The sequence below is a fragment of the Juglans regia genome, chromosome 8 (genome assembly GCF_001411555.2).
Source record: "Juglans regia cultivar Chandler chromosome 8, Walnut 2.0, whole genome shotgun sequence".
Lineage (NCBI taxonomy): Eukaryota > Viridiplantae > Streptophyta > Magnoliopsida > Fagales > Juglandaceae > Juglans > Juglans regia.
Window position 1 is genome coordinate 25578333 of NC_049908.1, and position 72089 is coordinate 25650421.

Genomic DNA, 72089 nt, shown 5'->3' on the forward strand with positions numbered 1-72089 from the left:
CAACTTAAACTTAGATAACACAAGCTACACTTCACTTGGAGCACTCTCCTTCAATCTTGTGTTCTTCCACGTCCTTTACTATGCTAAAACCTCCGGGGACCACTTACGGTCACTACATCTTCCAACTCAAGGTCTTGCCTCCAGTGCTCATCTACTAAAGTAAATCTATGATTCACCTTAGGATTAAGACACTAAGACCTCTGTCTCATTCTTCTCATTAACCATGTTCCGACGCATGACTCAGACCAACTAAGTCACGCATCCCTTCCTTAGACAGTCCACTCGTCACTATCTCCATGCACCTTGTCCCATACTAATCCTCATTCCCATCCATACAAGCCATACAGCTCTAAACCAACTCTGAGGCTTAAGCACTGTGTAACTATATTCAGGACAGATTACCCATTACATATAATGAATCCGTCCAGCACATGTGTCTCACCATGTTACACATGTACTCTACCCCTTATCACCTAAGATCAACCTATATAACACGTTGATCACTAGCTTAGAGGGACAAGGGCCATACTCCGATACCAACCTCCTCTTAACCCGGCTAGCATGACTCTTCATGCTATCCGTCCCTTTTGACAGTTCATCCCAATACTTAACACGATAAGAGTCCATTCATAACCACGTCTTATGTCACGTCATACAGTTCGAGACTATTCCCAAGCTACATCGTGACCTTGTCACGTCACCCAACATTCTACTACGTTGACTCCTAACTCATCAAGAGTACGATTCCTCACGTATTCTTGACACACCGTGACATCTCGTCAAGTTCCCGATACGTCATTCTTACACTATCACTTCACCCATCGCAAGCAAGACTGTCAGTAACCACGTCACGAAGTGACGTTTCCCAGTCATGCTTCCGCTGCGTACTCTTACACTTATTCCACTACTTCATCCATATTCTCAGCCGTAAGTCCAACACGGTGACACTTGTCACCATAGACTATAGGCTACACCACAATTACTTCGGGACACGTTCCACAGTTCTCGACAGTATTCACCATGTTCTACAACCATCAATCACACAACCATCCTTATCTCTACGACATGCCACAGGGTGTATCGCTGCACCTCATGGAGTACACTCCACGCATACTCCCTTCATACACACTACACCATATCACCATTATGGCATACCCGCCACATGGTGCATCGCACCACTACAAGGAGTACACTTCTCGTGTACTCACTTCATACACACTACGTCACATCACCATCACGGCATATCTGCCATATGGTGCATCACTCTGCCTCACGGAGTACATTCCACATGTACTCCCTTCATACACCACTCTACATCACAATTATGGCATATCCGCCACATGGAGCATCACTTCGCCATATGGAGTACATTCCACATGTACTCCCTTCATACACACCACGCCACATCACCATCATGGCATATCCACTATATGGTTCATCGCTCCACTACATGGAGTACACTTCTCCTGTACTCCCTTCATACACCACACCATATCACCACTAAGGCATACCCGCCATATGGTGTATTGCTCCACCATACAAAGTGCATTCCACATATACACCCCTCACAAATGCTACGACCCATCACCACTATGGCGTAGACGCCAAATGGTGCATCAATCGACCAAATGGATTACATTCCACATGTACTCCCCTCATACACACCACGCCACATCGCCATTTTGGAATATCCGCCATATGGTGCATCACTCCGCCATACGGAGTACATTCCACATGTACTCCCTTCATACACCACACCACATCAGCATTATGGCATACCCGGGACATGGTGCATCTCTCCACTACATGGAGTACACTTCTCATGTACTCCCTTCATACACACTATGCCACATCACCACTATGGCGTACTCGCCATATGGTGTATCACTCCACCATACAGAGTACAATCCACATGTACTCCCTCCACACATGCTACGACCCATCACCACTATGGCGTACATGCCATATGGTGCATCAAGCCACCAAATGGAGTACATTCTGCATGTACTCTCCTCATACACACCACGCCACATCACCATCATGGCATATCTGCCATATGGTGCATCACTCTGCCATACGGAGTACATTCCACATGTACTCCCTTCATACACCACATCACATCACCATTATGGCATATCTGCCACATGGAGCATCACTCCGCTATATGGAGTACATTCCACCTTCATACACACCACGCCACATCACCATCATGGCATATCTGCCATATGGTGCATCGCTCCACTACATGGAGTACACTTCTCGTATACTCCCTTCATACACCACACCACATCACCACTATGGCGTACACGCCATATGGTGCATCAATCCACTATATGGAGTACATTTTGCATGTATTCCCTTCATACACACCACGCTACATCACCATCATGGCATATTCGCCATATGGTGCATCGCTCCACTGCATGGAGTACACGCCATATGGTGGTGGCCTAAGGAGGCTAAAGGTGGCGGTTACACGCCGTGGGTGGCGGCGCACAGTGGTGGAGGGTGTACAATTCGTGCATGTGAGAAGGGGAAGCTCGTGAGTGGAGGAGGGGCTTTTGGCCATGGGCCATGTGGAGGAGGAAGGGGGAGGAGAGGGGAGGTCCATGGCAGTGCTTGGTGGTGTTGGTGCCGCGTACGGCGGTGGTAGAGGCCTCGCACGGTGAAGCCGTGCGTGGGTCTCTTGTGCGTGCGACGGGGAAGGTGACTACAAGGGTGGGGCGCTCACTGGAGGGTGATGGCCGGTGGAAGAGGAAGCTGCTGTGGAGGTGGTGGCACCATTGGGTGGCGCATGGCGGCCCAATGGACACAGAGCCTGTTCGGACTTTGCACTTCTGAAAGGGAGAAAGGGAGAGCGTGAGAGAGAGGGGCTGGGCCAAGGAGGCTTGCCGGAGTGAGGTGGAGCTGGTGGTGCTGGCAGTGAGGTCTGGCAACGCCCGGCGTACCAGGCTAAGCTAGGGAAGAATCAGCGTGGAGATGGATTGCGTACAGCGTACGCTGGGGAGAGGGAGGAGAGAGAGAGAGCTGGGGGAAAAGTGAAGGGGTCTGGGTGTTTAACCGAGTCCATTCGTATGGGGATCCACGTAACGATCTAACGATAGATCTCAAACACTGATTTAAAATGCATTAACTATTAACTTAATTAAAAGCGCTTTGAGGAATTAAGGTAGAATATTATTTTAAACTAACTTTAGTTTATAAAATAATATTCCTTCATCATTAATAAAATGATGAAGTCTCACTTAACATATTAAAGAGAATAAAACCATTTAATTAATAAAACCTTTCAACATAATTTAAATCCCATAATGTCTAAAATAGTTGAAATCATTTTAATAATGATATTAAAATAATTTTTGGCAAATTATAATATTTTTGGAGCTCTTCAAGAATATTATAATTGTAGTACTTAAAATCAAGCTAAGTTCAATAACACTGAAAGTACTCTTTATAAATGTCTCCAGACAAGTGAAGCTTTCTGACTTCTAGAGTCTTGCTTGGGAGGGTCATTCATTGCCATCAGTCTTCAGCGATCGTGGTTGGAGACCTATCTTAGATAAGCGGGAGGAATCATGGGAGATCGTCTCCTATATTGACATTGTTTCTGAGTTCTATGGAGATCTTGGTGGTGCCAGCCCAGATGACGGAGGGCCATATAGGATCTCTGTCTGGGGAGGATCTCTGCCTGGGGAGTTCTTGTTGTATTTTCACGGGACAGACTAGCTGAGCATCCCGGTATTCCAAGGCTGCCAGATGTATATCCGAACATGGTTCCAAGAGAGTCTGATCCTTTAGCTAAGGCGGAGACAACTGATGAGAAGGCACCAGTTTATACAAATGAGTCTGCAACTTACGAAGCTTGATGCCATGTCTGTTCTGCTGTGTATGGAGGTTCGTTCTGCTGTGTCTGAGTTTCGTACAAAGATTACCGGCACCATTTCTGAGTTACGTACGAAGCTTGATGTCATGTCTGCGACTTAGGTCACCGTCAGTACTCGACTGACATAGATAAAGGAACGCTTAGCTGCAGTCGAGGAAATGTGCAAAGAGTTGGGGTCTTAGTACTTTCTATCTTTTATTTATTTATTTATTTTTGTTTTTAGAACGGACAATATTTAGTGTTTTATAAATTCAGTATTTAATTATGAATTAGTATTATTTTATATTTTCTAAACTAATTATTGATTGATATTATTCCTATTATTTAATTGATAAATTTCTTATAATTACTGGTTAATATAAATTTCTTATACGTTCGAACGATAGAGCAATTTCCCGTTATAATAATGTTACTTAACACGCCAAATTGCATGTTCGAACAGTGTTGATTCATCATTTGAACGGTAAAATTGTACATTCAAACATAGAGCAGTTTCCCGCTATAATAATTTTACTTAATGCCCCAAAATGTACGTTCGAACATGGCTGATGCATAATTCGAACGGTGAAAATTGGACGTTCGAACGGTAGAACAATTTCTCGCTCTAATAATTTTACTTAACGTGGCAAAATGTAGGTTCGAACGGTTCAATTTAACCTTCCAAACATTAAAACATTACATTCAAACGGTTTCATTATTAGGCACAACATATTTCATCCTTAATTATACCGTTCGAATGCATTCGAACGGTTTTGTTCTTTTGTCATTTTTTTAAGACTAATCTGTAATTTATCCCTAAATCTCACTTTTTGGAACGATTTTCATTTCGTTCCAAAACAAAATCGTCCCAAAAAATCTTTTATATTGTAGTGCATGGCTTTGATTCCACAGGCCGTCCACTGCATGCAGTACTGCAACATGATTTTGTGTATTTAAAATGGCACGGCCCAGGAGGCAGTGGATGACTTGCATATGTTGAGAAGTCACACTAGATTTAGGAATAAATTCATCTTGATATTTATAAGGAATTATTTCACTCTTTCTATTATGTCTTTCATTAAGAAAAGTTAGTATTTCTATAAGGTATCAGAACAAGTTAATGTATGACCGATGATAAATTTTTGTGACCTATCCACGATAATGGTATTGGAAATACCAGCCCATACATGAAGAAGCGTGTTGAGAAGTCTCACACGGCTTAGGATCAAATTTATCTTGATCTTTATAATTAAGGAGTTATTTCACTCCTTCTATTAAATCTTTTATGAAGGAAAATGAGTATTTCTATAATATATAAATATATATAATCTGTGTCGGTAAGAATCTGATCAGGTGGGGGCACATACGTTAATTAGCTGTGATCCATGTTTTGACTGCGAAATAAGTCGTTTTCTTATCTTCAAAATATTGATAGACAATCTGTGTCGGTTAATTAGAATTCTAAAGGGGTGATTAACGGTCCGGTCGGACCGAACGGACCGGACCGAGACTTAGACCGGTCCGGTCCGGTCCGGTCCATATTTTAGAGGACCGAAATCATTCGGTCCGGTCCACAGTCCACAGCTTTTCGGACCGGACAGGACCGGACCGAATGAAAAATTAAAAAAAAAAAATTTATATATATTTTATATATAATAATTGTACAATTAACAATATAAATTTTTAAATATATTATTAATATTTGTTAATATTCTATAAATTAACAATATTTTATATATATCTTCATTTAACCTATCACTATTAACAATATAAAATTTTAAATATACTATTAACACTTGTTAATATTCTATGAATTAATAAATATATAATATCAATTAGTTAATTATATAGTAATTATATAAATTAATAATATAATTTTCATCTAATTTATTATCATTGACTATATAAAATATTTTTTTATTGAGTTTGTTACATAATCCACATTAATAAGTCACTTAATTTAATTTAGTATTTTAAATAAATTTTTTTATTAATTATTTAAAAAAAAAAGAGGGCGGACCGACTGGACCGGACAGGACCGGACCGGATCGATATATCGGTCCGGTCCGGTCCCTTTGGGTGTTCGGTCCGGTCCGGTCCGGAAAAATAATGGACCGAAAATTTTCGATCCATCGCCGGACCGGACCGGACCAGACCGGACCGGCCCGTTTGCAGCCCTGCCGCACGTCCATTAATAATTGCTTGATGGCAGTCCACATCTTGACTCCTAAATTAATCGTTTCCTCCCTCACAATCTCAAATATGCGTTGCATTTTGCATTTTTAGTAAATATATGATATACCTTTGGAGATTATTTAAATTTGGTTTTTGCGGCTCGTCATTTTCACACGTCACATTTATTTTAATTTTAGATGATTTTATTCTTTTTAAACTAATTAAATTCTTCTACTGATCATCATCCATACGTCACACATTTAGTTAGAGAAAAAAATTAAAAATTAAAAAATAATGTGAGATGTGTGCTGTATCGTGTATGAGAATGATGAGTAAATTTTTTCATTTTCACCATATTTATTGTAGAACCATTTTCTAGTTACATATTTAGTTTTTGAGATAATTAAGATTTTGCATTTTCGGATAAAATTCTCATAATTTCAAAACTTTCACAGTTACAAGAGCTTGGCTTGTGGGTTCAATTAGATTACTCTAGCTAATCATGGCCTTCCCTATATATTGGCTTCTTATTAATTACTAGCCAAGATATAATATATACATCTCCAACTTAGAAAAATCAGCCCAAATTAAGGTAGAATAGAGAGTGAGAGAAACAGAGAGCTTCTTCTTCCTCTTTACATCATCTCGATCTACTTCTTCCTCTCTTTTTTCTTTTTCTCTTTAACCTTCGACTGAAGTGACTTAATCACATTGCTTGAATTTTCATAATTTTGGTGCTCATACTTTTCATAATCATATTTAAGCTTCGAATTAAATTAATGTCTTTCATGCAGGCCGATCATGATTTGTACTTGTTCAAATTCATTAATGCGTTAGCTTTCAAAATACTTTTACCGCATTTTTTAAAGGTTTTATTATAATGAGTACATACGTAATCATCTTTTGAAAGTTGTCATGGCAAAGAAACAAGGAAAAAATATAGTATTATTGGCGTTAAACTAATACTATATATCTTTTTGTGATTGGAGATGTACGTGCATGATCAACTACTGATCTCCCGGCCCACCACACACTAGATAGTAAATAATATCTTCCAAAGTCTGATCATATCCTCATATATCAACATCGATCGACGTAAGCAAGGGTTAAAAGTTTATAACTAATTAATCATTTCTATTTAATCATGTGAAGCATGCAAATCATGCATGGCCCGTATATTTAATTTTCGACATTAATAATAAATATATTTATTTTTAGAACCCACTTACTAGTTATCCCTAGGGGTGGCAAATCGTGTTTTCGTGTCGTGTCAAGTCATGAACATTCGATTATATAGGTCAACCCGAACCCAATCCGTTAAGCTAAACATATCAAACTTCCAAACCCTAATCTAACACATTTAGATAACGGGTCATGTCGTGTCACCAATTTTGACCCTGGAGGGATATCTGGATCCCCCTAGCTACTCAGGCCCACGACAAAGAAGCAGGCCCAAAGTTAAATCTGTTATCGTGGTTACATGGCGGATAACTCACATAGAGTTGGAGGTTTGACCTACGTTTATACATGATCATCCTAGGGAAGATAACTCCTACAAAGTAGGAGATATCTTCCCTCTGTTCACAAGGGATCATGAAGGATACGCCACGTCCATGTCCCTCTACAAATAACTCATGAGAGGTAACAAACATCTTCATCTTTATTTTACATATACTTATTCTCACATTGTTACTGACTTAAGCATCAGAGTCTACTGAGGGCGACCAGCGCTGCCTCTTCATTTCTGCAGGTCAATCGTACTGTTGGTGGTATGAAACACGTCCATTACAATGGCGTCGTTTGTGTGATCTTTACAGACCTTCGATGTGGTTTTTACATGTCAACCGTCTGTGGAGGCCTTACATGTACGAACCTCTCATATAGCGAGGAGGTCATGGCAGTTCCACTACTCTCCAAATTTAAGGTACCAAGATTGACCTATATGATGGATCTAAGGATCTTGTTGATCACCTCAAAAATTTTAAAGCCCACATGACCCTCCACGGCTTCTCCAAGGAGGTTGCTTGTTGCGCTTTCTCATTAACATTGAAAAGAATAGCAAGATGATGGTTTGTGACCTTGCGCCTCGAATCCATTGGCAGTTTTGAGAAGCTAGCAAAACAGTTCCTTACGAAGTTCATGGCAAGTAGAAGGTGTCGCAAACCAGCTGCCTATCTGGCCAGAAGAACTCCAACCACCTTAAGGGAGTTCATGGATCGAGCCGACAACTTCGTTAACATGAAGGACACATTACAGGCTCTCTTGGAGCTGCGGAAGCAGGAAACCAAATCAGAGAACAAGAACCAAAACAATTCCAATGATAAAGACAAAAGGGCCAACGAACGAGGGCGCTAGGATGATAAACGTGACCAATACACTTGTCACCAAGACCAAGTGATCCGCCTAATTCACAACAATCACAATGTGCAAGAGAACAATAGTGTCGCAAGAAAGGATGAGCATTCACCAGACAGGGGTGAGCGCCACTGCACGTATCACCAAAGCAACTCCCACTGGACTGATTGCATTACTCTAAAGAAGCGAGTCGAACAGATGTCCGGGAGTGGGGAATTGGAAAGGTTGCTGGCTGCTTACATCAGGCCATGGTGGGAGGAGAATCGCTAGTGAGAACATAGACGAAGTGGAAGTCCTAAATGCCTAAAACAAGAAAGGTAAGGGAGGAATAACTCTCCTCGGCTGAGGAGAGACCAGGAGCATGCCCCCCTTGGAGAGATTTGCACAATAGCAAGCGACTTCGCTAGGGGTGGCACCACGACATCTAGCAGAAAAGCCCACGCCTACAGGGCAAGGTATCACGAAATATACATGGTAGGCAGGGCATGCAAATACCCCAGGACGGGGGCAACCCCAACCACGTCGTTATGTACCCCCATGACAATGCCTTGGTAGCTACACTATTGATAGCCAACTACACGACCAGACGAGTCTTGGTCTACATTGGGACCTCAGCCGACATCTTGTTTTGGGACACGTTCACTAGAATGGGTATCAGTCCCGACAGGTTGCGACCATCACCTTCTCCACTCAAGGGGTTCTTAGGAGAAGTCGTTCAACCCATTGGCACCATCACGCTTCCAGTTGCGATAGGCCAGGGCGCCCACACGATCACCAACATAACTGACTTACTAGTGGCCAAGGCTATGTCATCCTATAACGCCATATTGGGATGCCCAACCCTCAATAACTTAAAGGTGTTAACCTCCACTTACCACCTTAAAATGAAATCCTCAACAAAAGCGAGAGTTGGCGAAGTCGGCGAGCAGATATTGACCCGAGAGTGTTACGCCCAGGAGTTAAAGACGAGAGCATCGGCCGTATGTTGGGTGGGTAACTCAAAGAGGCTCCCACCACTATCACCTCTTGTAGAAGAAGAATAAGACATAGAAGCCAAGGATGAAAGCAATCTGCTCTAGGATGAGGCTAACGAGCCCTCAGAGATAGTACAGTTGCACCCCGTGCACCCAACTGTCACCATTTGGGTGGCTACCAAGCTGCCACCAGAATATCGAGAGGCCCTAAAATAGTTGTTGTTCGAACACAAAGACGTATTTGGTTAGAGCCATGAAGACATGCTAGGAATCTGTAATACGGTCATAAAGCACAACCTCTACGTCAACCTAGAAGCCAAGAAAGTGCGGCAGAAAATGAGGTCATTTAGCACAGAGAAATGCGTGGCTATAGCTGAGGAGATTGATAGGCTCTTAGCGGCGGGTTTCATATGAGAGGCGCACTACCTTGAATGACTCTCCAACGTAGTGCTTGCCAATGGAAAATGGAGGATGTGCGTGGACTTCACCGACCTCAACAAAACTTGTCCCAAGGATAGTTTCCCACTCCCCCGGATCGACATCATCGTGGATGCCACAACCAAGCATAAATTTTTGACCTTTATGGATGCCTACTTTGGGTACAATCAAATCAAGATGAAGAAGGCGGAAGAGGAGAAGACCGTGTTCGTAACAGACAGAAGGCTCTACTACTATTGAGCTACTACTATTGAAATGCCTTCCGGGTTGAAGAACGTTAGGTTAACATACTGAAGGCTGTTCAATCAAATGTTCAAGCACCAAATTGGGAAGACCATGGAGGTATATGTAGACGACATATTGGTGAAAAGTAAGGAAGCCGGCCAACACTTGGTAGACCTCAGGTAATCCTTTGCAGTATTACGAAAATACAAGATGAAGCTGAATCCAACCAAATGTGCATTCGGAGTGAACTCAGGCAAAATCGTAGGCTTTATAGTCTCGGAGAGAGGAATAGAAGCCAACACTAAGAAGATAAAAGCAATCTTGAACATGGCGCCACCACGAACTATCAGTGATGCCCAACGATTAGTAGGAAATGTGGCAGCCATGAACAAGTTTGTGTCGAGGTCCATGAACAAATGCCTCCCCTTTTTCCAAGTTCTAAGGAAAGTACATCCTTCGAATGAAGAGTGTGATCAAGCCATGAACATTCGACTATATAGGTTAACTCGAATCCAACCCGTTAAACTAACTGTGTTAAACTTCCAGACCATAATCCAACACATTTAGATAATGGGTTGTGTCGTGTCACCGTTTTGACCCTGGAGGAATATCTGGATCCCCCTAGCTACCCAAGCCCATGACAAAGAAGCAGGGCCAAAGTTGACCCTGTTATTTTGGTTACACGGCGGATAACTCCCATAGAGTTGGAGATCTGACCTACGTTTATACATGATCATCCTAGGGAAGATAAATCCTACAAAGTACGAGATATCTTCCCTCGGTTCACAAGGGATCACGAAGGATATGCCACGTCCATGTCCCTCTATAAATAACCCATGAGAGGTAACAAACATCTCCATCTTTATTTTACATACACTTATTCTCATATTGTTACTGACTTAAGCATTAGAGTCTACCTAGGGTGACCAACGTCTCCTCTTCATTTCTGCAGGTCAACTATACGGTTGGTGGTGTGAAACATGTTCATTACAATGGCACCGTCTGTGTGATCTTTACAAACGTTCAACATGATTTTTACATGTCAACAGTCACGCGATCGCACGTACACTGAGATCTAGAAACAAGCATGATGAAAGTAGAGATGAGGTTAGCAGAAGTGGAAGAAAGGCTGTAACAAGGAGTTAAAGTGGCAAAAGGATAATCCCCCAGTCCATAACGAGCAAGCTGAAAGAGATGCACGTAGTGTGGAGGGGGTCAATAGCGAAGGGATGGAAAAGAAAAAGTTGCACGACGAGCTGCGCAGTTTGGTGGACAAGTACGAGGAGATGGCAAAGAGGATGGCTGGTTCCTCTTCCATGGAGCAGCTCCTTACATGTACGGACCTCCCTTACAGCGAGGAGGTCATGGTAGTTCCACTACCTATATATGCTTGTTTAGCTACAAAGAAAATGAGTGTGCTAATTACTTTCCTTTTTTTTTTTCAAATGAGGACGACACCTCCAGATCTCTTTTTTCAAATGGCAGAGGAATTCCTTTAACGAAAAAATAAGAACCAACCGAACCAATGACAACACAAACCATCAATTAAACAAGAAACCAATGACAAAATTAAGGTCTAAGGCTAGGGAGGCCAACTCTTTACATAAAACCACTCCCTTAAGGAGGGCACAAAGTTCAGCCTCATTATTCATTCCTTGTCCAAAGCTAGCAGAGAAATCACCGTTTACATTACCAAAAGCATCTCGGATTACACCGCCTCCCCCACAAGAACCTGGATTACCCCTACAACTCCCATCAATATTCAGCTTCACATCTCCAAGATTTGGCTTGCTCCACGCAACTAGGCGCTATGAAGCAGCACTTGTGCGACGATGGAAGAGACCGACCCAAACTTAGCTTGTTTTGCCACCATTTTCCTTAGCCAAAATTTTAGAGCTCGCCACACCCCTTCCACTGATTCAATAAGACCTTCCATGTGCACCTTTCAATGGCGTTGCCATAGATGCCAAGTTATAAGAGTCGGCAAGAAACCAATAAGAACGCCCCTTTGAGAAAATTTCTTTGCAAAAGAAAACCAGTTGAGCACTCTTCCCCTTTGAGAGTGTACTAATTACTTGTAATTTATTATTTTCGTTCAATTTGGTTTGGATGAATACTTATTTTTGCTCTTTCCATTTAGCTCCTGGGGGTGGCAATTCGTATTTGCGGGTCGTGTTCGTGTTGTATCAAGTCTTGGGTATTCGACTATATAGGTAAATCTGAACCTGACCCGTTAAGCTAAACATCTCCAACTTTCAAATTCTAACTCAATCCATTTAAATAATGGGTCGTGTCACCCTTTTTGACCCGTTTAACAATTCATTATAAATAGGTCAACACAACTCATTTCAACCTGTTTCATTTAAATAGATTGAACTAACATGCATAACTCATTTGATCTGATTAACATAATTTCGCATAAAAGTTAAAATATATATATTTATTAATAGCCACAATATCTAAAAAATAATAATAAGACTATATACTAACAAAAAATATCAATATTTTTTAAATTTTAACCTATAATAAAACCAATATTACAAACTCTACAATAACAAATATGAGCATATATTAAGAATTACAATCTCAACAATAAAAATACAAGAATATTGAAAAATATCAATATTACAACTCAATAATAATAAAATTATAATTTTTAAATAAAATTTAAACGAGTTGTTGCAGTTGATTTCAGGACAAGCGGGTTGATCCGTTTATTAATCATGTCTTAACGAATCAACCCATTTTGACTCTTTATATAAAACACAAACACTCACTAATTTCGTATCTATTCGTATTGAATTCACAGATGTTACCACATGTTGTCACCCTTTATCCAAACTGATCGATCGACCGACTCTACCTGCTTTTGGACCTTATTCTTCCCCGTTTGAAATTAAACAACATATACAAGACACGCGAAAAGACAGAAATTGAAATACAGTACTAATTAAAGAAATTAGTGGCCGGATAATTAGGGACATGAGTAGCTAGCTGGCTTCTTAATTAAAAGCTAGCATAAGTACAGATCTGAGGCGCAGTATCAAGAAATCAGCACAAGCTCGCTCACACAGCAACGTACGTACGCACGGGTAGCTGCGGCAAAACATCCAGATCGAGAGAGATGGAAGTTGGTCAAGTACTCCACATGAATGCAGGAACGGGAGAAACCAGTTACTCAAACAACTCCCACTTACAGGTCATGATTACCTTCTTTTTTTTTTTTTTCTTTTCTTTTTTTTCCCCTAAGCAAGTAAATTTCATTAGAAATTGAAAAGATGTTAGACAAGGAGGGAGTTGGAGTGCAATAGATTTGAAGAAAACCGATTGAACCGGTGGAGGGGAGGAGAGAAAATAAAAAAAAATATTACCATTGAAGCATATTCACGTAGTGGTAGTGGAATGAAAATGAAGATGAAGAGCAAGGTGGAAAGCATTATCATAGCCCTCACCCTCCTCTCTGGCGGATCCGCACTCGGAGTGATTTGAGTTTTCTAGAGAGAAGGAAGACCTTTCTAGAAAAGAGGCAAATTTTTTTTACAAGTCAAGATTACTTAATATATTTGCCCTGAAAACTGATCAGAGTTAATGTCCATAGTATATATCTCTCGGAGTTTGAGGTTGAGATCGTGAATTAGAGGCTTATATCTTCATACTTTGCATATTCCTTTTAATTTTGTAGGTGGATGCATGTCTAGCTTTTCGAGGACTGATCTAGATCATGCGCCACTCATCACTATTATTAATTGATACTTATTATTCAATTAGATCAGGATCTTCTTTCTATATATGGAAAATGAAAAATGATAATTTACCAATCTCTTGAAATTCAAGTGCTTTTAGATGACCTTCCAGGGAATGACTTCAATACTATTTTCAAGTCCCTACCAAGCTTCCAAAAAAATTTGAGCAGTCAACTCGAAGCTAAAGACGAAGCTGGTCCATATTTTTTCTCAGGAGTTCCCGGTTCTTTCTATGGCAGGCATTTTATGAGGGAGAGTCTTCACTTCCTTCATTCTTCTTATAGTCTTCATTGGTTATCTCAGGTGACCCTTTTTATATGTACAATTATCACTTGCCCTAAAAGTTTTAACTAATGGAATATTTAATTAAATGGAGTAGAGTGTACATTGAAGGTTCAAACTCAAAACCTCTACTGATCTGATACTATATGAAATTATCACTTGTCCCAAAAGTTTAAACTGATAGAAAAAGATATATTTAATTATTTATATTATATTCTTAATACTATAAATTAACAAAAAGTACAACAATTATCATGAATAATCAACGTTCAATAATAATATGATACGAGGTCATGATCATATGATATTGTGACATGTAGTAATTCCCCGATAATGTGGGAAGTACTCACGGAAATTGCAAACGTTTATTGGACCTGTTCCTTAAATTTGTAGACCCAACTATATATGGAGTATTCCTTAGCTTGTTTTTCATTACTACAGCTTATTTCATGGGTTTTTACTACTATCTGCTTGGTCTGCATTCTGGATACTCTCTGCAACATTTATAGTTGTACGTTACAACCATTGCAAATTGCAGCCATGGGTTGCTTCGATTCTGCATGCACTACGTTGCTTTGAATCCTAATATTGTAATGTATATCAACTACCATTGAGCTAGCAGTACTTTTGCTTGGTCTGCTAGCTACCCATTGTAAAGCCACCTTGAGCAGAAGCTCCTTCTAGTTCTTTTGTTCATGATTGATTCAAGAGCAGCATGTGGTCTTAGTATATTGGCTGCGTGTATTATGAAATAAATAAATATTTATGTGTGTAAGTAATGTTACTGTTCTTTAGGTTCCTGAACAGACAGAGAATAACAAAGGAAACATTTACATCGCAAGCACAAGCCCACCAAATGTGCCGAAGGCTTACCATTCGCAATTTCAAAGAGATTTTTTTACATTTTTGAAGTGTCGTACAGAAGAAATGGTAACAGGAGGACGAATGGTTTTAACGTTTATGGGCAGAAAAAGTGAAGATCCAACTAACAAAGACGGTTCTAATTCCAAGTGGGAGCTTTTGGCCATGGCACTAAATGACATGGTCTCCAAGGTAACCAGCACCATTAATTGTAAATTATGCCAGCCCATTTTTAATATTTTTTGGCATATGAATCATTTATACATATATAGGGACTCATAAAAGAAGAGAAAATGGATTCTTTCAACATCCCTCACTACACTCCATCTCTATCCGAAGTGAAAGCTGAGATTTTGGAAGAAGGATCTTTCTCTATTGATAGACTGGAGTTTTCTGAAATTAGTAGGACCACTTACTACAATGAATACAACCACTCTGAGGTATCTGAAATTGTTGCAAATCGCATAAGAGCTGTTGCAGAACTTTTGCTAGTTAGTCACTTTGGAGATGGCATCATTGAGGAGGTTTTTTGCAAGTACAAGGAAATTCTTTTGGAACACATTTCTCAAGATCAAATGATACTAGAGATTACCAATTTAATCATTTCTGTGACAAAAAAATGATAATAAAAATATTTATGTAGTGCTTTAATAAGAGTAGTCATACTGACATAATCACAAATACATCTATTAACTGCATGCTATTATATCTTTTGTTTCTAGTTTTCCCTCCTTCACTGTGGCAATAAATTTATACTTAATTGGCTAATGTATTTATCTTTCCGTGTACTAAAATTATGTATCTGAAAATTAGAGTTGGACTGTGTGTCTTATCAAAATTAGGGACAACATAACATGTTGCCCTAAAGTTGTTTTTTTTTTTTTTTTGCCAAAAAGGCAAAAGCAGGCACATTGAAATTACCTAAATAAAACAATGAATAATTCTATATACACCAACATGCACCATGTTCCTTAGGACCTTTGCTATAAACAAATATTTATTTGCTTCTAGTTATTTCCTATTAAAATAAATCTTTCCTATTAAATTGAGTACATTCTCATCGTAAATAGTTATTTCATAACATAAGTCATCATAAATGCTCATTTTTCTTGTTGTTTAGGCCATGCATATTTTCTTATTTAGGGATTCAAGTCCCCTAAAGTTCTTGGCTTCATTGTAATCATGCCTAAACTGGGATCAATAACATTTTTGTGAACCTTTGGTTTGCTTGATCTCCAACATGCATTAATATCATTTTGTGATGCTTCTTTTTTGGCTATCTTCATTGCACATTCAGACAATTTCTCAATAACATGCGAATACAAAAGATAAAATGTTAGATATTTATCGTTTGATGGCTCACTAGTCAGGTGAACATATGAACGTAATTATCGACATTCGAACGTACTTTCTGTGATGAAATTTGACAGTCAAAAAATCTATGCACGTTCGAACATTGCAACTCATAGCAAACTTTCAACCGCCACAGAAAAAAAAAAGAACCTTTAGTGATAGTTGTATACTAAACCGTCACAAAATAATTTCTCCAATGCCTTTTTGGTGGCAGTGGTGGGGATGGTTTCAATCCGCCACCAAAAAGTTTATGTAACGGTTTGCTTATTTATTGTGACAATTTCGTCTGTCACAATAAGATAGGCTCCACAAGGCCACAGGATTTTGGCCAGCCCATTCGGCTAAGGCCTAAAACCCTAGGGGAACAAGGAGCACATGCCCAACACACTAAAGGTTTGGCCACATGTCACACACAAGGTACAATGAGTCTAGACTTGATTATGGGAAATAGGGGTGAGAGACTTTAGGGTTTCAATAAGCCAAAAGCCCTAACACGCCTTTGGTGATGAAGGCCACCTATTTTTTACACTTGTCACACATGAAGAAGAGTTCTAGAAGGAAAGCAATGATGATATGCCTTGGGAAGACAAATGGTCATTTGACCAACGCACCCACTCAACAACCACCCACGTTTTTGCATGACACTTGTCAGAGCCATGTGAGTTCCAAGGAGATTTGCAAGGGATTAAGGTACATTCCACCAAGAGATTAGGGTTTTGGCGAAGAGCGGTTCATGCCTACCTGAGAGGTTCTAACCACCTTGTTGCCAAGTGTCGCACATGCATTCAGAAAGGGGACTTTTTAAAAGAAGGCTATGATTAGAAGTAGAAGAGGTGTTTGGGATAAAACAAAAACCTTAGTCCCTAGATTTCGGCCACTACACCACTCTCCCCACACACACCACATGTCACTCACTTAGGAATTCCAGAAGAAGGTTCATGGGGAAGAGGAAAGGATCCACATGCCACCTCAAGTATCTGGAGAAAAGGAAGGTCTTGTGGGAAGTTGAGATGGAAGGCAAAGAGGAACAAACACACACATCCCTACACGCCATTTGCCACTTGGCAAGCATGCATGTGCCTAAGAAGCAAGAGTCTAGGATTAGGGTTGTGCCAAATGATCGACCAACACGCCCCAAAACGTTCAATGAACCTAGATCACTTTGTGTCACATGCCTAAGGGCCCTTAGGGAAATCGAATTTCTTAAACTAAAAGGCATGTCACTTGTCACTCAAGCTACATAAGTCACTGGACTTCCCGAAGAAGAACAAGCCCAAAAAGAAGGGGAAGGGTTTTAGTAGAGGCTAAGGGGCTAGTTACACATGGCATACATGCATCCAACTTTTAAGATTCCCTTTGTCATGGGAAGGTTGGAACTCGGTAGTTTATATAAGAGGTAGCTCAAGGGTCAGCGTCCAAAAGGAAACACACATCAAGGGAACACTTTGCCCATTTCATTTTTGGATTCTCTCTCTCTCTCTCTCTCTCTCTCTCTCTCACTCGAGCACCAGCTTGGATAGAAGCTCACCTCTCCACTTTCTCACCATTTCTCTCCATCCAAATTCCATCTACACTCTACCATCACCACCCATCCAACCATACAAAGAAAATAGGAGTAAGGAACCCTTGTTGGGAGAAAACCCGCACGGTAACACCCACTACAATCAAGAAATGCATGCACTGCGTACAAAATTGAAAACTATGCAGATTAAAATAATTTTTTAATATGAATTCAGATTTACTTATAATTTTTAAAGGGAATATGCGATACTTACCAACATATCATTTAAAAAAAAAAAAAAAAAAAACACAGATCAACCAGCTTGAACGATTCTAATGGGCCGGGAAAATTATGTGGTACTTGGAGAACGATTCTAATGGCCTCGATCCGAAAAATTCGAATTAAACCCCCTGGCTTTTTTTAAAATATTTTTTTGAGTTAATCATTTTAGGATTAGTAGCTAGCTGGCAGCTTCTTAATTAAAAGCTAGCATAAGTACAGATCGCGGCGCAGATCTGAGGAGGGGGTGGAGATCTGAGGCGCAGCATTAAGTACAGATCTGAGGTGCAGCATCAATAAATCAGCACAAGCTCGCTCGCACAGCAACGTCGTACGTACGCACGGGTAGCTGCGGCAAAAGATCGAGATCGAGAGAGATGGAAGTTGGTCAAGTGCTCCACATGAATGCAGGAACGGGAGAAACCAGTTACTCAAACAACTCCCACTTACAGGTCATGATTACTTTTTTTATTATTATTATTTTTTTTTTTCTAGAGAAAAGACAAACTAATTTTACAGGTCATGATTACTTATTTTGCAAATGATCAGAAAATGTTACGTAGTTAATTATAATCACTGCATGCATGCATGCCATTTTACAACTAAGATCGAAGACATTATCTTTGCCCTGAAAAATCAGAGTTAATGTCCATAGTATATATCTCTCGGAGTTTGAGGTTGAGATCGTGAATTAGAAGCTTATTATATCTACATATTTTGCATATTCCTTTTAATTTTGTAGGTGGATGCATGTCTACCTTTTCGAGGACTGATCTAGATCATGCGTCACACATCACAATTATTAATTGATATTACTCATTATTCCATTAGATCAGGATCTTCTTGTAATATATGGAAATTGAAAGTTGTGACTAAAACAAAAGATGAAATATTGGGTTGTGCTCTCTGCACTCAATGGCTGACGAGAGATTGTATATATATAATAAACTATTTACAAGATAGAATCACTTACAAGATTTGATATTCTCCATATGATATATGTTATCTCCTATAAATTTGGGCTTGAGACGACAGTATCCGAATACTTTGGGATGGAGTTGGACTTGGAGCTGATGTCTTTTGAATCTGCATTGGCCTTATTCTTATCAGCATGTATTAAAATTGAAGCTATTTTTATCTTAACTAATTATAAATTGAGTTGTAAATAAGTTGTGACCATATCATCACCGTGCAAAAGAATAGTTGGTATATCACTACCATTTGGGAGGGAAAATATTAAATATACAAGGATTCTATATCGCTATTTTAAACAATCCATACACGCAATTTAGGGTCATCCTTACGTACCTACTATATATATATATATATATATATATATATATATCAATATATAAATTGCAATATATGCTATATTTTCTGCATTTTAACATCCAAATAATTGATGAAAATTATGTGCACAACGTCCTAGATTCCTATATATGTTCATCATGTAAACTAAACAGATGAGGAACTCATTTAGATTCTTTGTTTGGACACTTAACAGAAAAAGGTGATATCTATGACCATGCCCATTATAGAGGAGGCTATGACCAATCTCTACAGCAGCACCTTGCCAAGTAGCCTAGTCATCGCCGATTTGGGTTGTTCTTCTGGACACAATTCTCTGTTCGTGGTTTCTGAACTTATTAAGATAGTGGAGAAGCTTCGCCAAAAATCAGGCCATCAATCTCTTGAAATTCAAGTGCTTTTAAATGACCTTCCAGGGAATGACTTCAATACTATTTTCAAGTCCCTACCAAGCATCCAGAAAAATTTGAGCAATCAACTCGAAGCTAAAGACGCTGGTCCATATTTTTTCTCAGGAGTTCCCGGTTCTTTTTATGGCAGGCTTTTTATGAAGAAGAGTCTTCATTTCCTTCATTCTTCTTATAGTCTTCATTGGTTATCTCAGGTAACTCTTTCTATATGTAAAATTTTCATTTGTCCTAAAATTTTAAACTAATGGAATATTTAATAAGACGGGGTAGAGTGTAAATTGAAGATTCAAACTTAAAACCTCTACTGATTTGATACTATATGAAATCATCATTTGTCTCAAAAGTTAAAACTGATAGAAAAATATATATTTAATTATTTATATTATATTCTTATTACTATAAATTAACGAAAAGTACAGCAATTATCATGAATAATCAACGTTCAATAATAATATGATACGAGGTCATGATCATATGATATTGTGACATGTAGTACTTCCCCTATAATTTGGGAAGCACGCACGAAAATAGCAAACTTTTATTGGACCTATTCCTTAAATTTGTAGACCCAACTATAATGGAGTAATCCTTAGTGTTTTTTTTTATTTGCTATTGCTTATTTCAAGGGTTTTTACTACTATATGCTTGGTCTGGATTCTGGGTACTCTCTGCAACATTTATAGATGTGTGTTACAACCATTGCTAATTGCGGCCGAGGGTTGCTTCAATTATGCATGCACTGGATTGCTTTGAATCCTAATATTGTAATGTATATAAACTTCCATTGAGCTAGCAGTAAATATGCTTGGCCTGCAAGCTACCCATTGCAAAGCCACCTTGAGCAGAAGCTCCTTCTGGTTCTTTTGTTCATGCTTGATTCAAGAGCAGCATATTGTCTTAGTATTTTGGCTGCGTATATTATGAAATAAATAAATATTTATGTGTGCATAAGTAATGTTATTGTTCTTTAGGTTCCTGAACAGATAGAGAATAACAAAAGGAACATTTACATCGCAAGCACAAGCCCACCAAATGTGCCGAAGGCTTACTCTTCGCAATTTCAAAGAGATTTCTCTACATTTTTGAAGTGTCGTGCAGAAGAAATGGTAACAGGAGGACGAATGGTTTTAACGTTTATGGGCAGAAAAAGTGAAGATCCAACTAACAAAGACGGTTCTAATTCCATGTGGGAGTTTTTGGCCATGGCACTAAATGACATGGTCTCCAAGGTAATCAACACCATTAATTGTAAATTATGCCAGCCCATTCTTAATATTTGTTGGTATATGAATCATTTATATATATATATATAGGGAGTCATAAAAGAAGAGAAAATGGATTCTTTCAACATCCCTCACTACACTCCATCTCTATCCGAAGTTAAATGTGAGATTTTGGAAGAAGGATCTTTCCTCATTGATAGACTGGAGTTATCTGAAATCAACAGGAGCACTTACTACAAAGAATACAACCACTCTAATATATCCGAAATTGCTGCAAATTCCATAAGAGCTGTTGCAGAATCTTTGCTAGTTAGTCACTTTGGAGATGGCATCATTGAGAAGGTTTTTAGCAAGTACAAGGAAATTCTTTCAGAAAACATTTCTCAAGATCAGATCCTACTTGGGATTACCAATTTAATCATTTCTGTGACGAAAAAATGATGATAAAAATATTTATGTAGTTCTTTAATAAGAGTAGTCATACGTAATCACAGATACATCTATTAACTAAAACTGTTATATCTTTTGTTTCTACGTTTCCCTCCAATGCTACTATAGCAATAAAATTTATACTTAATTGGCTAATGTTTTTATCTTTTCATGTACGAAAATTATGTATCTGAAAATTAGACTTGGATTATGTTTCTGATCAAAATTAGTGATAACATAACATGTTTCCCTCAAGTTCTTTTTCCTTCTTTTTTGTTTTTTATTTATTTTTCGTTTTGTTTTTTTGTTTTTTTTTCCTTTTCTTGGCTTGGCCAAAAAGTCAAAAACAGATACTAAAACTACCTAAATTAAACAATGCATAATTCTATATACACCAACATGCAGCATGTTCTTCGGGACCTTTGCTACAAAACAAATTTTTTTTTTTATGTCAATTATTTCCGATCAAAATAATTATTTCCTATTAGATAGAGTACATTGTCATTGTAAATAGTTATTTCGTCACATAAGCCGTCATAAATAATCTTCTTTTTTTTTTTCTAGTTAAAGTCATCCATATTTTCTTATTTAGGGTTTCAAGTCCCCTAAAGTTCTTGTCTCGATTGTAATCATGCCTAAACTGGGATCAGTAACAATTAGGGGTGAAAACTGACCCTTTTGTCATGATTTTTGAGCAAAACTGATACCGACTGATGATTCATTTTTGGAAGAGAAAATAGGCCCAAACCGATCGATGGGGAGGAGAAATAGTGGAAGTTCTCTGGCGGTTCACGATCAATTCATTGGCGAGCTTTGTCTAAGAGAGTAGAGGGAGAGTGTATTGCAAAGGGGAGTGAGAGAGAGAGAGAGGATGAAAACTGAGAACAAGGAAGAAGAAGTGAGGAAGAAGACGACTTAATTTCAAAACGACATTTCAATTGTGTTTAAAACACAACTACAGGCTTAAAACGACGTCGTTCCACTTAAACTTAAGTAGAATGGTATTGTTTTGAGTACAGAATATATAAAAATATATATAATTTCTTTAATCGTCCGGTTCTGCCGTTAGAACCAGGTTCGAACCGACGCCGAATCGGCTGATATCGATTTTCTCTATTTTCTACCGCACGCCAACCGGTTCTCCACTGGTTTCGACCAATTTCAAGCTCCGGCAGCCGGTCTAGGTCAATTTCTCAGTTTCTTGTACTACCCTAGTAGCAATTGTGTGAACCTTTGGTTTGCCTAATCTCCAACATGCTTTAATATCATTTTGTGATGCTTCTTTTTGGCTATCTGCATTGCACATTCGAACAATTGCCCAATAAAAGTGCGAATGCAAAATTCAAATGTCACATCACAAACGTTCAAATGTGTGAATGAAAAAGATCGAATGTTAGATATTTATCATTTGAATGCTCATCGGTCAGGTGAGCGTTTGAATGTTATTATCGACGTTCGAACGTACTTTCTGAGATGAAATTTGATTGTTACAAAATCTCTGCACATTCGAACGTTGAAACTCATGGCAAACTTTCAACCGTAAAACTTTTAGTTACGATTGTACTGTAAACCAACACAAAATCTCTGTACGTTCGAACGTTGTAACTCATGGCAAACTTTCAACCATCACAAAAAAAAAAAAAAAAAACTTTTAGTTACGATTGTACAGTAAACCTTCACAAAATACTTTCTGTGATGCCTTTTTGGTCACGGTGGTGACAGTTTCAAACCATCACCAAAATGTTTCTGTGATGGTTTGCTTATTTTTTGTGACGGCTTCGTCTGTCATAATAATTGAAATATGTGTGTGACAACTCGGACTTAGCCAAGTCTTCGCCTGTTTTTTTGGTCAATTTATGTTTAATTTTTGGGTCATGCAAGAGGTATAGAATACTTAGAAACCTTGGACCCTATTTAATTTTAATGCATTAGGCATCTAAGCCCATAAGATAGGCCCATCAAGACCTTAGGAACTTGGCCATCCCATTGGGCTAAGGCCTCAAACCCTAGGGGAACAACGGGTACACGCCCAACACACAAAAGGTTTGGCCACATGTCACACATAAGGTACAATGAACCTAGACTTGATTAAGGAAAATAAGGGTGAGAGACGTTAGGGTTTCGTTAAGCCGAAAGCCCTAGCACACCTTCCATGAGGAAAGCCACCTATTTTTGACACTTGTCACACATGAAGAAGGGTTCTAGAAGGAAAGCAATCATGATATGCCTAGGGAAGACAAAGGGTCACTCGGCCAGTGCACCCACTCACCAACCACCCACGTTTTCGCATGACACTTGTCAAAACCATGTGAGTTCCAAGAAGATATGCATGGGAAAGTGGCGCATGGGGGAGCTCAAGGGACTAAGGGTACGTTTGGGTGTTGAAAAGTGTTGAGAATGTTTGTGAATAATTATGAGTAGAGATTGGAGTGAGTTTGTGGGTCCCATTGAGAGTATTTTGAGTTGTTTGGATGTGTGAAGTATGTTGAGTTGTTAACTTTTGAGTAAGTAGTTAATAAATGTGTGGGTCCCATAAATATTATAGTAATTTTATTTTTAGTAATAAATATTATAATGATTTTATTATAGTGATTTTTTAATATTAATAAATATTGTAGTGATTTTATTTTACTTTTATATATAATAATGATAAATAGTATAATGATTTTATTTTTAATTTATATATAATTGTGATAAATATTATAATGATTTTATTTATATATATATAATAGTTATAAATATTATAGTAATGTTATTTTTTATTTATATATTATAGTGATTTTATTTTTAATTTATATATAATAGTATAAATATTATAGTAGTTTATTTTTTATTTATATATAATAGTGATTTTATTTTTTATTTATATATTATAGTGATTTTATTTTTTATTTATATATTATAATGATTTTATTTTTTATTTATATATTAGTGATAGTGATTTTATTTATTTATATATTATAATGATTTTATTTTTTATTTATATTTAATAGTGATAAATATTATAGTGATTTTATTTTTTATTTATATATTATAGTGATTTTATTTTTTATTTATATATTATAGCGATTTTATTTTTTATTTATATATAATAGTGATAAATATTTTTTATTTATATATTATAGTGATTTTTATTTATTTATATATTATAATGATTTTTTTTATATTTAATAGTGATAAATATTATAGTGATTTTATTTATTATTTATATATTATAGTGATTTTATTTATTATTTATATATTATAATGATTTTATTTTTTTATTTATATTTAATAGTGATAAATATTATAGTGATTTTATTTTTTATTTATATATATAGTGATTTTATTTTTTATTTATATATAATAGTGATAAATATTTTTTATTTATATATTATAGTGATTTTTTATTATTTATATATTATAATGATTTTTTTATTTATATTTAAAAGTGATAAATATTATAGTGATTTTATTTTTTGTTTATATATAATAGTGATAAATATTTTTTATTTATATATTATAGTGATAAATATTTTTTATTTATATATTATAGTGATTTTATTTTTATTTATATATTATAGTGATTTTATTTTTTATTTATATATTATAGAGATTTTATTTTTATTTATATATAATAGTGATAAATATTTTTTATTTATATATTATAGTGATTTTTTTATTATTTATATATTATAATGATTTTTTTATTTATATTTAATAGTGATAAATATTATAGTGATTTTATTTTTTATTTATATATAATAGTGATAAATATTTTTTATTTATATATTATAGTGATTTTATTTTTTATTTATATATTATAGTGATTTTATTTTTTATTTATATATTATAGAGATTTTATTTTTTATTTATATATAATAGTGATAAGTATTTTTTATTTATATATTATAGTGATTTTATTTATTTTTATATTATAATGATTTTTTTATTTATATTTAATAGTTATAAATATTATAGTGATTTTATTTTTTATTTATATATAATAGTGATAAGTATTATAGAATGTTTGTGAATAGTTATGAGTAGAGATTGAAGTGAGTTTGTGGGTCCCATTGAGAGTATTTTAAGTTGTTTGGTATGTGAAGTATTTTCAAAAGTACGAGAATACTTGGAAAGTGTTGAGGACACTTGGTCACCCAAACACAGCCTAAGGCACATTCCACCAAGAGATTAGGGTTTCGGCCAAAAGGGGTTTTTGCCTACCTAAGAGGTTCCAACCACCTTGTTGCCAAGTGTCACACATGCATTCACTAAGGGTCTTTCTAGAAGAAGGCTATGTATGATTAGAAGTTGAAGAGTTGCATAAGATAAAACAAAAGCCCTAGTCCCTAGGTTTTGGCCACTACACCACTCTCCCTCACACATGCGACATGTCACAGCCGCAAAAGATCCCAACTCCATCTCTAGGAGTTGCCCTTCGTCTGCCACTAATTAGCTGCTTCACCTTGCAGTAGGTAACTTCCATACAACACCTTCTGAGCCTCCGTGCAACCACAAACTTCAAATGTCCTTTCAAGATCTTCAATCCACCTTCTAGCCTATAATGGATCCTCTTCACCAGTAAAGGCAGGGGTCCTATGTGCTAGGAAGCGCTTATAGGTGCACTTGGCCTGCACCACCCTATACTGATGTCCATGCTGTGGCCGAAAATTCTGTTGGAGGAACTCCGTCATCCAGTTTAACGCCCTTGCCATGTCATAATTCCCATCGCCCCTTGGTAATTCATCCTCGGGCTCATTAGCTGGCCTTCTTGGTCTCACCATCTTCCTGTCAAGAGCAATCTTTAACCCCGCTTAAATCCCTGAACAAAATCAAACACAACCCAAAAGCAACACCAAAAAAATAAAATAAAATAAAATAACATCAATTAACATAAAATAAAATAACAATAAACCCATAATATATCATACTTTTAAAATAAATAATTTAACTTACAACTTTTTTAAAAAAATAAGAAAATAATTTCTGGAACTATACCTAAGGGACATGTGGTTTTACCTAGAGCCGACCTGTTGTAATGTCACCTATGGCGCCCCCAACCCCCATGTTCGGGAATACGGGAATCGAGACACCCGGATGATGACAACGCGGTCACACATCCCAATGATAGTACCAAGTATATGTACATGTAACAATGTACAATAAACAACGCATCAGATAATTTAAGCAAGTCAACTAAGTACCAGAATTGTTTAATACAAATTCACTTAAAACAAAATGTTTTTAAAGAGTAATACAATAGTCCCAAAATATAGTACAAAGGGTAAAATACATAATAAGTGGGAAAATAAATCTCAATACTCGAGAGCAACCACATGTCACTTCTCCAGCGGAGCCAAAGCCTAAGGCTCTTCCTCCTCATCTGCATCAAAATCTACGATACCATAAAACGGTACCGCAGGGTATCGAATACCATGAGATTATGAATCTCAGCAAGTAATCAACCAAGCAACCCAAGAGATAAAAATGCATTAATGCAACCAACAAACATGAATAGATAACAGAGCACTGTAGGCGAGAATCGCAGGCGGGACTACACCACCATCCCTGCTTACCACCATCCCTATCGCGTGTACCATAGGCAGGAATCACAGGCGGGACTACACCACCATCCCTGCTTACCACCATCCCTACCGCGTGCACCTAGGCAGGAATCACAGGCGGGACTCTACTATCGTCCTTGCTTACCACCATCCATATAGTCTCTTTCCTTTCTCTTACACGAAAATTCAGTTTTCCAAGTATGCACATGAACAAGTATGCAATTATGCGAAAACCCAATTTTCAGTTACAAACATGAACATGCATGCAAATATGCCATGTACATGAAACATCTCAATAACCAACAACCAACAAATCACAACACAATCCAAACACAAACAACTCCAAGCTCTAATCCATCTGACCCCTTATTCCTCGGACTCATTCCGGCACAACCAACCAGATCACAATAAAATGAGTTAGTGCAAAAATACATTTAAATCACGAAAGTTCATTGGAAAAATACTTACAACACTTCATTATAATTTTCGAAGGATCATGGAAGTGCTAGAAGTGACAGCACAACAACGGTACAGTGCAAAATGCACTGTGGCCATGGGTCTCAAAAACTCACTTTTGAACGGGGACAAACCAAGACTTGAGATTGATAGGGTAGGGCTTAGGGATGTCGGTGAAGCTAATGGTGGTGGTGGTTGGCTGTGGGTGGCGGCGTAGAGGGCAGTTGGAGTGCAAAAATGCCCAAATCGAAAATGTTGATGAATGTGCTTCACTGGTGGCGGATCGGAGCTGAGGATGAGTGCATTAGATTGCTATGAGGTTGAGGATGAAGTGGTGAGAAAATGGTGGCCGGAAAAAAATAGGTAGGTGGTTGCACAAATATACCCTAAATCTGTATCTAACATTATTAAAAAAAGTGTAATGTTAAATAGAGTTTGAGTATGCAAGTTTCGCGTATTCTTTTTAAAAAGAAATATAATCTACTACAAAAAAAAAAAAATTTATCATATGAGATTTAATTTTATTTTTATTTTTTGAAGTGAATGTGTAAGACTTACACACTTTAAGACTGAAAATATGCACAGATCAACCAGCTGGAAGCCTGGAACGATTCTAACGGGCCAGGAAAATTATGTGGTGCTTGGAGAACGATCTAATGGCCTCGATCCCGAATAATTCTGGTTAACCTCCCTGGCCAATCTTTTAAATAGTTTTTTGAGTTAATCATTTTGGGACATGAGTAGCTAGCTGGGTTCTTAATTAAAAGCTAGCATAAGTACAGATCTGAGGCGCAGCATCAAGAAATCAGCACAAGCTCGCTCACACAGCAACGTCGTACGTACGCACGGGTAGCTGCGGCAAAAGATCGAGATCGAGAGAGATGGAAGTTGGTCAAGTGCTCCACATGAATGCAGGAACGGGAGAAACCAGTTACTCAAACAACTCCCACTTACAGGTCATGATTACTAGCTTATTACGCAAACAAATGATCAGAAAATGTTTTGTAGTTAATTATGTTTACGTCAATTTATAATGGGCTACGTACGTCCTTCTCATAATTAATTATAATCACTGCATGCATGCATGCCATTTTTGAAGACATTCGATCCCGTACGTTGACCTCTTTCACTAATTCCCATATGACGATCCCATACCAATCACACATTTTACAATTAGTGTGCGTGCAATTAATGGAATTCATGCATGAAGTTGGCCAGAAAACTCAGAGAGAATGTCCATAGCATATATAATATCTCTCGGAGTTTGAGGTTGAGATCGTGAATTAGAGGCTTATATGATCTACATACTTTGCATATTCCTTTTAATTTTGTAGGTGGATCCATGTCTACCTTTTCGAGGACTGATCTAGATCATGTGCCACGCATCACTATTATTCATCGATACTACTATTCCATTTGATCAGGATCTTCTTGCTATATATGGAAAATGATAAATGATAAATTTACCAATCTTTTACAATTTTATTTTAAATTGAAAGTTGTAACCATGAATGTATTAAAATTGAAGATATTTTTATATTAGCTAATTAATAAATTGAGTTGTGAACGAGTTGTGAGTATATCATTACCTACCCTGCATAAGAATCGATGGTATACCACTACCAATTATAATCAGGGAAAATATTAAATATACAAGGATTATATATCGCTATTTTAAACAATCCAAACACAATATTTTAGGGTCATCTTTACGTACCTATTATATAAATATATATATATATATATATATCAATAAATTGCAATATTTGCTATATTTTCTGCATTTTAACATCCAAATAATTGATGAAAATTATGTGCACAACGTCCTATATATGTTCACCATGTAAACTAAACAGATGAAGAACTCATAAAAATTCTTTGTTTGGACACTGAACAGAAAAAAGTGATATCTATGACCATGCCCATTATAGAGGAGGCTATGACCAATCTCTACAGCAGCACCTCGCCAAGTAGCCTAGTCATCGCCGATTTGGGTTGTTCTTCTGGACACAATTCTTTGTTCGTGGTTTCTGAACTTATTAAGATAGTGGAGAAGCTTCGCCAAAAATCAGGTCATCAATCTCCTGAAATTCAAGTGCTTTTAAATGACCTTCCAGGGAATGACTTCAATACTATTTTCAAGTCCCTACCAAGCTTCCAGAAAAATTTGAGCAGTCAACTCGAATCTAAAGATGCTGGTCCATATTTTTTCTCAGGAGTTCCCGGTTCTTTTTATGGCAGGCTTTTTATGAGGAAGAGTCTTCATTTCCTTCATTCTTCTTATAGTCTTCATTGGTTATCTCAGGTAACTCTTTCTATATATATGTACAATTATCACTTGTCCTAAAAGTTTTAACTAATGGAATATTTAATTAAATGGAGTAGAGTGTACATTCAAGTTTCAAACTCAAGAACTCTACTATGATACTATATGAAATCACCACTTGTCCTAAAAACTTAAACTGATTGAAAGAGTTAGATTTAATTATTTATATTATATATTCTTAACACTATAAACGAAAAGTACAACAATTATCAATAATCAATGTTCAATAATAACATGATATGAGGTCATGATCATATGATATTGTAACATGTAGTACTTCCCCTATAATGTGGGAAGCATGCATGGAAATAGCAAACGTTTGTTGGACCTGTTGCTTAAATTTGGAGACCCAACTATGTAGTAATCCATGCTTTTTTTTCTTTGCTACTGCTTATTTAGTGGGTTTTCATTGCTATCTGTTTGGTCTGTATTCTGGGTACTCTTTCTGAAACATTTATAGCTGTATATATGTTAAAACCATTCTGAATTGTGGCTGGTTGAATCCTAATATTCTAATGTATAACAACTTCCATTGAGCTAGTAGTACTCATGCTTGTTCTGTTGGCTACCCATTTGCCTGATCGTGTGCTTCTAGTTCTTTTGCACATGCTTCAATTAGAGACAGCCTGTAAATAAGTATTTATATGAGTGTAAGTAATGTTACTATTCTTTAGGTTCCTGAACAGATAGAGAATAACAAAAGGAACATTTACATGGCAAGCACAAGCCCACCAAATGTGCCAAAGGCTTACCATTCACAATTTCAAAGAGATTTCTCTACATTTTTGAAGTGTCGTGCAGAAGAAATGGTAACAGGAGGACGAATGGTTTTAACGTTTATGGGCAGAAAAAGTGAAGATCCAACAAAGAAAGATGGTTCTAATTCCATGTGGGAGCTTTTGGCCATGGCACTAAATGACATGCTCTCCAAGGTAATCAACACCATTAATTGTAAATTATGCCAGCCCATTCTTAATATTTGTTGATATATGAATCATTTATATATATATATATATAGGGACTCATAAACGAAGAGAAAATGGATTCTTTCAACATCCCTCACTACACTCCATCTCTATCCGAAGTTAAATCCGAGATTGTGGAAGAAGGATCTTTCTCGATTGATAGACTGGAGTTCTCTGAAATCAACAGGAGCACTTACTACAAAGAATACAACCATTCTAATATATCCGAAATTGCTGCAAATTCCATAAGAGCTGTTGCAGAATCTTTGCTAGTTAGTCACTTTGGAGATGGCATCATTGAGAAGGTTTTCAGCAGGTACAAGGAAATTCTTTCAGAACACATTTCTCAAGATCAGATCTTACTAGGGATTACCAATTTAATCATTTCTATGACAAAAAAATGATGATCAAAATATTTATGTAGAGCTTTAATAAGAGTAGTCATACGATCAAAATAATTATTTCCTATTAAATTGAGTACATTATTGTTGTAAATAGTTATTTTGTCACATAACCCGTCATAAAGGATAATTTTTCTTGTAGTGTAGGTCATGCATATTTTCTTATTTAGGGGTTCAAGTCCCCTAAATTCTTGTCATGATTGTAATCATGCCTAAACTGGGATTAGTAACAATTAGAGGTGAAAATCGACCCATTTGGCGTGGATTTTGGGCAAAGTCAATGCCATCCAATGCTTCATTTTTGGGGGAGAAAACTGGCCGAAACCGATCAATGGGGAGGAGAAACATCGGCCGTCTCGACACTGGCAGTTCTCTGGCGGTTCACGGTCGATTCATCGGTGAGCTTCGTCTGAGAGAGTAGAGAGAGAGAGTTGTAGAGGAGAGAGAGAGAGAGGACAAAAATTGAGATCAGGAATGAAGAAGTGAGGAAGAAGACGACCTAATTTCAAAACGACGTTTCAGTTGTATTTAAAACACAACTACTGGCTTAAAATGACGTTGTTCCACTTAAACTTAAGTAGAACGGCGTTGTTTTGACTACAGAATATATAAAAAATATATATAATTTCTTTAATCGGTCGGTTCAACGGTTTGAACCAGGCTCGAATCGACGCCGAATCGGCCGATATCGATTTTCTCTATTTTCTACCTCATACCGACCGATTCTCCACTAGTTTCGGCCGGTTTCGAGCTCCGGCGGCCAATCTAGGTCGATTTCTCGATTTCTTGTACAGCCCTAGTAGCAATTGTGTGAACCTTTGGTTTGCCTAATCTCCAACATGCATTAATATCATTTTGTGATGCTTCTTTTTTGGCTATCTTCATTGCACATTTGAACAATTGTCCAATAATATGTGAATGCAAAATTCAAACATCTCATCACAAATATTCGAACGTACGAATGAAAAAGATCGAATGTTAGATATTTATCATTCGAATGCTCATCGGTCAGGTGAACGTTTGAATGTTATTATCAACGCTCGAACGTACTTTCTGAGACGGAATTTGACTATTACAAAATCTCTGCACGTTTGAACGTTGCAACTCATGGCAAACTTTCAACCGTCACAAAAAAAATAATAATAATAATTTTAGTTACGATTGTATTGTAAACTGTCATAAAATCTCTGCAAGTTCGAACGTTGCAACTCATGGCAAACTTTCAACTATCACAAAATAAAAATAAAAATTATTTACGATTGTACAGTAAACCGTCACAAAATACTTTATGTGATATGCCTTTTCGGTCACGGTGGTGGGGACGGTTTCAAACCATCACCAAAAATTTTTTGTGACGGTTTGATTATTTTTGTGACGGTTTCATCCGTCATAATAAATGAAATCTATGCGTGACAACTCAGACTTGGCCAAGTCTTCGCCTGTTTTTTTTCACTAATTTATGTTTAATTTTTGGGTCATGCAAGAGGTATAGAATACTTAGAAAGCATGGACCCTATTTAGTTTTAACGCATTAGGTATCTAAGCCCATAAGATAGGCCTTGCAAGACCTTAGGAACTTGGCCAGCCCATTGGGCTAAGGCCTAAAACTCTAGGGGAATAAGGGGCACACGCCCAACACACTAAAGGTTTGGCCACATGTCACACATAAGGTACAATGCACCTAGACTTGATTAAGGGAAATAAGGGTGAGAGACTTTAGGATTTCGGTAAGCCGAAAGCCCTAGAACACCTTCCATGATGAAGGCCACCTATTTTTGACACTTGTCACACATGAAAAAGGGTTCTAGAAGGAAAGCAATCATGATATGCCTAAGGAAGACAAAGGGTCACTATGCCAATGCACCCATTCACCAACCACCCACGTTTTTGCATGATACTTGTCAAATCCATGTGAGTTCCAAGAAGATTTGCACGGAAAAAAGGCGCATGGGAGAGCTCAAGGGACTAAGGTACATTCCACCAAGAGATGAGTGTTTCAGCCAAGAGGGGTTTGTGCCTACCTAAGAGGTTCCAACCACCTTGCTGCCAAGTGTCGCACATGCTTTCATAAAGGGGACTTTCTAGAAGAAGGCTATGATTAAAAGTGGAAGAGGTGCATGGGATAAAACAAAAACCCTAGTCCCTGGGTTTCGGCCACTACACCACTCTCCCTCACACATGCCACATGTCACTCACTTAGAAATTCTAGAAGAAGGTTCATGGGGAAGAGGAAAGGATCCACACGCCACCTCAAGTATCTAGAGAAGAGGAAACGTCTTGTGGGAAGTTGAGATGGATGGCAAAGAGGAACAAACACACGCATCCCTACACGCCACTTGCCACTTGGTAAGCATGCACGCGCCTAAGAAGCAAGAGTCCAGGATTAGGGTTGTGCCAAATGACCAACACGCCTCAAAACATTCAATGAACCTACATCACTTGATGTCACACGCCTAAGGGCACTTAGGGAAATTGGATTTCTTAAACTAAAAGGCATGCCACTTGTCACTCAAGCTACTAGAGTAACTTGGACTTCCCGAAGAAGAACAAGCCCAAAAAGAATGGGAAGGGTTTCGATGGAGGCTAAGAGGCTAGTGACACATGGCATACATGCATCCAACTTTTGAGATTCCCTATGTCATGGGAAGGTGGAAACTCTATGGTCTATATAAGAGATAACTCAAGGGCCGGCGTCCCAAAGGAAACACACACCAAGGGGACACTTTGCCCATTTCATTTTTGGATTCTCTCTCTCTATCTCTCTCACACTCAATCAACTTGGATAGAAACTCACCTCTCCACTTCTCACTATTTCTCTCCATCAAAATTCCATCTACACTCTACCATCTCCACCAATCCAACCATACGAAGAAAAGAGGAGTCAAGAACCCTCGTTGGGAGAAGACCTACACTGTAACACCCACTACATCTCTATACGTTCCTTTTTATTGAAACACACACATTCACAGGGATTCTCTTAGAAAATAAAGGGTTCGGTTTGGGTCAAGGAACACACAGTCCATCCTGAGGCTTGAAGGGGATTCGAGGGCTTCGTTTGCTTGTTTCTAAAATCGTGAAGAACTAGGGTTTTCATCAAGAGGAAGACCGAACCACAATTAGCATATACACGTGAGCTACCTTTGAAAGGGACAAAGATCACAACCACCACTTTGAGTTCAAACAAGGGTTCCATTCTCTATAAAGTTTCGGCCTTGAGTGTGAAGACCGAATACATGGAGAGCCCTTCAAGCCGTGGATTAGGTTTCACATACCATGGGGGAGTAAACACTAAACACAACACACACCTATACCTATTCAGACTAGGGTTTGTGTTGATGACTACGTCTAATAATTCCAATTATATTTTTAGATTGCTTGATCGTGAAATTTGTATTGCTTCAGATATTTGTAAGTGGACTCTCAACCTACTTTAGACAATATTTGTATACATTATGTGAACTTTGCATTTGTATGTGTTATCATATGAACTAGTTGATTGATTATAATCTCTTGCTATGTGATGCCTTGTAATTGGATTTGCATGATATTCTTGTTATGTTTACTTGTTCATGATGTTTTCAGGAGTGCTTAGAAATATGGGTTCAAGATGTTTACTATAACATGTTTGTGTAAGTCTCAAATGATTCGGCCATGCATATGTTTTTGGGTTTAAGATATTGCTCTTCTACTTTGATATGTCTCGAATGATATTGCCTATATTTGTGAACTAAGCATTCTAATGTTCTAATCTTTTCAAGCCGTAACATGACATGCTCAATATTGTGTCACATGGTTATATGAATCTTGGCATTTACATGTTCACAAGATGCATGAAACGAAAACTGTCACAAGTTCATGTCTCATGCATTTGGGTTGTGTATTGATTTCAAAGAATAGAGTCTCTACATGTTTTATAAAGACCCCAAATACTAGGATGGGGGAATTTTCCAGTGGAACTCCTCTGTCCACTCTGAAGTATGTAAATTGGAGTGATAACCCCTAGGTCGACAAAGTACCATCGGCAGACCTAGAATGAATCCTTGTGGAAAGGATACCGGAGCGAGATAGCACCTAAAGCTAGTGGGTGCCACATGTGTTATATGCAGCGAAGGTGAAATGGCAAATTGCCGTATAGTAAGGACTATGATGTAATCGCCACGGTCAAGTAGGTCGTTGGATGATGCTGTAACTAGCGAGGAACAAACGATGCATAGGCGGTATCCAAACTACATGTTACAAGATGTGAACAAGACAATGAGTTAAAGGTGTGTTATATGTATATTGTTCAATGTGAAAAATGAAAAAGATGTTTTATTGAAGAGTCAACGCATGTTTGGAAAAGTCAAATAACATGAGCTAAGTTTTGTGTCAAGTACATATCCATGCATTCATTTCATGGTTTGCCTTTATATGCCTATGTTATTTGTTGCGTTTTATTTCTTTACTTACTAATATTTCTCGAAATTAATGACTTAATTGAGAACTTAACCGAGAACTCTTGAGGCCTGCTATGATATTGTTATTTTTTGCTTAACGACTACTTCACAATACCTCAAGGATATCCAAGATACTCTAAATAAGGATCGTGACTCACCAAGGTTGTCCAAGCATGAGGACGCCCTCTCCTTAGGAGATCGTATGGATTTTGTAACCGGCTATCTAAGACAAGCATGGGAGTATACCGTAGAATCCCAAAGGGTTGCTCAGAGTTTGGGAACTCCACAGCCTAAACCACCTCAAAGGAAATGAGTCTTTTTATGCTTCTCAAGCGAAGGGATGCTCGGAATTTTATGGGTTACAATGTAAAACCCTCTTGTATTTTGGGATATTCAAACAATGACATCTTTTGGTATATTTAGTTTTTATGGTACCATGATATTTTGCAAAAATACTCTAAATCTTATTTAGATTTACATGAATTCCACCTCCAATTTATTGCATACTACTAGAATTATAATAGATGCATTGCATCTTAACTGTCATGTATGAGTGTATATAGCCTTGAGTTACATGTCCCGATAATTCAGTCACCGTCTAATCCCAAAAGGGGGTTGAGAGTGTTACATGGTGCATGTTATCTATCTAGAATCTATTGTGATTCCCTGCTAGTATATATTGAAGTTTGCAAGTATCACTACGATGAAGAAATGCATGCACTACCTACAAAACTTATTGAAAATAGAGCGCAAATAAAAGTAGAAGAAAAATATGGAGAAGCGATTGAGAACCATGAAGATTAATTTGTATAAATTAACATCACTTTTAAGAAAAAAAAAAACAAATTTAGAATAAGATGCCAGTTTGTGGGTGTGGGTGTGTGTGCGTGTGTATGTATAGGAGCAGCAAAATCAAAAGCACTAGGAGACGTGGAAGATGCATGTCTCTCTTCTTGATCCATGTCTCATATATATAAGAGAAATATTTTAGTTATAAATAGATTTGTAAAAGTAAACCTACAAATTGATATGGCTTAATGTAATATATCATGGAGGGTGGAATGGATCCTCATAAAGCATGGGCCGAACCCACGACCCAGAAAGGCCCACGAAAAAGGAACCATCGGCCACAATGCGCAAATACGAACTTCAATTTCGACCACTATTAATGATATAACAGGCAGGATAATGATCGGGGCAATACACGCCCATGATATCTGCCCGGGCCATGTCGATTCTCCCGATGTAATGGCTGATTTGGGGCCCTAATAATTAATCTACAACCAAGCTAGAACCAGAGAAAGTCAAACTATGAGGCAAACCTCTCTCACCCCTCACAAGCTCATATAAATAGATTCAAATACCATGGTTAAGATAGTTTCAAAACTCCATATACTTTAGATCCTCTCCTAAATATATATTACTTCACTACAAGAAAAATAAATTTTTATAATCATTTAATTACGACGAAAAGAATATTTATGATCAAAATAGATTTATTTTAACAATAAATAATTATTTTACTAGAATTAATTAATTATAAATAAATAATTTTTTTATAATAATTTAGGCATCGAAAGTATCCCTCTTAATTTTTTATTAAAGGTTACCAAAAGACATTGTCAGCGTTAAGAAACGAGTCCCCAACATGTCATAATGGTACTAATAGTTATAAATTAACTGATTATAATACTTCGGGGTGTTTTATTTTTGTTTTTTTTTCTTTTGTTTTTTTTTTTCAAACTACGGCTAACGATAGGATTTTAAAGTGTACGCGCAACTTTTTTTCCTTATGGCTGGAACTATTATTTATTTTTATTCTTATTTTTAACTTCTATATAGCTAGGCACGTTGTGATTAATAGTGTAAAAAAAATTATTTCTAATTCTAATATGTGCAAGTTCATGTACACTCCATTTGAAAAAATTAGATAAATTTAAGATTTATGTGAAAAAATTATTTTTTAATATAGACCCTACTTTTTTATAAGGTGCATGCACAAATGTACCTAAGTTTGTACCTAGTATTATTAAAAAAAAAAAGAATAATGTTAAATATAGTTTGAGTATGCAAGTTTCGCATATTCCTTTTAAAAAGAAGTATAATCTAATATTAAAAAAATAATTTTTTCATGTAAATTTTAGATATATATATATATATTTTTTTTTTTTAAAATAAATGTGTAAGACTTACACACTTTAAGATTGACAATATGCACACTTTAAGATTGAAAATATGCACAGACCAACCAGCTGGAAGCCTGGAACGATTCTAACGGGCGGGAAAATTATGTGGTGCTTGGAGAACGATTCTAATGGCCTCGATCCATTATAATTCTAGTTAACCTCCCTGGCCATTCTTTTAAATAGTTTCTTGAGTTAATCATTTTAGTACATGAGTAGCTAGCCGGCTTCTTAATTAAAAAGCTAGCATAAGTACAGATCTGAGGCGCAGCATCAAGAAATCAGCACAAGCTCGCTCACACAGCAACGTCGTACGTACGCACGGGTAGCTGCGGCAAAAGCTGATCGAGATCGAGAGAGATGGAAGTTGGCCAAGTGCTCCACATGAATGCAGGAACGGGAGAAACCAGTTACTCAAACAACTCCCACTTACAGGTCATGATTACTTATTATCCCAACAAATGATCAGAAGATGTTTCGTAGTTAATATGTTTACGTGAATTTATAATGGGCTACGCACGGCCTTCTCATAATTAATTATAATCACTGCATGCATGCATGCCATTCTACAACTGAGATCGAAGACATTCGATCCCGTACGTTGACCTCTTTCACTAATTCCCATATGATCCCATACCAATCACACATTTTACAATTAGTGTGCGTGCAATTAATGGAATTCATGCATGAAGTTGGCCTGAAAACTCAGAGAGAATGTCCATAGCATATATCTCTCGGAGTTTGAGGTTGAGATCGTGAATTAGCTAGAGCCTTATATCTACATATTTTGCATATTCCTTTTAATTTTGTAGGTGGATGCATGCCTACCTTTTCGAGGACTGATCAAGATCATGTGCCACGCATCACTATTATTCATTGACACTACATATATTATTCCATTAGATCAGGATCTTCTTGCTATATACAGAAAAAGATATATGATAAATTTACCAATCTTTTACAATTTTATTTTAAATTGAAAGTTGTAACCATGCATGTATTAAAATTGAAGCAATTTTTATATTAGTTAATTATAAATTGAGCTGTAAACGAGTTGTGAGTATATCATTACGTACCCTGCATAATTTAGGGTCATCTTTACGCACCTATTATATCAATAAATTGCAATATTTGCTATATTTTCTGCATTTTAACATCCAATTAATAATTGATGAAAATTAGTTCACAACCAATGTTCATTATGTAAACTAAGCATATGAGAAACTCATTTAGATTCTTAATTTGTTTGGACACTGAACAGAAAAAAGTGATATCTATGACCTTGCCCATTATAGAGGAGGCTATGACCAATCTCTACAGCAGCACCTCGCCAAGTAGCCTAGTCATCGCCGATTTGGGTTGTTCTTCTGGACACAATTCTCTGTTCGTGGTTTCTGAACTTATTAAAATAGTGGAGAAGCTTCGCCAAAAATCAGGCCATCAATCTCCTGAAATTCAAGTGCTTTTAAATGACCTTCCAGGGAATGACTTCAATACTATGTTCAAGTCCCTACCAAGCTTCCAGAAAAATTTGAGCAGTCAACTCGAAGCTAAAGACGCTGGTCCATATTTTTTCTCAGGAGTTCCTGGTTCTTTTTATGGCAGGCTTTTTATGAAGAAGAGTCTTCATTTCCTTCATTCTTCTTATTGTCTTCATTGGTTATCTCAGGTAACTCTTTCTATATGTCAAATTTTCATTTGTCCTAAAATTTTAAACTAATGGAATATTTAATAAAATGGGTAAAGTATAGATTCAAGGTTCAAGCTCAAAACCTCTACTGATCTAATACTATATAAAATCATCACTTGTCTCAAAAGTTTAAACTGATGGAAAAAGATAGATTTAATTATTTATATTATATTCTTAACACTATAAACGAAAAGTACAACAATTATCAATAATCAAGGTTCAATAATAATATGATATGAGGTCATGATCATATGATATTGTAACATGTTGTACTTCCCCTATAATGTGGGAAGCATTCATGGAAATAACAAACGTTTATTGGACCTGTTGCTTAAATATTTTGTAGACCCAACTATGTAGTAATCCTTGCTTTTTTCTCTTTGCTACTCCTTATTTAATGGGTTTTCACTACTATATGCTTGGTCTGTGTTCTAGGTACTCTCTACAACATTTATAGCTATATGTTACAACTAGGAGTGGCAATATGTGACACGACCCATTAACCCAACACGAACACGATACAATAAAAATGGATTTGGGTTTCGCCTTAACGGGTTCAAGGCAAAACAAAATGACTCATTAAGATACGATTGCTTAACGGGTTACTAATGGGTCAACCAATTATAATCAGTTATGACCCACTAAGAAAGTTGAATTTACATCATATTTGGGATTATAACATTAATATTATTACATTGTATGTTTTTTGTTTTTGTGTAATTGTGTGTTTATCATAGTTGGTACTATTGGGTTTTTAATGTCCGTATTTTTATTGTTTGGATTGTAATATTGGATTTTTAGTTATTTTTTTTATTTTTCATAGATATTATTTATATTTTAATATTTATAGAAAATCAATCATTAACGTAAACGGGTTGAAACAGGTCGGGTTGGGTTGTGTCGTGTCGTATCGTATCGTATCGTCAATCTATTTCGTATTCAGTAACAAGTAGTATCGTGTCGACCCGTTATCTTAATGGGTCGTGTTAGGCTTTGAAATCTTGACATGAAATCCTTAACAGGACGTGTTTGGACTAACCCATTAAGTATAATGTACATGTTTTGACACGATACGAATGCGACCATTTAATACGATTTGATACCCCTAGTTACAACCATTGCAAATTGCGGCCGATTCTGCATGCATTGGATTGCCTTGAATCCTAATATTGTAGTGTATATCAACTTCTATTGAGCTAGAAGTACTTATGCTTGGTCTGCTAGCTACCCATTTGCCTGATCTTGTCTTTTTGGTTTTTTTGTTCTTGCTTCAATCAGAGGCAGCCTATTGTCACGGTAGTTTGGTTGTGTATATTATGAAATAAATAATATTTATGTGTGTGTAAGTAATGTTACTGTTCTATAGGTTCCTGAACAGATAGAGAATAACAAAACGAACATTTACATCGCGAGCACAAGCCCACCAAATGTGCTGAAGGCTTACTATTCTCAATTTCAAAGAGATTTCTCTACATTTTTAAAGTGTCGTGCAGAAGAAATGATAACAGGAGGACGAATGGTTTTAACGTTTATTGGGAGAAAAAGTGAAGATCCAACTAACAAAGAAGCTCCTAATTCCATGTGGGAGCTTTTGGCCATGGCACTAAATGACATGGTCTCCAAGGTAAGCAGCACCATTAATTGTAAATTATGCCAGCGCATTCTTAATATTTGTTGGCATATGAATCATTTATATATATACATATATATATAGGGAGTCATAAGAGAAGAGCAAATGGATTCTTTCAACATTCCTGTCTACACTCCATCTCTATCCGAAGTGAAATCCGAGCTTTTGGAAGAAGGATCTTTCTCCATTGATAGACTGGAGTTTTCTGAAATCAGCAGTAGCACTTATTATAATGAATACAACCACTCTGATGTATCTGAAATTGCTGCAAATTCCATAAGAGCAGTTGCAGAACCTTTGCTAGTTAATCACTTTGGAGATGGCATCATTGAGGAGGTTATCTGCAGGTACAAGGAAATTCTTTTGGGACACATTTCTCAAGAGATCATACCAGGGATTACCAATTTAATCATTTCTGTGACAAAAAAATGATGATCAAAATATTATGTAGTGCTTTAATAAGAGTAGTCATACATACTCACCTAATCACAGATACAGCTATTGACTACAAGCTGTTATATCTTTTGTTTCTACTTTTCCCTCCAGTACTACTGTGGCAATAAATATATACTTAATTGGCTAATGTTTTTATCTTTTCGTGTACTAAAATTATGTATCTGAAAATTAGACTTGCACTATGTGTCAGATCATAATTAGTGACAACATAACACGTTGCCCTTAAGTTCTTTTTAGGGGTTCAAGTCCCCTGAAGTTCTTCTCCTGATTGCAATCGTGCCTAAACTGGGATCAGTAACAATTGTGTGAACCTTTGATTTGCCTCATCTCTAACATTCATAAATATCATTTTGTGATGCTTCTTTTTGGGCTATCTTCATTGCACATTCGAACAATTGCCCAGTAATATGTGAATGCAAAATTCAAACGTCACATCACAAACGTAAGAACGTGTTTACATTCAAACGTTTAACTTCGACCATGCGAATGAAAATATCGAATGTTAGCAATTTTTCATTCAAATGCTCATCTGCCGGATGAACGTCTGAACGTTATTATCGACGTTCAAATGTATTTTATGTGACACGATCAGCAAAAAGAAATTAACTTGGCTATTAGATATAGAAATTAGGGGTGGCAATATGTGACGTGATACGTTAACCCAACACAAGTACGACATGATAATAACAAGTTTGGGTTTAGTCTTAACGGGTTCGGATCAAAACGGGTTGACCCGTTAAAACACGATTGCTTAACGGGTTGGTAGTCAATCTGTTTTGACCCATTATGACCCGTTAAGAAAGTTAAAGTTATAATTATACCCTTTTACCTAAAAGTAAAAGGGTATAATTATGAATATTGTGATTTTGGATTGTAATTTTGGACTTGTAGTTAGTTTTATATTTTTTATAAATATTGTGATTTTAACAATTATATAAAATTATATTAAATTTAATCAGGTCAAACGGGTTAATTTCAAGTTTTTTTAACCTATTTACATAAACGGGTTGAAATGGGTTGGATCGGGTCATGTTAATCTATTTCGTGGTATTCACTAACAGTTCAAAATGTGTCATATCGTGTCAACTCGTTATGTTAATGGTCATGTTAGGATTTGAGATTTTGACACGATAAGCTTAACATATCGTATTCAGGTTGACCCATATAATATACTATACATGCATTGGCACGACATAAATATAACCCGTTAACATGATTTGACACCCCAAATAGAAATAGATATATAGATATACCTTTAGTTGTCATGAATTTTATATGAAACAGTGTGTTTGCATAATGATTGGCAAGTAGTAGAACCTGAACATGAAGAAAACAGGCTAATATTGTGTTAATGCCAAAGCTAGCTAGATGCCTTAGTAAGTGCTAAGATATATGTTTTCTAGTATTTCTCTTGAAGTTAGTTTGTTATGAATATAATATAAATAATTAAATTTATATCTTTTTAAAAGTTTTACTTTTTGAGATAAGTGATAATTTTACACGATATTAGAATGAGTTTCTTGAGTTCGAATCTTTACTCAACATTGTACTCCATTTAATTATATATTTCACATATTGGACCAACTCATTGAGGCAGAGTGTGGCTAGCTCACAGTTTAGTGTAAATGTTAAGACTATAATACAAATAATTAAATCTACATGATATTCTCATCAACTTAGCCTTTGAGAGTGCTAATTTCACATACTCTAACGATGTCAAAATTTAGAAGCTTGAGCTCCTTGAAGTCGAAGTCTGTTATGGACTCTGATTAAACACAGATCAAATAAAACCAAACAAAATTACAGTTTTAAATGATTAAATAAAGAGAACAATCAGAGTACAAGATACCAAAGATATTCTGAATATTGTAACAACTAACAAAAGTAACAGGAACTATATGTCAATGTCGTGTTTCGCATGCCTTTGGGTCAGATTTCCCCAACTCAAATCTTCAGAACTTGGGCCTGCAAAAGATGTGAAAAGAGGCAACTAGGAGAGGGGGGGGGCCTTTGGGCCGGGGAGTCTCTGATGCCAAATAAGTCAATTCCCTTGAAAGTTTATAAATAAGTATGAGAGTCTACGGATCAAAGAGAGTTTTCTCATACCTGAGACTTCCTATTTATACCATAAGTCTTGGGGGACAGATTGTGTCTGCCCCATGGGGTCCGTGTCCTTTGTACTGTTCCTTTTATCAGGGTCCTTTAATGCGGCGTGACTCTACAATGACGTCATTAATGTGGCATGTAACTCGTGTAGTGGTGCCATTAATATGGTGTGATTATGCTATTTTCCTCACCCCGCTAGCATCCTTTTTGGTCATTGATGCCCCTCCTGTTAGAGGATCGAGGGTCCCCCATGCATTAAGTCCACTACATGGATAAGCACTCAAGAGCTGGACAAGATTTGAAGGTCTCCAAGTCGACAAGTCTCATCCCCTGCAGCACGTTCCCTCATGCACGGAACCTACCCATGGGCCAAGTAGGAGACTCTACTTGTTCTAGGCTGGGCCTTTGGCCCTTATTCCCTTGGTTTCCATTCTCTAGCCTGCAGGGATTGAGGTGGGAAGATTCCCTTACAGTTACCCCACTAATTGTCACAGAACAAGTATGGTGGGAATTATTATTACTTGAACCCGCCTTGTTGTCGAGGATGGGATCCCTCTAATGACGTGTACGTGGTTCTGAAGGTTCCCATCGTTTGGTTACCCTGGTAACATTTCCCCTCCATTCTTGTTGGCTCATTTTTCAATAATTCTGGTGGTGTCTTTTCATGTACATTAATGTTGAGGGTGTCAGGCAGCTCTTTGCCTACGCATCTCTTCGTGGATTATATTCTCGGGATTCAAAACGTCTCATACACCTCCCTTCTACCACGGGGCATGGGAGATCAACCGTTGTCTCCCCCCTATATAAATACAGTCGAGGTTAGGGTTCTCTTTCCTTTCATTGCACCGTAGCTCTCTTGTTCTTCCAACTTCTCCTCCTTTCACTTATTCTCCTTCCTTTACTACATTCTACTTTTGTGTCTATGGCTTTTGAGAAATCCGTTCAACCCATGGCTTCTGACGGGGGAGATGCAAACGTCGGACCAACTTTTGGGGGCACTAGTTGTCATTCCAATGCCCATGCAGCGATGCTGGCCTCGTTGGCCCTTACTTACCAAGTGCCGAAATCAGTGCTCTTCGAGGTCCCTGGTCCACACAAGGGTGTCGTCGACTTTGAGGGTCACTCTACATGAGTGGCCCTATTTCAATCCATGTTTTCGTATGGCTTAAGGCTGCCTTTCCTTTACCCGGTTCACAACTTGCTGGATCACCTCAACCTAGCCCCCTCTCAATTGCATCTGAACGCCTGGAGGCTTTTGATTTGTTACAGCATTATCTGGCAGTGTGCTTTGCTGGAATTGGATTCGGACGATGCTGATCTTACCAGCCATGAGTTCCTCCTTACTCACAAGGTGCTATGGCAGAAGGGGAGCATCTGCAGCTTTAAGGCGATACATGCCCTTGTTAACCTGGAGTCAAGGTATCGCAAGGTGAAGGATTGGTCTACGAAGTTCTTCTTTGTGTCTAGCTGTGGGTGGGAGTTTCCAGTGGGTCAGGTGAGTCCTCGCGAGTTTCCTATCTAGACGAACTGGGGGAGGATTCTGAAAGACAAGCCAGTGCGCCCGATGGCTACCTCTGATGAGGCACAACGCATTACAATTGTTCAAGAATGGGTGCAGAAGAACCCCAATATCGTCTTCTCGAAAGTCCTCCATTCCGAGGAGAGAATAATGGATTCTCTACCTCCCCTTCGCCACTTTCCTTTTGAGACATGGTGACTGTTGGCCAACCCTGAGTCGCTCCTACCTGAAAGAGCCCGTCGGACCCTTCTCCAGGGGGCAAGGGGAAGAAGCCTTACTTAGAGGGTGTCCGAGCTGACAGCAGGCCCCCTTCTGGAGTCTTGATTCCTCCAAGGCGAGAGTTGGCTAGTCCCACAGTCCGATGTCCTGTCGTCCTGGTGACATTGGTGGAGGTGCCGATAGGGCCTTTTTCCTCAGAGTTCTTGGACGCCCTGACGAGAGGTCATTCTGTCAATATTCCCTCAGCGATGCCACTGCCAACTGGTGCTTCTGATGTGCCCCCAGAAGCGGGTGAAATAGATGCTCTACTCGGGGGAGTCTTTACGGTCGAGGTCCATGGGCGGGTTGCTGAGGAGCAACGTATTCCAGGGGTTTCTCCTACTTCTTCAGTCCGATCGGTTGCAAGTAGTTACACCTTCGGGGACGAGGTCGAGGATTTCACGGGAGGTGTGGATGCCGTTACCAAAGGGGCAGTAGCGACTACTTCCAGCAATTGTGTCGAGGAGGTGGGGCATGGTGCAGAGGGCAACTTCCTTTTGGATGTTGCAATCGGCTCGGGTCCGAGGAGTCCATGCGACGACCTGCCTACCCAGGTTGAGCACCATGTGGAGGGCGACTCCTTTCCGAGTGTTTTAGTCGGCTTGAGTCCGAGGCATTTTTTCGACGACCCGCCTACCTAGGCTAACCAATCGTGAGTAATCCCCTTCTGGATGTTCTAGTTGGCTCCAGTCCAAGAGGTTCATGTGAAGATCCACCCACTTAGACGGGAGCGCATGCCAACGAGGTTAGCGACAGAGCTCATCGGGACGAGGTGGCTATACAAACGTCCAAAACCGAGGGCTCAGAAGAAGTTATCCCTCCTTTGTTTTGGCTGCAAATCGAAAGGAGCCGTGTGGAGGCTATCAGCCAGGTCGTCAAGTGTTTTCCAGCTTTTTCTACTAGGTTTGGCTATTTCCTTCTTCCTTCTTTTCCTTTCTCTCGCTATTTTCTAGTCTTCCTTTACTGATTGTTGTGTGCCGACCCTTCTTGTTATCAAGGTACTTCTCAGCTGGCGGCCTTTTTTATGGACGACCAGGAGGTCGTTGAGCAAAAGAACTAGGACCTTCATTCGATGACCCAAACCACCCTTCACTATGCTCGCGGTGAGTGGGAAGAGAGAGAGCAGCTGGAGCGAGAGCTGAAGAGGGTACAACTTGCCTTGAAAGATGAGCACAATAAGAATAAGAAACTTGATAATCGCCGGAAGAGGTTCAAAAGGAAGGCGAGGGAAGCGAGAGAGGACCGCCAACGGTTGGAGCGACATATCACAGACCTTCGGGACGACCTATCTCAAGCATACAAGGCCGCCTCCCACCTAGAAAGGCAACTGAAGTTGGTCATGGGCGATGGTGATCAAGAGTGGGCGAATGAGTGTGCCGAGGGCCGTAGGTCAATGCGGGACCTCGACCTTGCCAATATTTATGTCAATGAGGCGGGTTTTGTGTTTAGTCGTGACTTGGGAAGGAAAGAGATCCCCGAAGCTTTTCCAAGACCGAACGTTCTGGTCGTGCCTGAGCCTGCTACTCCAAAGCCTAGTGAGCCTGAGATTGGTACTCCTAGTGCCACGACCTGACGTTGCCATGCCTTAGCTCCCTAGTGTCGTTGCGGCTCTTTAATTTTGTTCTTCCCTTTTTTTTTCTTTTTGCTGAATGTATATGCGTATATGTTGTAGCCATGCGACTTGTATATAACTTTGATTAATGAAATTATTTCGCTTTTTTGTCGTGTCGGGCCGCATGCCTCTATTATGCTTTCCTTTCATGCTTTTTCTTTTCTTTTCTCCCCCTCCCCCTTTTTTTGTTTTGTTTGTGGCCGACCTGAGGGAATTTGGGTCAAGAAATCGTAGGATTCCTGACTATCTCGCTAGCCTTGTATTCATCCATTTGCACTATGTTCGTCCACCCTCACCGGGTAGTCATCCTCTCGGGACCTCCACGTGATTTTACTTGTTAAGATTTTGATTTTTTGTGCCTTCCAACTTTTTGTCGCACTCAGCTGGCCTTAGTTATGTATCATTGCGCTTTTCTAGTCTATGGCTTTTATGTTGCAATTTTTTTTTCGTAACTCTATGGTTTTATGCTACAGCTGTCAATGATTGACGATACTACTTTTTATTGACCACTTCCGGCCATATGTCTTTGGGCATTTTTGTTTGTTGTCTCATTCTTCTCTCTTTATGGCCGGTCAATGGGGTTTGGCCACAAGGATTTGCCACACAGGGCCTTACGGTCCACCCCGCCAGTGTCCAGCCTATGCTTGTCGACCCCACTGGCCGTTGGCTTTCCTGTTCACGCTACTTTCATTCGCCTTTGTTGTGTAGTCGTTCTTCTGAGGCCTTAGCGACTTTGTTTGACAAGGCCAACGTTTCTCTGCATTCTCCTTGTGCGGATTTCTTTTTTCATTGTCCGTCTTATGGTTGGGCTTTACGCCGCTGATTCTTTTATTCTTCCACTTTGCGTCACCATGCTTTACTTGGCCATGCGGTCATCTCTATGCCCTTCCAATATAGTTGGATGAGTAGGTCGGGCTGCTTTTTGCCGCGTTGATGGCCGAGGTCAAGTCTTCGGCTAGCCGTTGGGCTGATCCTGCTCTCCACAGCGGGGAGACAAGGCAGCCTCTGGCACAGCCCATCGCCTTCGCCCGCAATGAGGAAAGTCGTCCGGGCAGTTTGGAACTATACCTGTCCTTCTCCATTGGCATTTCATATTCGATCCCTAATTAGAAAACAAGAATGCTATCACCATTTTGTCTTTAAGGGCAGTAGTTAATTTTGCAAACATGGGCCTCCCGGCCTATATCGTAATACACTTGTTGCTTTCTGCTACGTCGCCAATGTTCGTATTGTCGACGTCCTTGTTGCTGAAGTCCGTGCTTTTTGTCGCAATATTCGAGCAGTCAATAGACTCAACCCGCACTCTACTTGTTGACATCGCAGGGAAAGGTAGGATTTGGGCTAGGCTAGCGCTAAACCTACTCTTCATTAGTAGCGTTGGTCGAGGAAAGTATTCAGACCGCCTAAAGGCTGGACCCACTCTCCTCCACCGGAGGGTCCGAGCGGCCTCTAGTTCGACTTGTCTCTATTACCCAGCAGGGAGAGGTCAAGACGCCTAAAGCCGACCTGCCCCTTTATCCCCCAATGAGGTAATTTTTCTGGATGGTCGTGGGCCAGTTTGTTCTTTATTGTGATGGGAGTCGTGGTAAGTATTCAGGTAGCCTAAAGGCCGAACCTGCTCTTCTCCGTGGGAGTGTCTGAGCGGCCTTTGGCTTGACTCATCCCCATTATCCTACGGGAAGGTAACTTGTCCAAGTAGTCTGAGTTCGAACCCTCTCCTGCCTGTTGACATCGCAGGGAAATGTAGGATTTGGGCCAGGCTGGTGCTAAAGCCACTCTTCGTTCACAGCAAAGGTCGGGATAAGTATTTAGACCGCCAAAAGGCTAGAGCCGCTCTCCTCTACGGGAGGGTCCGAGCGGCCTCGAGCTCGACTTGTCTCTGTTATCCCGCAGGGAGAGATCAGACTCCTCAAGCCGACCTGCCCTTTTTTCCCCCGATGAGGTAATTTCTTTAGGTGATCATGGGCCAATTCGTTCTTTATTATGACTGGAGTCGTGCTAAGTATTCGGGTTGCGTAAAGGTCGAACCCACTCTTCTTCGCGAGAGGGTCCAAGCGGCATATGGCTTGACTCATCCCCGTTACCCCGCGGGAAGGTAACTTGTCCGAGTAGTCTAAGTTCGAACCTGCTCCCGCCTATTGACATCACGTAACTCCTTGTTTTAACTTTTTCAGCTTGGGGAGGTCAAAGATGCCACAAGTCAAACCCACCCCTTTGATTCCTCAAGGACGTAACTTCTTCGAATAGCCGTGGGGTTGGTCCACTCTTTCGCCACGATAGGAGTTGGGGTAAGTATTTGGGTAGCCTAAAGGCTGAACCGCTCTTCTCCACAAGACGGCCCTAGAGGCCTTTGGCTCAACTCGCCCCTATTACCCTGCGAGAAGGTAATCTGATCGGTCAGTTTGAGACTGAACCTACTCCCGCTCGTTGACGTCACAGGGAAAGGTAGGATTTCGGCCAGGCTAGCGCTAAACCCACTCTTCATCTGCAGCAGAGATCGAGGTAAGTATTTGGACCGCCTAAAGGCTGGACCCGCTCTCCTCCACTGAAGGGTCCGAGCGACCTCTGGCTAAACTCATCTCTGTTACCCCACGAGGAGTTAAGTTTTCGAGCAGTCTGCAACTGGACCCACACCCTCTCGTTGATATCGCATGGAATGTAATTGTTGGGTCAGGCTGGCACTAATCCTACTCTTCATTGCAGCGAGGTCGAGGTAAGTTGTTAGGGCCACTAGGGGGCATGACTAGCTCTCCATCGCAGGAGGGGTAAAATAGCCTTTGGTCTAATTCTCCCATTTGGTCCAGTGGGTGGTACGTCGTTTGGGCATTTTGTAACTGGACCCGCACCCACCTGTTGACACTCTCAAGGAAGTAAGCATTCATCTTTGGGTTGCTAAAAGCTTACCCACACTCCACCGCGAGAGGGATAAGGTAACCATTTGGTGATGGTTCCCACAGGTGAAACCATACTCTCGAAGAAGCCTTTCAATAGCGTGGGGACCAGGTGCAACCGAGCAACATCTATTCCAATTCTAGTGAAGGCCTCCCAGAATAGTATGCCCACCGAACTCCCATTGTCAATGAGGATCCTACGGGTGGTGAAGTTGGTGACCAACATAGTCACCACTAGCGCGTCATCGTAGTGGTAAAGGACCCCCTCCTCGTCGACCTCTGTGAAGGAGATGACTAGGGTAGGCTCACCCCTTCGATGCTTGGCGGGATGATATTCGACCAAGTATACCTCGTGGTATTAGGCCCACCTGGCGTGTGCTTTTCTACTTGAGGAAACACCCCTACCAGCAAATCCTCCCACTATGGTTTAGACTTCTCTGAGTGGATGTCCCTCCATTGTGGCGCCCCCGACCCCCATGTACGGGAACACGGGAATCAAGACACCCAGATGATGACAACACGGTCACACATCCCAATGATAGTACCAAGTGTGTGTACATGCAACAGTGTTCAATGAACAATGCAACGGATAATTTACGCAAGTCAACTAAGTACCAGAATTTTTAATACAAATTAACATAAGTAAAAATGACTAAAAAAAGGTATACAGTTATCCCAAAATAAAATATAATACAAGTCCAAAACAAATACGAGTGATCCATATCACTCCTTGAACGGAGCCGAATCCTCAGGCTCACCCTCAGCTTCATCTGCATCGAAATCTGAGTTACCATAAGACAGTACCGCTGGTAAGTATAATCCTAACAACTCACGAGAATAAAAATGCATTAATGCAACCAACATACATGCATATGATGAAGTATGCATTATTCTCAAAACATCTTTTTCCCAAAAATGAACATTTACCAACGCACGCCAAAATGAACATCCTTTTTATCATTTTTATTCAAGAACTCGCCATTTTCCCAGAAAATGGCCCATTAACCAATTTTACTGTATGCACCTAATCTCCCCTAGGGACCATCCGCACACCCTGGCTCCCTTTGCCATACCATGGGTAATGACCGTGCGTGTGACTTTGTAACGAGCGATGCCCAGTTTCGCGCCCAGCGCGTACGTGGCCAAGCATCCTCTAGCCCCTGCCAGCAGAGGGGCCATGGAGTCGGCACGAGAGCGTTATCATCCCGTCCGATCTCGTTGTCGCCCAGCGACAACCCAAGGGACGTCACTCAGTATATTCCGCTCTCGAGTGACTAGAAGAGCTCCATCGAGATAATGCCCCATCTCGGCTTGGGGTTGTGATACACACGCATCCAAAAACTATTTCTTACATGAAAATCCAGTTTTCTATAAAACACATGAGCATGAATGCAATTACACGAAAATCCAGTTTCCTTTACAAACATGATCATGCGTGAAAATATGCAATGTACATGAAACGTCTCAATATCCAACATCCAACAACTCACAACACAGTCCAAAACACACAAATAACTCCATCCTCCAATCCATCCGACCCCCTTACTCCTCGGACTCAGTTCGGCATAACCAACCAGTTCATAGTAAAATGAGTTAGTGTAAAAATACATTTAAATCATGAAAGTTCTTTAAAAAAATACTTACAGCGCTTTATTATAATTTTCGAAGTATCACAGTGGTGCAAGAAGTGGCGACACAGCAATGTAACAGTGCAAAATGCACTGTGGTCGTGGGTCTCAAAGTGCTAGTTTTTGAACGGGGACAAACAAAGACTTGAGATTACACGAGAAGGGCTTAAGGATGTCGGTGAAGCTAATGGTGGTGGTGCTTGGCCGTGGGTGGCGGCGTAGAGGGCGGTTAAAGGCCAAAATGTTCAAAACTGAAATGTGGATGGTGGAGCTTCACCGATGGTGGATCGGAGCTGGAGATGGGTGGTTTGGGTGGTTTAATAAAAATGTGACAATGAGAGCTAGGTCGTGCGGACGGTCCATAGGGGAGACCGTGGCGCATGCTTTTTAATAATTATGATTGGACCAAAAATGGGATTTTTGGTATGAGTGGTTAAAAAGGGTATTTTGGAAAAAAGGAAATGAGATGTTGTTTTATGTGGATTATGTCCGTATGGGACGCATGTTATTTCTGTATATCTCTTCGATGTTATTTTGGTTAATTACTTGCTGAGATGTCATAATCTCATTGTGGTGTTTTACCCTACGGTTCCGTCTTATGGTACCGTAGAGTCTAACGCAAAGCCCAAGTATGAGCCTGAGGGATCAGCTCCGCCGAAAGTTTGAGTTGCTAAGATACTGTTCAGTGTTATGGGATTTATTTCCCTTATGTTATTTCTTATCTTTAATTTATCTGTCGGATGAGTGTTTAATCCTTGTAAAATTACTTTATTGTTTTTGAACAATTTTGGTACTTAATAAAGAAGACCTTTTATTTCTCTGCTGTGTATATTATTTTGTACACTTATTGCATGATGTACACACTCTGAGCACTGGTCGTCAGGCTGCGTGATCCGTGTGGTCATCATCCCGATGTCATGAACTCCACAAAAATAACACGTGGAGGTCGAGGATGCCACAGGATTTTTTTCCGATTCGGTTAAAAATTCAAAAATCCGGATAATCCGAGTAGATACAAAATTATTATATCCGCCTAGATCGGTTATGGATCTGGTATTTAACCGGTGTTATCCATAACCGGCTTTAACAAAAGTTAAAACTTAAAAGCATAACCCGTATGTTTCCTTTTTCCCAAAACAAAAGATAAAGCATGGGTTTGAGTCGTCAGTCTCACATGCAGATGCTCACTTCCTCTCTCTCTCTCTCAATCTCTCTCTCTCTCCAAGTTTGTATTTGTAGATTTGAGATTCTGTGTTAGTATATGTACTTTTTGGATTTGTTTATTTTTAAAATCTTCCAGCAAAAACGTTTCTGTAGATCTGAGTTCCTGTGCTTGTAGATCTGAGTTTCTGTCGGCTTATCTGTGTTTTTTTTTCTTTTTCTTTTTTTTCCTTCCTTTGGGTTTGGATTTGTATCTATGTTTGTTTTGTTTTTTCTACTGAAAATAATTTTTGTTGTTTATTTACAAATTTTGTATCCTAGAATGAGCAGACAAGATCTGATTTTGCAAATTTATATATATATATATATATATATATATATAAAGTCAAAACCCCTCGTTTTTACTTGCTCTGTTTTCACCACCACCTCCAAACCAACCCCACATTCTAATCCAAAACCGATTTTGACTTGACAAGAAAAGGGCTGAAAACACCCAAATCGCAAGCAGCAAAGAAGACCTAAAAGCCTTTTCTCGCGAAGACTTCCAACCCTGTCATTCTCTGGCAGGTCTGTATGGACTTTAAATTTCTCCATGTTTTTTGGTTTGGATCTGGGTCTGGAGAAATCTGATAAGAAATCTCAATGCATACTCTAGTTTATTAGGCCTCACTTCGTCTCTAGTCTCATTCAGGTATCTCTCTTTCCTCCTGTCTGTTCTCAAGAAGTGAACCTCATGACCTGTTGAGATGATTATTTTGTGTGAAATTCATGAGAAAGCTGTCCACATGACTCAAACTATGAACTTCATTTCTTCACCCCATTATTTCTCTTTCTCTTTCTCTGAGATGAGCATTAGAGAAGACAACGGTGGGATGTGAAAGATGAAAAGAAAGATTGTGTTATGCATCTTCCATGGCTTGCCATTATGCTTATTATGCTTTCTCACTATCTCATTTTTTCTTTAATATATATGCATATCAATCGGGATATGATTTTTTTTACTAATTTCTTGATTTCCAGTTCTTTGTTTCCCGCAGCTCACAATGAAGAGGATAGGGGGCTCGACTTCAAATGTTCTTCCACATTTCTTTGCTGCTGCCTTCAAATTTTTCACTATTTGTTCCTTGTAAACAACAATGTAATGTATTGTGTATGTTGATGTATATTACTATTTATTTTGTTTTATAAAAATTTGAATAGGCAATAAAAAATGTTAAAAAAAATGCCTAAAAAATATTCATCAAAGTGCCTATAAAAAATAATAAACATAAAAGCCTATAAAGAAGCCTTTTAAAAAATGTTAAAAAGTTTTTTTTTTAATAAAAAACGTTTTAAAAGTGTTAAGAACATATTTATTTCAAAAAAAAACAAAAAACATGGTATAAAATCCGAATATTGGTCCAAATTTGGATGAAAAAGCCTTTTAAAAAGTGTTAAAAAGTTTTTTTTTTTTTTAACAAAAAGCATTTTAAAAGTGGTAAAAACATTTTTTTAACAAAAAAACAAACAAAAACTCAGGAAAAAAAAAGTATAAAATCCATATTTCCGGTTTGAAACCGGATATCCAGGTCCAAATTCGGATATCCGCCCGAGTTTCAATCCGGTTTATCCTGAAGGATATCCACCCGTTTTTTAAAATCCAAATCTGGATCTGAATTTACCGAGATATCTAGATTCGGATTCGGATGCACAACCCTACCACGAATACAATTTGAAAGTATATCGCATTACCGGAGGGAGAGGATAAAACAAAAAAGAAATAAGCAATGAATATTCATAAATTCCGGTCCACATTACTAAGCCAACGAGGGACCATAAAAAAACGGTTTGATTTGATCCAACCAGTGTATCGCTTGATTGCAGCATTAAACCACAACTTGTTGAAAGATATTGCAATTGATTATTGATGTAACTGTACAACTTCACTTCCACTAACTCTGTGTTGTCATTGAACGAAAGCAGAAATATAATGGTAAATAGAGACACAAAGCCAACGATCGCTGACAATACCAAGTGAGTGAGGACTAGCCACTATATCGGAATATGGGGCCAGTGCGGGGTCGGCCGCAATTTGGATAATCCATTTAATCTAATTAACATAATTTTTATATAAAAATTAAAATTATATTTATTAATAATCATAATATTTAAAAAAATAATAAGATTACTTACTAATAAAAAAATATCAATATCTTTCAAATTTTAATCTATAATAACTAATATTATAACCCTACAATAACAAATATGAACATAAGTCTATAATTACAATTTCAACAATAAAAGTGTAAGCATATTGAAAAATATTAATATTATCACACAACAATAAGAAAATTATAATTTTAAAATAAAATTTAAACTGGTTGTTACGGGTTGAATTTGGGTTAAGCGGGTAAATCCGTTATTGACCTGTTTATTAATTGTGTCTTAACAAGTCAACTCGTTTTGACTCAAATCAAAATCTACTAATTTTATATCGTATTCTTGTTAGATTCACAAGTCGTATCACATATTGGCACTCTGACTTGACGGGACCAAAATAATTCTTTTATTTTTTTAACAACAGACGACAATTAACACAATTACTGAACGCATTACTGGAAGATGTAAAAGCTTAGAAAAGTAAGCAAAAGAAAAAAAATAGGCCTGATTGGTTGAAAAATGATTTACAAAACACATCTTTTTACTGTAATTTAGATAATTATGTTTTATATTACGAATATTTTTATAATATTCTCGTTTTAAAATATAATTATAAATTATGTTGTAAAATATATTATGTGGTATCATTTTTCAATGGGCTTATCCCTAGGGTTGTAAGGAATTCGGTTCGGACCAGTGAAAACCAACCGGATCGAAATTTTCGTCCTGACCGAACCGAGTTCTAGACCGGTCGGTCTCGATCCCAAAATATGTGGACCAATGAAACTCAGTCCAGTCCTGGAGTTTATGAATTTTAGACCGAACCAGACTAAATCGGACTGAACCCTTAAATAGATTTGTTTTAAATATTTTTAATAATGTAATATATTATTTTTATATAGTAATTATATAAGTTAATGATATAATTTTCATCTGATTTATTATTATTAACCATATAAAATATAAAATAATATATGATATCAATTAATAATAACTCATAAATCATATGATAATTTATGTCATTATATATAAATAATTAATGCATCATACATTCTTACATAATATTTACATTTAATTAAAATAATTAGGTAATTTTTTCAAATACCTAAGTTGTAAGAAAGTACGAATAATCTATATACAATAAAATTATTTGAAATTCATTAAGCATATATAAAATGTATGACATTATTAATAATTATGCATACAAAAGAGTAAATTCTAAATTAGTAAGTAGTAATTATCAACATCATAAATATAATTATAATAAAATATTTTTTTAATTAGCTAGTTACATAATTCACATTAATAATTTACATAATTTTAATTTAATAATTTAAATAATTTTTTTATTAATTATTTAAAAAAAATAATAATAAAACAATTAGATCAGACCAAACCAAACGATTGAATCAAACCAAAATCGGTAGCTACTTATCGGGTTCTATCCATATTTTCCCCGGAGCGGACCGATTTACGGCCCTACTTATCCCTGTGGTCTACCTCGCCAAAACAAATGCGGCTTTTTCCTTCTTTTATCTTCTTTCATCATAATTAGCTTCAAAACGAAAAGAGGCCAATACGCCACCAAGTTCAATCCAGAGAGATCAGAGGCAAACCCTGACCGATGCAAATGGAAGTGGAGAAAGTCTTCCACATGAATGAAGGAATTGGGGTCTTTAGTTATGCTAAAAACTCCTCCCTCCAGGTCTTCCCCTCTCTTTCAAGTTCATTTTTTAATCTCTACCACCAGTACTGTCCATCGGTTTCCTTATTTTCTTTTCTTTGTATACAGAAGAAGACCTCCGATGTGGTGAAGCACATAACCACAGCAACAGTGCAGCAACTTTTTCAAACCACCATTCCAAATAGCATAGGCATAGCTGATTTGGGTTGCGGTTCTGGACCCAACTCCTTAAGCATCATCAAAGACATTGTTGAAACTGTTCAAGGGTCGAGCCGCAACAACTTGAATCCAGCACCACCGGAGTTTCGAGTCTACCTTAACGATCTTCCGACAAATGACTTCAACTCAATTTTCAAGGCCTTGCCGGAATTCTATAGGCAGTTTAGAAAAGAGAGAACTGGCTGTGGGAGTCCTATTTTCATAGGAGCCTATGCTGGCTCATTTTATGGAAGACTTTTCCCCAACAATTGCTTACATTTTGTCCATTCATCCTACAGTTTGCACTGGCTCTCCAGGGTGAGACTACTTGTTTACTATCTATTTTGCTTTTTTCCCCCGTTTTATCATCTTTATCAACTAGAAAATTCATGCAGGTTCCCCCAGGTCTTTACGATGAACAGGGCAAGTCAATAAACCAAGGCAATATTTACATATCCGAATCCAGCCCTCCACAGGTGTCTCAGGCATATTACAAGCAGTTTCAAGAGGATTTCAATGTTTTCCTTTGCTCACGGTCTGAGGAAGTTGTTGTTGGAGGACGATTGGTGCTTATACTGCTGGGTAGGGGAGGGCAAGATCATGTTGACAGAGGCAACTCTTTCTTCTGGGAACTTCTCTCCCGATCCTTGGCCGAGTTGGTCTCAAAGGTAACGTCAATTTAATTAAAAATTATGTTTTTGAAGATAAAACTCCTTCATATATAGATAGATATATATATATATATATATATATATATATATTATATGTAAGTGTGATGATGTTTCGCTTTTTCGGCTCTAAATTTGAAGGGAGAAGTTGAGAAGGAGAAGCTTGATTACCATTTACATTTCTATGCACCATCAAATGATGAAATAGAAGATGAAGTGAGAAAGGAAGGTTCTTTTGTGGTTGACCGATTTGAGATGTTTGAAATCGAGAGATATGGCAATGATGCTCACAGCTATGAAACTGCAATAATGGAGAATGGAATAGAAGATGAAATGGTGAAGAAGGAAGGTTCTTTGGGTGTCGACCGAGTTGAGATGCCTGAAACAGAGATCAGGGACGACAAGGATTGTCTGAGCTATGGAAGGGATGTGGCCATGACAGTAAGAGCCAGTACCCAAGAATCAATGATTTTCCACCATTTCGGAGAAAGGATTTTGGACGATTTGTTCGAGATTTACGGAAGAATAGTGGATGAAGAAGTGGCCGAAGAAGAAATCAGGCCCATCACTTTTGCTTTTGTTTTAAGAAAATTATGATAAGCCCTATAAAAAAAAAAAAAAAAATTATGATAAGTAATGCGAGCAAATGTGCAATATCCATTCGTAATTTTTAGTTACGAAAAAAAGATATTTGTAATTATGAATTATATAATTATCGTAGAATTATTTTAAAAAAAATAAATTAAATATGAGATTCATATGAAAAAAAAAAATTAATTTTTTAATAATAAATATCACTTTTTTTCAAAACGATTATATGGTATTTATACAATTTATGATGATATAGACTATATAACGAATTTGAAAAATAATTCAAATCCGACTACGCTTCAACTCCAATCTCATATATCATAATCAAGTCAAATCGAAAGCTATGTAAATCGGAGTTGGTATCCAAAACATACTCCAACTTAATCAATACTCAGCCATACACCTTAGTGGGTGGGGGATTGAGAGTTTTTGAAATTTTATGACCCAATTCTTTTTTTTCTTTTGCAATTAAAACAGAGACACTATATAGACCTCAATAGTGAACAATGCATTAAATATCTTTCTGGATAATATGGATCTCAATATAAAGTACGGTGAAGCCCACATGCTGTGCACGTGTCGACCATTATTGTTTTAAGTTTATTATTTTTTATTTTCCAGTTCAAATACAGGCAAAATGTTCCAGATGCTATGCACGTGTCGACCATTATTGTTTTAAGTTTATAATTTTTTCATTTTTCAGTTCTTAATTTTCATTTTTGGATTTTCTTTTTTATTTCGTTTGTAATTTTATACATTTAAGGAACATTAATGATACTGTAAATTACCTACGTAAAGTCAAAAGTTTACACATATTATATATATATATATATATATACTAGGTCAAAATAACGTGCAAAGCACGTTTGCCTAGTTGGGTGAAATAATTATTTTAAAAAAATAACATATATTCTATAAAAAAAATTTATTTCAATCAATAAATTAAGACATATAGGAAAAAATATGAAATCTAACAAATATTTAAGGGTAATGATAGTTAAGTAGAGTATAATAATTACATGCTTGCATAGATTAGAAGATAAAAACATTAGTTTAAAATATAACATACTCCAACACATTTATAACATTGATAGTTTTAGCAAAGTTACTTGCGATAAGTTTAATACAAACTCAACATTTAATAACATTGTCTACTAAATTTGAAAGATGAGTGTTCCAATATAAATTATATAATTAAACTCACTTCTTCCCATCAGTTAAATTTCTTGGCCAAATGGAGATGTAACATGATATTAGAACAGTGGTTCTTAGTTCAAATTGACTCCACACCTCACCCACATCAATTAAATATTCTCTTTGGAAAATCCAACCACAAATGAGATGGGGCTAGAATACAAATTAAATAATTAAATAGACCTCTTCCTATCGCTTTGAATTTTTTAGACAAGTAATAATTTAACCACAAAACTTGATCAAGAAGAGGCTCTTCAAACCTGAAGAACAGACAAAGGATTTAATTGTTGCATTTCAAGAACCATGTGTGAGAAATGCCCAACATGATGACCTGAAATAAGCTAAGGAGAAAGGCTTTCGGACTGGTAATTCAAAAATGATAAGTTAACCAAAGAAGGTATAAAAAACTAAAGTTCACCAATCAAAACAGCACAGCTAGCTGCAGCATATCTTATGGCCAGCTGTACCTGGGAAGAATGAACCTCCAACTACAGCAATTGGAGTTAGGCCATACAAGTATCTTAACTCACCTACAAAACAAATTTGAAAGGACACAATGACTTTATGGGCCAAATCTCCCCAAAAGCAAGCATAAAATGGGCACCCCTATGAGGTATGATGTTCACACAAGAATAGCCTAATAGAATTCTAAGTTCACTATAAATACATGTTATTGACTTTTAGGGAAGCCATGACTGCAATCGAGCTTCCAAGTTCAAGAACGTCAAGAGGCTTACCTGGGAAAAATGCACGTTGCCTAGTTAAGTGAAACAGTTTTTTACAAAAATGATATGGTTTTTTTTTTTTTTTTAAAAAAAAGGTGATTAATGAATAAAAACAAAAAGTAAATTTTAGCAAATATAGAAACAAAAAATATAATAATTACAAAAGAATAAAAAAAATAATAATGGTGGTGGGATTGGTCTTCTTAAGCACTACTTATAAGAATTTCATACTAATATTTTAGATAAAACTTCTGATAACCAAAGATCTATCAATTCTTATCCCCAATCTCGCATCAGATATTACTCCATTCACTGATGTCTTTCAGTAGCTAATTTCAATTATAACGACATGTATTCTTTTTTGTTTTTATAAGTAAAAAAAGACCTGCATTCTTTTTATACTATTCTCGAAAAGCACACTTCTAGCCAACTGTGACATCCACGGTTTTGTTTTTTTTTTTGGGATATTTGTCAATATACAATGTATCAAGCCATAATTCTAGTGAAAGAAGTAATTCATAGGATTAGATATTATTAAAATAAAAGTCAGTCATTAACATAAACTGAACATGGTATAAAAAGCTAAAATGAAAAAAAAACAAAAACAAAAAACAAATTGGAATGCTTGCAGAAAATTTGGCATCTTTTACTCATAAAAGTCAATAGATTATCCAACAATAGTAGTAGCTGAATAGTAGCAGCTAGCAGCAAGATATCAACCTTACTCTTGAGAAAAGGGATTGGCATTTAATAGAAAAACTAAATTTCAAGACATTTTACCCTTTCGTATTCTTCCAGCCACTTCTCCTCCTCGATTGCATATCTCCACTTCTCTACCTTGTCCACGATATCCTTCCTGCTTAGAGCTTGATCTTTGGCTTTCGCAATCTGATCTTCCATGTACATTACCTGTGAAGATATTTGTGAGCACAACCATATAGAAAGTCTATTACAGTTTCTACCTCAAAAAACATGTTTTTAAGATCAAGTACAATAAACATAAAACAAGAAGAGTCAAGCCAGCAGAATATAAATGCAGGATCTGTATAGACAAATAGACAAATAAATTTACAGAAAATTCAAACAGCACAAGATTCAAAATTCTGGAGTTATTTACATACAATTTGCAGCTTCTAATTTGAGATTTTGAATGATCATAAAGTGCTAACTAACCATAGGCTTAAACACCATCATAATAGAATGGGAAGATCATTCCATAAAAGTAACCACAATCCATACTGTTTTGGGTCAAATGTTGTGAGAAACTATATCCAGATAAATTCAGCAACTATATCTGGATGCAAGAAACACTTGTAAACAATGTTGTGAGAAACAAAATGAAAAACATATATACATACAATTTGCACATCACATCCTTCCCATCAAAACACGACTGTTCCCATCATATCATTTTTTCTTCTTTTTAATTTATAAAAATAAAGGATGCATTCTACCTTACATGGACTTTGGTACACCAGCACGTTTTAGTGGCAGGGTTGTTGTCTAGAGTTAGGGTCCATCTGCCCTCCAAATGCTTGGGGGCAGGAAAAGGCCAAATTTCAAACTTTTCCGAGTTTCTTATTCAAACATACCCCAGTGTGAAACAAAACATCAGCCTAGTGGCCTCTCTGGTCATTTTCATGTACCAAAGGAGCGCACTACCTAATTTTCTGTTGCAACCTCTATAGACAAAGGACCATGTTGAAAACATGTGCTTGGCACAGGTCAAGCAAGCATAATCTTCAATATATATGTGATACACATAACCATGTCGTACAGGCTGCTGCAATCAACCCATTTAACTTATATTCAAAGAGCCCAAAAACACAAATAGAGAACGTACAGTTCATAATAGAGACTACAGTACTGCTAGTTATGCATTCCCATAAACCACAAAATCCGAGATGAAGATGAGGATAAGCTTGCAATATATGTTTGATATGAAAGCAACGGAATCGCAGTACGTACCTTCACTGTTCAGAAGTCTTATTTTTCTTTTTCCACGTTGTTTACTGTTCCCAAGTGCAAGGCAGATATGGTTTTAATAACAGCAAAGAATGCAAAGAATTGTCATAAAGAGCTTGATGATATGTTGATTTATTGTCAATTAGAATGAATATTGTTAATTAATGTCGGCAGAGATGGCTGTGGGTGGAGATAAAGATCTATCAAAGAAGACGGGCCAAAAAGCACATATAAAAGAGCTTGATGATATGTTGATTTATTGTCAATTAGAATGAATATTGTTAATTAATGTCGGCAGAGATGGCTGTGGGTGGAGATAAAGATCTATCAAAGAAGATGGGCCAAAACGCACATATAAAAGATCTCATATATTCATTATTCTTACATCACACATTATATTTGATTTTATATTCATAATAGACTAATTATGTGTGTTAAAGAAATTAGAGATTCCTTGAAAGTAAAGATGGGCATTTTTTCTTTGAAAGATATATTAAACAGAAAAAATAAATAAATTCTGATGTATAAAGAAAGGTCCATATATATAAATATATATATATATATATCTCCTAGTTCTATCAAAGAAGCTGATCATTTTAATCTCTTTCTTTGTGTGCGCGTGTTTTCAGGCAGGGGGATTTACATATTGTACAAGGACGTGAAGTCCTGCCCATGCGAAGATGTGCAGGTTCTATGGTCAATACTGGTCGAGTCATGAACATGGCCTTCTTTGCCGTCAACATGATCATGATCATAGAGCAAATTTAATCACAATCATGTGTAATGAGATGTAATACATACATACATACATACATACATTATCTATAAATATATAATACACAAAATCAAGATGAAGCTAGAAACTTACTTGGGTAAGCTAGAAACTTGCTCACGGGGACCCTGATACACAACCTGGCCATCAGAGAGGAGAATAATGTCATAAAAAAGATTGAAAGTCTCTGGTGCCGGCTGGAGGAACAAAAACCCAACAAGCATAAAAATGAAATAAAAAAATCCACACGAAACGGGAAAAAAAAAATCAAAACATCCTTCAGAGTCCAAAAAATGTTCCATACCGACGAACAAAAATCCAACAAGAAGATTCACATCCAAAAAAAATGGAGAACAAATACCTAACAAGCAAAAAAATGAAATAAAAAAATCCACACAAACGGGAAAAAAAAAAACCATCTTTCAAATTCACATCCCACGGAGTGAAAACCATACCCACACAGCACTGACACAAAAATGAAGATGAATCGCGGTGGTTTGGGAACCCCACGCGTTTCCTTTAAACCGCGCGTCGGCGCAACGCGCCGCTCCGATTGGCTCCGAATCCAGTCGAACACAAGATCGGCGGATGAGGCTTCTCCCGGTGGTGTGCGTGTCGGACGATGGTCACCGGAGGAGATCGAAACGGCTACCCCCTTTATTCGGCCAAAAACCTGAAAAAAAAAAAACAAAAAAACTCAACAAAACCACCGAAGATGAAGGGACGGCGGGGAGAGCGAGGAGAGGAAGAGGAAGAAGAAGCCGAAACTCTCCTTCCCCCAGCTGGATTCGAACGAGCGAGTCTCTAGAGAGAGAGAGGGTCTGGTTTCTGTTGAGAGAAGCTACGGTTTCTGCGGGTGAGTATGGTTTAATCGAGAGTGAGAATTAAACGGAGACTTAACGGGAATTACTGTAGCTCCGTTAAAACAAGAATTTCCGTTTGCAACCGTTTGATAGGCTCTTATATAATAGAGATAGATATGCAAACAAATGAGAAAATATTTTGTATGAACGAGTAGGACTGTTCATCCGAATCGGAATTTTCCAGCTCTGTCTGAAACCCAGTTATTCGGGTTCCGATTAGCCGAAAACTTGATTGACCCACCCAGGCCTAGCTCCCGCCGCACAACTTTCTTCTTCTTTTTTGCCTCTCTCTCTCTCTCTCCCGCCTAAACCCTACCCTAGCTCCCATCGAAACCCTCCTCCTTCTCTCCATCTTCTTGTTCTCTTCCTCCTCCCTCTTCTCACTTCTTTCTAGCTTTCTTCTTGCAAGCCTATGGCAGGGTTTCTATGTGTCCACGGCCATGGTTTGGATGTCTGTCTCTTTGTGAGATCCTCGATGGGTGGCCTTCAAGAACCACCATGGCCGCAGTAAGACATAGCTTTGAGTTGTTTTTGTTTTTTTGTTCTAGATCTACTCTTAGATCTGATCTCATAATTCGCATTTTAATTTCTATTTATTTGTAGATCTTAGAATCCTTGATGTGCTCTAATATATGGGTGTACGACTTTTACTCTCTTTTCTTCAACGCGTCAGTTATAGTAACTAGCGATTAGATCTTAAATAATATGCAAGCTATTTTCTGAGTTTTTGAATCTGAAGTCAATAAGGCTTTCAGACAACTTGCTTTACAGGTACGGTATTAATTTATTGAATAATAGGAAATCGTTTTGATATGATTCATCTAGTTTTTAGTATTGTTGATTCGGTTTGAATTTAGGAGTTCCATTTTTTATCTGGTGATTGGAAAACTGATTATTCCTTTTTCTTTTAAAAAATACATTATTTTTTTTTTGAATTTATTGTACCCCTTTTTTCTTGAAAATGAGGGAAAATACCCATGATGCATTTCTAATGCCATCTCGTGCTTCATAATATTGATTATATCTGGTTTGAAAAATATCAAATTCATCTTTGCAAGGAAAGGTGGGACCTTTGATATCTTTTCCATACATATGAAATGACTAGAGGCAGAAGTACTGTCTAAGATCATTATTGTAAGGGATAAAATATAATAGGCCCATGGTGTTTCTTAGGCCTAGCCTAGGGGGGACTCATCTGGAGGAAAGAGAGAGAGAGGGGGAAAGAGGGGACAAAAAGCAGAGGAAGGGCAAGCTGTCATGAGGAAAAGAGGGAGTGTAAAGTGTCAGGAGGAAGAAGGGAAAGTGATATAAAGTAAAGGAGAAGTGAAAAAAAGTAAAGCAAAAATGACAAAAAGCAAAAGGGAGGGGACGTAAAGCAAGGAGCAGAAGATAAAACGGAGAGAACGGGATGACTTCAAAGACTTTTGGGCTAGGCTTCTCCTCATGGGGGCTTCTACAGCCTCATGAAAGGAGTTCCAGTGACGATATCTCCACCGAAAGACAAACATTTGATATCTATTGTATAGTAGGATAAGAGACCATGAGAGACTGTAAAATAAGCTTATTATAGTGGATTCTCCCCTCCTCGAAATCCCTTGGACATAGGCGCAGTGCCGAACCACATAAACTTGTGTGTCTCATTCTCTTTAGTTTCTCTGCATTTATTTACTGTTCACTGCATGGATGTGCTCATGGACACTGTACAACCGCATCGGACTACCATCGAGGGTTCCACACCAAACTGATCAAGGCCCAAACAACCTCAGCGGGGCTGGGAATGGATCTTTCTCCCCTTCCGGCCTATCGTGTCATTTTTAGGCGTCAACAAGTAAACATAAAAGGAAAAAAATAAAAATAAAAATAGAAATTCATTCTTTCGATCTATATGTGGATTGCTTATATTAAAAAGTGTGAAATTATCATTTTGGAGAGCTCGCTTGTAAAAAAAAAAAAAAACATGCGACTCTGTTGTGTCAATAATGGTTATATGTGATAATAGTTGATTTGCTATTGAAGTCTGGTTATATTGCTTCGGTTCAAGTCCTCCCAACTGCTTGAACATTTTCTTTGCCTTCTACAACTTCCAAACTAACAATTGTTTGTTGTTCACGAGGAAAAAATGGATAAAAATATGAACTTAATTTTTAGTTGATGCTCTTGATGATTTGACTTAGGAAAGCCCTGATCTACTTGAGACTTTATAGGATTTAGGTGGCTAAACTCTGGGAATGTGATTTATTGGCATGTTTACTAATCGAGTCTAGGACACCATAGTGTGAATGCTCTTTTGAGATGAGACTACCTTTGAAGCTGTTGAAGGATGCTGAATGAAATGTTATTGGATAATGAGATCTCTTTTGTTGCTTGGGTATGATGCCATGCTTTCTTAATTTCATTTTGAGTTAGTTCCCCATCAAGTTCTCATTATGTACCATAAGTATGTTAATTATGTTGTGTCTCAAACAGAAGTAACTCTCAATCTTCTGAGGAGATTGATGCTACATAGTTGGACATGAGTCTTGGTTCAATGGCATCATATCAGTTAGAACTACTGTGAAATTTCATTATGGTGCTTGATGCAGAATAACTGGCCCTCTGTTTTGTTTGCAATGGTGGGTGGGATGGTGCTCAACATTGGCAACCTATCTACTAAGTATGCTTGGGCTTTTGTGGTTTATCAATGGCAGAAATGATCACTTCAAGCATCACTTTGGAATACCATGCTACTATTTTGTAACTCGTAACTTTGTAATTTTGTGTTTTGTTATATAATGTTTAAGTACCAAATAATGTAATATGTAGTGGATTGCATTGTGTGTTGCATGCATTTTAAATGATGATTATTGGATTTTTTTTTTTTTATCTTTCTACATGGATTTAGTTAAAAATGTAATTAGCTTCTAGGTTTAGTTATTATTTACATAAATTTAGTTTTCCATTTTTATATATTTTTATTATTATGGACCATGTTCAATGCATTAGTATTATGGTTTTCAACATGACTTCTTAAAAACAATGTAATAAAATATAGGCTTTCATATATATATAAAAAAAATTATGTTTTTTAACATAATTTTTTTTGAAAAATTTGTAGTAAAACATAAGTTTTTATATAAACAGGTTATGCTTTTCAACATGAGTTTTTCTTGAAAAAGTTTTAACTAAATTTAGGCTTTCATTAAAAAAAAAAAATTTACCCAAATTCACCTGGGTATCGGCCCAAGTTATAACCCGGCTTAATCCTGGCCGGAACCCACTTCCGAGCCAGGTATGTCAGCTTACCCAATTCGGAACCCGGGTGACCACCCTTAGCTAGACTACAAGGGATTAGTAGTTTGTTTATGTGAATTTATAGGCTACCTTCTCATAAATAATTATAATCACTGCATGCATGCCATTTTACAATTGACCTAATTAAATTTTACAAGTAGTTTGTCTGCAACTAATGCAAAACAAGGAAATAAATGACACCAATGCAATTCCGGGAGGGTATCCTCCGGCAATGAAGTTGGCGCACATCCTGTTGGGTCTTTTGCTCCTTTGATAATCTCACATTGGTAGGAAATGAGAAAGGGGCATGATTCAAAGCTTATAAAATGAGACTTAAACTCCTTGATAAAGTGCACCAGTCAAAAAGCTTAACTAGTAACTTTTGACTTCACTTAAATTCCTTTGTTGGCCTTTTTTTTGTAAAAGGGGAAGAGGTGTGAGTTAAAGTTTTGCTAGTGGAGAAGCTTTGTGGGTGTATTTGGGGTGAAAAGAAAAAATGTGTGATTGTAATAATTTTTCACATAGTTGATTTTCTTCTCTGATCTGGTGGTTTTTCTCCTGTTTTGGGAGTTTTCCACTTAAATTCTTGTGTTGTTATTATTTCTCTATTTTTCCTAATATTCCTGCAAAGGGTGGATCCTAGTGGGTGAATTTGGCTAGTCCAAATTCCCAACAAGTGGTATCAAAGCCTATGTCCTTTTGGTGAGTTGGAGCTTTGGTGTGGTAGTGTGGATACGTACTTTTTACGGAAGTTCTGTCTATGATTTGAACTTAAGCGGACCATTGTGAGCCTCCAATCTTTCCTAGGAACTTACTTAGTGAGTATTATTCATTTCTACGGTAAAATTCATTAAGGCAATGTCAGGAAGTAGGGTTTCAAATCCTATCAGATTTAAGGTGGAGAAATTTGATGGGAGAATCAATTTTGACTTGTGGAAAGTCAAGTTAAAGATGTTTTGATTTAATCAGGATTACACAAGGCGTTGAAGGGCAGACCAACCCTTGAAGTCAGCAGTGGTACTAACGTGACTAATGAAACAAAGAACAGATCTGTAACGAGCGATGAAGATTGGGAGGATCTGGATTTGAGAGCAACAAGTGTGATATGTCTGTATCTAGCCAAGAATGTTCTTGCAAATGTACATGGAATATCTACGACAAATGAACTCTGGGAAAAGCTCGAAAAGTTGTATCAGACGAAAGGTGTCTCGAATCGAGTGTACCTAAAGGAGCATTTTCATACACTGTGGATGAGTGAAGGTACGATCAATTCAGATCATTTACGTGTTCTCAATGGCATTGTCTCAAAGCTAAAATCTATTGGAGTTAAAATTGATGATGAGGATCAAGCCTTGACTTGAGGCTCATCTGGTCTTTTCCACCTTCCTATGAGCATATGAAGCCTATTTTGATACATGCGAAAGAGAAAATAATTTTTTCAGAGGTTACCGGTAAACTCTTTTCTAAAGAAAGAAGACTAGGTGGTGGAAGAAATGATCTACCTGAGAACTTAGCATTGGTGGTAGCTGGTAATGGGAAGAAGAAGAACTTCATGAAGATGAAAGCATGCTGGGGGTGTGGACAATATGGGCACGTCAAGAAAAATTGTCCAAAAACTGGAGCAGGTTCGACAAGTGGCTCCAAGTCAGTAAATGGAGATACTGAAAATGAAGCTAACTTTGTGTCTCTCTTCATAGAAGACGATGTCCTTTGAAAAGGAACATGTATATTCTCATGACATGCCACTAATTCCCAAAGTTGACATGATAGAGGATGTGTTAATGTTAGCGGGTCCACAAGTTTGCACACAGGCATTAGTTTGGCATTGATGCAGGGTGTGTGGTGGAAATTCATGTCGATGGCTGATGAACTTCCAGGAAAGCCAAACATGGAAGTTACATCATAATTTTCAGCAAGGTTATTTTCAATATGGGCCGAAGTGAAATACTTGTAATTGGTTTATTCTGAGTAGGTATGCTTTTATGATGGAGCATGATAGCGGAAGTTATGAAGATCTTTATTGCGGTGGAGCGTGGTTGTGGGACCAGCCAAAGTCGCAAGATGGAGATTGTTGGGTTTTTTGCTCTTTTGCTAATCTCACATTGGTAGGAAATGAGAAAGGGGCATGATTCAAGGCTTATAAAAGGAGGCTTAACCTCCTTGATAAAGTGCACCAGTCAAAATGTTTAACTAGTAACTTTTGACTTTAGTTAAATTCTCATTTGACCCTTTTTTTTTTTTTTCATAAAAAGTGAAGATGTGTGAGCTAAAGTTTGGCTAGTGGAGAAGCTTTATGGGTGTATCTGGGGTGAGGAGAAAAAATGTGTGATTGTAATAATTTTTCATATAGTGGATTTTCCTATCTAGGTCTTGTGGTTTTTCTCCTGTTTTGAGGGTTTTCCACTTAAATTATTATGTTGTTATTATTTCTCTATTTTTCTTGATATTCCTGCAAAGGGTAGATCCTATGAAGTGAATTTAGAAGGTCCAAGTTCCTAACACATCCTAGAATAATGTCTTTGTCTTGAAAACTTAGGCTGTGTTTGGGAGCTTAGACCATCTTAGACTTCTTCATTACTATTCACAAACAGTTCATAATTATTTACAAATTATTCACTACTATTTATAAACTATTTTAGCATTATTCACAGATGATCAAAGATACTCTTAACATCAAAATATACTCTCAGAGTTGTCGGTCATAATATCGCAAAGAATTTAAGGTTGAGATCGTGAAGAGGCTTATATCTACATATTTAATTTGCGTATTCCTATTGTAGGTGGATACATGTCGACTCTACCTTTTCTAGGAGTGCTATAGATCATGTGCCCCACATCACTATTGATACTACTCATTATTCCATTAGAGGATCTTATATGGAAAATGGAAAATGTTCATAAATTTACATTCTTTTACCATTCTATTTTAAATTGAAAGTTGTAACTATGTATAAAAAATCGAAACTACTTTTGAAATGACACAATTATATTGGCTTGAATTGTAAACGAGACGTTGTAGTTGTATCATTATCCTACAAAATAATTGTTCGTATATGATCATTATGTACCGTTTGTGAGTGAAATATAAGCGTACAAGGATTATATATATTGCTATATATTGCTATTTTATATATATTGCTTATTATATATATCATTGCCGATTTGGGTTGTTCTTCTATACCCAATACTTTGTTCATGCAAGTTTCTGAACTTATTAATAAGATAGTGGAGAAGCTTTGCCAAAAATCAGGCCATCAATCTCCTGAAGTTCAAGTGCTTTTAATGACCTTCTAGGGAATGAGTTGAAATTACCTAAATATCTCTATATTGTAATATAAATATCTATCAATTCATTCAACAAATTGGTTAGTCGTCAATCATGTAATTATTTAATAACCAAACAATAAGCTAAAACAAATTAATTGCATAACACAAATCTTGGTAACGAAGGGAAACTTTTAAAAAACTCTTTAAATGTAAAAGCCTACGAGACAGCCAAACTTAGGAAAGTCAATTTTATTATTTAAAAATTCTTTACAAGTAAATTTCAATTACAAAACCTTTGTTAATTGACATTCGTACTTGAAGAGACAAACGGTTTGCCTCAACTACAATAACAACCAAAACCTCTGACGATCTTCAAATATTGACTTCTCTATTGGAACTCCAATGGCTAACCACGATCACTCTATCTCAACCTTGGATCAAGATCACATTTTTTGAGAGAAACAATATGAAAATTCTTAAGGAGATTTTCTCACCAAAATAAGCACTAGAAAGTACTCTAAAAAAATCTCTATGACTAAATCTTTGCTCTTCCTAATCAGTAGGAAAATTTAAATATATTTCTGGAAGCATTTTCCAAGTCGTAGCGAAACTCTGCTGATGGATTCTCCTGACGGTTTACTGACACCTGAGACTTATCTTCTCATTAGTGGCAGTTCACATTCCAACTCTTCTATAGATAAGATTTATATCTTGGAACTCGACTTCTACACTTTTGACTTATCTAAAACATTTCCTAACAACCTTTAGATAAAATCATAATAACTTTAGAATAATTCAAAGTGTTTTACATTCATCCAAAATTAAAACCCAACATAAGATGAAGTCTATCATTTTAGTCACCTAGTTTTAGCCAAACTCTTGCATCTTCAAACTTGAATACTATTTTCAAGTTGCTACCAAGCTATAAGACACGGGTCCATATTTCTTCTCAAGAGTTCCCGATTCCTTTTATAACAGGCTTTTTATGAGAAAGAGTCTTCATTTCGTTCATTCTTCTTATAGTCTTCATTGGTTATCTTAGGTAACCTTTTATATAAATGAAAAGTACTATAATTAAATTTAATGTGTCCTTATCAATATATAATCGCATTATATGATACTGTGACATTTAGTACTTACCCTATAATGTGGGAAGCCTGGAAATAGCAAATTAACAAATTGTACAGCAAACTGTGCAGTAATCCTTGTTGTTTTCACTTTGCTACTGCTTATTTAATGGGTTTTTACTAGTATCTACTTGGTTTGTATTTTGGGAACTCTCTGCAACATATATAGCTGTACGTTAAAACCATTGCAAATTGCAGTCGGTTGCTGCAATTCTGCACTGGATTGCTTCGAATCCTAATATTGTAATGTATTGCAACTACCATTGAGCTCTCTAGTTTTGTTTGGCGGTACTTATATATGCTTGTTCTGCTAGCTATATTATGAATAAATTAATATACATATGTGTGAGCAATGTTACTATTCTTTAGGTTCCATAACAGATAGAGAGTAACAAAAGGAACATTTACATCACGAGCATGCTTACCACCCGCAATTTTAAAGAGATTTCTCTTCATTTCTTAAGTGTTGTGTAGAAGAATTGGTAACAGGACTAATGGTTTTAACATTTATGAGGAGAAAAAGTGAAGATCTAACTAACAAAGAATGTTGTTCATATGACAAGGTCTCCAAGGAAATCCGAGATTTTGGAAGAAGGATCTTTCTCCATTGATAGACTGAAATTTTCTGAAATCAGCAGGAGCACTTACTACAATGAACACATGAACCACTCTGATGCATTCGGAATTGTTGCAAACTCCATAAGAGCTGTTGTAGAACCTTTGCTACTCAGTCACTTTGGAGATGACATCATTGGGGAGGTTTTATGCAGGTACAAGGAAATTCTTTCCAAACGCATTTCTCAAGAGAACATACTAGAGATGAAGAACATACTAGGGAAGACAATAAACCACATGAACTTGTAGAAAGATATTGCAGCCGACAATAACTTTGTACGATAACTTTCCTTCCTATACTACGTTCTCATTCAAGAAAAGCATAAATA

At 37.5% G+C, this 72089-nt stretch overlaps 4 protein-coding genes across 7 annotated transcripts; all 4 read left to right on the plus strand.

Moving 5' to 3' along the window:
• Positions 1–15047: 15047 nt before the first annotated feature.
• LOC109006161 (salicylate carboxymethyltransferase-like) lies at positions 15048–21574 on the plus strand. Its single transcript, XM_035693590.1, has 5 exons — positions 15048–15107; positions 18271–18500; positions 19553–19960; positions 20738–20995; positions 21080–21574. The coding sequence occupies exons 2-5, from the start codon at positions 18426–18428 to the stop codon at positions 21428–21430; spliced, it is 1092 nt and encodes a 363-aa protein (XP_035549483.1). The 5' UTR covers positions 15048–15107; positions 18271–18425; the 3' UTR covers positions 21431–21574.
• A 6580-nt stretch (positions 21575–28154) lies between these two features.
• On the plus strand, positions 28155–31684 carry LOC108988608 (salicylate carboxymethyltransferase-like). 4 transcript variants are annotated; one of them, XM_035693587.1, is made up of 5 exons: positions 28157–28376; positions 29318–29725; positions 30421–30678; positions 30765–31027; positions 31260–31684. In XM_035693587.1, the coding sequence occupies exons 1-5, from the start codon at positions 28302–28304 to the stop codon at positions 31297–31299; spliced, it is 1044 nt and encodes a 347-aa protein (XP_035549480.1). In that variant the 5' UTR covers positions 28157–28301; the 3' UTR covers positions 31300–31684. The 4 variants fall into 4 exon arrangements, with proteins under 4 accessions (XP_035549479.1, XP_035549480.1, XP_035549481.1 ...); XM_035693588.1 differs by having other exon boundaries at positions 28175–28376; positions 31255–31628; XM_035693589.1 differs by lacking the exon at positions 31260–31684 and having other exon boundaries at positions 28175–28376; positions 29318–29492; positions 29637–29725; positions 30765–31180.
• A 6224-nt stretch (positions 31685–37908) lies between these two features.
• On the plus strand, positions 37909–41833 carry LOC108983099 (salicylate carboxymethyltransferase-like). Its single transcript, XM_018954637.2, has 4 exons — positions 37909–38166; positions 38993–39400; positions 40788–41045; positions 41136–41833. The coding sequence occupies exons 1-4, from the start codon at positions 38092–38094 to the stop codon at positions 41481–41483; spliced, it is 1089 nt and encodes a 362-aa protein (XP_018810182.1). The 5' UTR covers positions 37909–38091; the 3' UTR covers positions 41484–41833.
• A 14526-nt stretch (positions 41834–56359) lies between these two features.
• Positions 56360–58025, plus strand: LOC109005344 (salicylate carboxymethyltransferase-like). Its single transcript, XM_035693591.1, has 4 exons — positions 56360–56526; positions 56614–57021; positions 57099–57371; positions 57513–58025. Exons 1-4 carry the CDS (start codon positions 56446–56448, stop codon positions 57966–57968), a joined length of 1218 nt encoding a protein of 405 aa, XP_035549484.1. The 5' UTR covers positions 56360–56445; the 3' UTR covers positions 57969–58025.
• The last annotated feature ends 14064 nt before the right edge of the window (positions 58026–72089 follow it).

Coding starts and splice junctions, on each gene's coding strand:
- LOC108983099 (XM_018954637.2), top strand. CDS start 38,092: ATGGAAGTTGGCCAAGTGCTCCACATGAATGCAGGAACGGGAGAAACC. Junction 38,167..38,992: donor CAAACAACTCCCACTTACAG/GTCATGATTACT, acceptor GACACTGAACAG/AAAAAAGTGATATCTATGAC. Junction 39,401..40,787: donor GTCTTCATTGGTTATCTCAG/GTAACTCTTTCT, acceptor ACTGTTCTATAG/GTTCCTGAACAGATAGAGAA.
- LOC108988608 (XM_035693586.1), top strand. CDS start 28,302: ATGGAAGTTGGTCAAGTGCTCCACATGAATGCAGGAACGGGAGAAACC. Junction 29,726..30,420: donor GTCTTCATTGGTTATCTCAG/GTAACTCTTTCT, acceptor ACTATTCTTTAG/GTTCCTGAACAGATAGAGAA. Junction 30,679..30,764: donor TAAATGACATGCTCTCCAAG/GTAATCAACACC, acceptor ATATATATATAG/GGACTCATAAACGAAGAGAA.
- LOC109005344 (XM_035693591.1), top strand. CDS start 56,446: ATGCAAATGGAAGTGGAGAAAGTCTTCCACATGAATGAAGGAATTGGG. Junction 56,527..56,613: donor CTAAAAACTCCTCCCTCCAG/GTCTTCCCCTCT, acceptor CTTTGTATACAG/AAGAAGACCTCCGATGTGGT. Junction 57,372..57,512: donor TGGCCGAGTTGGTCTCAAAG/GTAACGTCAATT, acceptor CTAAATTTGAAG/GGAGAAGTTGAGAAGGAGAA.
- LOC109006161 (XM_035693590.1), top strand. CDS start 18,426: ATGGAAGTTGGTCAAGTGCTCCACATGAATGCAGGAACGGGAGAAACC. Junction 18,501..19,552: donor CAAACAACTCCCACTTACAG/GTCATGATTACT, acceptor GACACTTAACAG/AAAAAGGTGATATCTATGAC. Junction 19,961..20,737: donor GTCTTCATTGGTTATCTCAG/GTAACTCTTTCT, acceptor ATTGTTCTTTAG/GTTCCTGAACAGATAGAGAA.